Consider the following 60948-nt stretch of genomic DNA (forward strand, 5'->3'; position numbering starts at 1 on the left):
AGACTGACCTCAAGCTCTCTTTGTAGCCCAAGATAGCTTTGAACTCAAGATCCTCCGGCCTCAGTTTCCCAAGTCTCCATGCATATTGGAAGACTGGTTTTATGGACATGGAAACAGGCTCAGAGGAAGAGACCCGCGTGTTCGGTGTACCTCAGATGGAAGGCAGAGAAAGAGATCACAGTAAGTGCTAGAATGTTCTCCAGGGAGAGAAGGATTAGGTTAGCCTGGGCTACAGCATGAGATTCTGATTCAAAGTAAACAATAGAAGGCTCGGTGCAATGGCTTAGCAGGGGAAGGTGCCGGCTGCTAACTCGGATGGTGTGTGTTCCACCCCGGGGACACACATGGTAGGAAGAGAACCGATTCCCATAGGTCGTCTACCGGCCTCATGCATGCCATGTGAAGCACACACAGAAACAAATGGAAAAGCAAAACAACAGTAACTGGGTAATGGTGGCACACTTGTGTCATCTGAGGGAAGTTGAGGCTGAAGGATTGCTTAAAGTTTGAGGCTAGCCTGGGCTACAGACCGAGACCCTGTAAAAAATGGTAAAGATTTTTTTTCCTAGAAACCCTTTCAAACTGGAGACCAAAGCCTAGGTGGGCAGAGAGCGCAACCCCAATATTTTTTCTTCAAAGCCCCAAGGTCCTAGAGAAGATTGTCCAGGAATCCAAACAGACCTTCCTGCCTGCGACAGTGAAGTTGCCTCTTGGGGGTCCTTGTTGGGGTGCAATAGAAATCCCCACTGAAGCCTCCCCTAGGCTCAAGAAATGAGACCCATATCATGAAAGCATGGTGGACAGTGGGTGGGGCCTCGCACAGCAAAGGGCACATGGAAAACTGACATTTGCATGAAGTCTACTACATTGGAGCTCTGGGGATGGAATCGAGGGACATTAGCTCCTTAGGGTTCAGAACCTCACAGGCAGCAACTGCAGAGGCTCCTGGGCCGACCCTGGCTTTGAGAGAGGTCAAATCTGACACCAAGAACAACCGTTACCCTGGAAGTTAACTGCTGGCTCAGGAGGCCTGGAAAAGACTTAGCCGGAAAAGCATTTGCCACACACAAGGAGGGGGCCCAAGTTCAGATCCCAAGCATCTGAGTACATGTTGAGCAGAACCCACAACCAGTTCAGCGAGAGACCCTGCCTTAGTATGTAAGGTAGAGAAGACACTCAATGACATCTACCCAAAGTGAAGTTACCACACACACACACACACAAGCACGCACACACGAACACACACACACACAGAGACGCACACATCACACACAAACACGCATGCATGCACACACACAGACAGACACGCTCACACACTCCCCAAATAGCTAAAAAAGGAAAAAATTAGAAAAAAAAACACCTGCAAACTTCCATATTCAGAAAGTTAATTGGAAAAAAGAAAGAGAGAGAGCGAGTTCAAAACATCAAACCTCAGAACTCAGGAACTCAAGGCTTGACTCTTGAGTCAGGGCCTTACTATGCAGCTCAGGCTGGTGTTGAACTCTCCTTCCTCCTACCTCAGACTCCCAAGGCTGGATGGCAGACGTGCGTGAAAGCCATGTTCAGAAAGCAAGTACTTCCAGGGTCCGTGTCAGCTCAGAGATCCACATATCGGCACCAGTGTCCAGGACCACCATCGGGACCTTCTGACATCTGCTCTCTGGGCGAAACAGCGTCGAGCTACAGACACTGCAGAGGACTGGAGAGAGGGCTCAGGGGCCAAGCCCGGCAACCTGAGACCCACGTGGCAGAAGGAAGAGAACCAACTCCCACAAGTTGTCCCCAGCCTCCACACGCACATTGTGGCACACACGTACCCTCTCACATACATCAAATAAATAAATAGATGTAAACAACAACAAAGCCCTGCCACGGATGTCCTTCTGTGTCTGCGTGAAAACAGATGTCCTTCTGTGTCTGTAGGAAAACAGATGGGCGAAGGCAGTGGGCAGCTGAGGGCATATTCCAGCTGAGCAGGACATTGGAGCAGCAGACAAAATAGCGTTAGGAACAGCATTTGGATCCAAGGGATTAGTCCGTGTGAAGGACTGGGACAGCAGGAAAGCGGGCATTTTGGAACTGGGGGGGGGGAGGGGAGGAGAGAGATGGAATCAGGGCCTTGTGTGTTCTTTTCCAGCTCTGCCTGCGCGCACTCTTGGTCAGATCACAGCCCTCCCCGGTCACTCTGAACGCATTTGCTAGGAAGGGTCAGCTAGGTGAAGATCTGGCTCTTGCCCTGGGAGCCTCAAGGCCTTCAGGCTTCCCCTAAGGGCTCCAGAATACAGGAAATTCCAGACCCCTTGATACTGTCCGGAGGTACCCAGACTAGTATAAAATCATACATAGCAGCATGAATGTGCTCTGGAACCTGAATTCTGTATCTAGTGGAGACAGGGTACCTGCCTGCTCCCTCTCCCCCACCTACCCGCTGCCAGCTTCAAGCCTCAACTCAAGAAAACCAAACTATCCCCAGGACAAGCAGTCCCTCCGGGGTGTCTTGAATTGAAAGAAAGAGTCACCCACCATCCTGGAGGAAGAAGCTTGTATCTCTGCTCTCTGACCCCGCGTCAACAACTTGGGTTCTCTGTAAAGTCCAACTCGAGGCTGTTATCTGCCATCCACGGCAGGTGGAGGGTGGGTGGGTTAAGGATCTAGCTAGCTCTTCCCAGACATGCCAACCCGTGTCAACGTGGGGTGGCTGGAAAAAAATACCAGAAACACACAGTTGGGTTAGGAAGGGGCTTCGTCACAGTAGACACTGGCCTGTGCCCTGTGCCCGTGGGTCTTGAGTCAAGGGGTCAGGGATGGGGGACTTCTGTGAGGACTCCTGGAAGAACTGACATGGAAAAGGGGTCACATGGAGCCAGAGCTGAAGCTTGTGGCAGTCACCCAGTCTTCTTGTCACCCCAGTTCCTGTAGAGGCTGAGGCAGGAGGATTGCAAACCTGTTCCTGGTCTGAGCAGCCCCAGTGAGAGCCTGTGTCAAAGTAAAAACATCAAGGCATGGTGATATACCGCAGTCCTGACACTTGGAAGGCAGAGGCAAGAGGATCAGGAATTCAAGGCCAGACTGGACTACAGGAGCTCCCACCTCAAAAAAAAAAACAAACAAACAAAAAAACTAAATTAAAAGTAAAAAGAAGGTCTGGCAAGATGGCTCAGTGAGTAAGGTGATTGCTGTCAAGTCAGACAGCCTGAGTTCCCTGGGAACACAGTGGAAGGAGCAAACCAGTCCTCACAGCCTGTCATTCACACCACCCCCAACACACACACACACTGGATAAAAATGTAATAAAACATTTTAAAAGGAGATCATTACAATAGTGTCAGAAACAGTGACTGAGTTGCGCAGGCTTTGCTTTCTGTTTATTGAATTTACTTCATATTTGGTGTGTGATTTCTGTGCGAACCTATGTGTACAGGTGCGTAGAGGTGCACCCACTGGTGGGCACACACAACGCCTGGTGTCCTCCGATGCCACCCCACCGTAGCCCCAGGAGGCAGGTTCTCTCACTGAAGCTGGAGATAAGCTGGCAACCAGCAAGCCCCAGCCATCCTCCTGCCTCAGCCCTGCCTCAGCACATGGCCATGCCTGACCTTCTTCATGGCTGCGGGGCCGGGAGGCTGAACTCAGGTCTTCAAGTTTGCGCAGCAAATGCTCTTACCCACCTGGGCCACCTCCACACTGAGCCTCTTTTCCCACCACACGATCTCCTGAGTCCTTGACTTTACTTAGTTTTTGAAACGGGGTCTTAGGTGCCTGTGGGTGGGGCAGTCAGGGAGCCTCTCATCTGGGAACTGGCCCTTTCGGAACAATTCTTTTTTTTTTTATTTCTTTATTAACCAGTAAAACAACAGATAGATAGAAGATCCGCCTACATCACATGTCCTTGTGGGACGATTGAGCATCCTTTGGGTATATACCCAAAAGTGGTATTACTGGGTCTTGAGGAAGGTTGTTTCCTAATTTTCTGAGAAATCACCACACTGACATCCAAAGGGGTTGTACCGGCTTGCATTCCCACCAGCAATTCAGGAGTTTCGGAACAATTCTTGAACAAGGCCCCCAAGAGGGATCTGCTGGTGCAGGCCCCGGGGTGTAATGATGCCCCAGGCCGGTCTGTTCATGGAAGACGGGCAGAGGGGCCACAACAAAGCAAAGCTGTGACCTGGGAGACCCTCGGAACCTGGTGGCTCCAAGGAGGGTTCTTCCTGGGTCCCCACTCCAGCAGCTACCAATAAGGAAACCACGCAGGGGGCATGCCAGGTGCCAGGCTGGCAGACAGACAGACAGGAAGTGGCTTTGCAGGTAGACAGGTATCGAATGCGGAAACCCCAGGAGGCCCTGTGCTGTGGGCGGACAGGGGCTCGGGTCGGATCCCACATCTAAGAGGCAGTTAGTTCCTGGTACCTGCCTGGCTGACAGCCAGGGCTGTGGGAGTCCCCCTCGGGGGTCACATTATCTCTGTCTTGGTGACTGGTAGCTCCCTACCTCGCTCCCTCAACCTCCTTTGTGCTCCTGCCAGAGAGCTGGGAGCATGTGAGAGAGCGAGAGAGACAGAGACACAGAGAGACATAGAGGCAGCTGCTTCAGTATTGTTGGCTAAGACTTCTTTCTTTTGTTTTTTTTTTTTTGTTTTTGTTTTGTTTTTTGTTTTTTGTTTTTGTTTTTTTTTTTTTTTTAGAGTGGGGTAGGGTTCAAGACAGGATTTCTCTGTGTAGCTCTGGCTGCCCTGGAACTCACTCTGTAGACCAGGTTGGCCTCTAACTTAGGGATTCACCTGTTTCTGCCTCCGAGTGCTGGGATAAAGGCGTGTGCAGCCGCCGCCTGACTCTGTTTGCTAAAACTTTTTGGAGCACACATGCTGTACCAGAACCGTGTGTGACTTGATGGCTTCTATAATGTTCATGCCTAGACTGCATGCTAGAACACTTAGACTTTTAGTTTTGAGACAGAGACTCACGTAGCCCAGGCTGGCCTCGGCTGGTTTGCAGCTGAGGAAGAACTCCTCTTGCCTCCACATCTCAGGTGCTGGGGTGGCAGGTGTGAGCCACAAGGCTTGGTCTATGTAGTGCTAGGGATGGCACCCACGGCCTCACGCCTGCTAGGCAAGCGCTCTGCCACTACAGCTGCAGCCTGTGCCCTTTCTCCTTGAAAACACTGCCTTATTTTATCTGTGGGTGGAGGACTCTCATACGGACCTCTTATTCTGCTCCCCAAATTGCCTCAGGTCAGGGCCACTGGGAAGCTCAGCCTCTTCCTTCCCCAGGACCTTGGCACGAACAGATCCCTCGGTCCAGATCCCTCCTGCTACTCCTGCAGCTCCAGGAGGCCTGGAAAAGGCCTAGCCGCTAAAGCAATTGCCTCCCAAACGTAAGGCGCTGAGTCCAGATCCCCCTCCCTCACACAGATGCTGGGCATTGGTACAGTCCTCCTGCCATCCGGTACATGGGGAAGACAAGAGACAGCCAGAGCAACGGAACGGGAGTCCTAAGCGGGGTGAGATGCCCTGGCTCAATTTGTAAGGTGGAGAGCAGCTAAGGAGAAGCCTGACGTCAACCCCTAATCTGCACATGTGTGCACATGTCCTCCCCCAACACATACGGTACCTACACACATTAGTACACACCACACACCATACAAAACAATGCCTCCCGTGGGACTGGAGAGATAGCTTGTAGTTAATTAAGAGCACTGAACACTTTCAGAGGACTGAGGTTAGATTCCTGGGTCCTACAGGGTGGCTCACCTTCTCCAGTTCCAGGGAACCCAACACCTTCTCTGGCCTCTGCATGGACCAGGCATGCATGGTCCAAATAATAAAATAAAATTTAAATATTCTATCCATAAAGTCCCTGTGGTCTCCCCATTAACTTAAGCACCCCAGCTGCTCGGCTGCCCTGTTGATGTACAGGGACCCATCAAAGTGCAAGTCCCTCTCACTCACAGTGTGTCCTGTGGACATATATGGTTCAATGACAGAGAGGCTAGGAAGAGGAGACACGAGGGGTGGAGGTGTAGAGAGCGGGGAGGGGACACAGACTCTTCCTGTCAAAGTCTAAAGTTATTCTTCAGAGAACAGATTCCAGGGCTGTGGGTGCCGCACAGCAGAGAGCCCCTGCCAGGCTGGAGAAGGCCCTGGGCTCTGCCCTCAGGCCTCAGGAAACAGAAGTGAACTAGGACCAGCACTCGGGAGGCAGAGGCAGGTGGATCTCTGAGTTTGAGACCAGCCTACTCTATTTAGTAAATTTCAAAACAGCCAGGGTCATATAGTGAGATCTTGTCTCAAAAGAAAAGAAATTAAAGCCGGGCGGTGGTGGCGCACACCTTTAATCCTAGCACTCGGGAGGCAGAGGCAGGCGGATCTCTGTGAGTTCGAGGCCAGCCTGGTCTAGAAGAGCTATGGAGAAACGCTGTCTCAAAAATAAAAAAAAAAAAGATAAGAAATTAAAAAAAAACAGTACAAACAAACAAAAACATGAGGAATAATTGAGGAAAACAGCCAGCATCAACCTCTGGCCACCATACACCATACATGTGTGTGAGGGCACATATGCACGCTCATGCATGGGTGTGTATATACACACACACCATAATACACACGTATACCCCATGCAAACACACACATACCATGCACACACACACACCCCATACAGACACATACACCTCCACATACCCACACCCAGCATAACAGACACACACATGTACACACACCATACAGACACATACACCTCCACATACCCACACCCAGCATAACAGACACACACATGTACACACACCATACAGACACATACACCTCCACATACCCACACCCAGCATAACAGACACACACATGTACACACACCATACAGACACATACAGATGCACACACACACCATACAGACACCCCCCCCCCACATGCTCCTCCCCTTCTCCCCACTTCTTTCCCCTGCTCTCCATTTTCCTTCCTCCCCCTTCTGTCTTCTAAACCGACTTTAGCCCTGCCTGGAGGCGCACACTGTCATCCCCGCGTGACTGAGACAAGAGGCTGAGCAGGTATTTGAGACCTTCACAAACACCAACCATGGGGGGTGTCCAGCGGTAAAGGGGCTTGCTGGTGGAAGAGAACTGTCCTCATGCCTACTGTCCCCTGCCCTCCACAGACCCTGTGGGGTGTCAGGAGTGCACACCCCACCCTCAAATCCAATACTTTCTTTTTCTTTCTTTCTTTCTTTCTTTCTTTCTTTCTTTCTTTCTTTCTTTCTTTCTTTCTTTTTGTTTGTTTTTTGAGACAGGGTTTCACTGTTTAGCCCTGGCTGTCCTGGAACTCACTTTGTAGACCAGGCTGGCCTTGAACTCACAGAGATCTGCCTGCCTCTGCCTCTGCCTTCAGAGGGTTGGGATTAATGGTGTGTGCCATTATCACCGGGCGTGAATCACCACTACCCAGCCCAATAAATATTTTTAAATCTTTTTAAAAAGCAAACAACAAGCTGGGTGATGCGCATGTCTTTAATCCCAGCACTTGAGAGGCAGAGGCAGGTGTATGAGCATGCGGTAAATTTGGAAAGCCACAGGTGATATCAACAGAACCTTTTGATGTTCAGAGAGTGTCAGGAAACATGGCGACCTCACCAACCTCAGACACAGGTGCAGGTGCCCAGGTCAAACGACACAGAACCCTTATGTACCCTCTGGTGCCTATCTGCCATCTCACTGTCCCCACACCCTCATCTTTCTCAACTTCCCCTCTGAACCACTTCCCTCCCTGATGCCCACACCGGGAGGAGGCTGCCGGGCGCCCTCCTCCAGGGCCTTGCTTAACGCTGGACTCACCCCAAGTCTGTCCAATGCAAAGCAGGGACGATGCGAGGCAGCAGGGACCAGGGTGTCCTCACATCTCTGGGCGCAGGAAAAACCACATATCCAATGCAGATAATACGTAGCAAGTCTGCGACCGAAATGGACACCGAAAGCTCACTATGCTTACACAGGGATGTTAAAGCTGATGTCACGAAGCCTTCCTCGGCTACTCTCTGCTTTCTTTTATTTATCTTTTTACACTATGTTTATTTATTTATTTGTGTGTGTATGAGCATGTGTGAAGGTCAGAGGACAACTGGTAAGAGCCGGTTCTTTCCTTGTCCCGTGTGGGCTTCTAGCAACCAAACACAGGTCTTCAGGAGCTGGTTATGTGAGTTCAGTCAAGTCTTCAAGACGGTATTTACCTCTGTGTTGCTTGCTAAGACAGTGAAGTTGGACTGGTCAGAAGTCTCAGTGGGTAAGAAGGGTGCTTGCCAACAAGCTCGAGGACCTGAGTTTGATTCCCCAGGACCCACATAGGAAACGGAGAGAACTGAGCCTCACAGGTTGTCCCCTGGTGTCCATGCACAGTGAGTGACCTATGCACACTCCTCTACCCCTCGTCTGAGAATTAAACATCCCAAATCCAAAACACTTCCCAGGCGCAGAACCTGTAGAACTCTTGTACCATTTCATAGGAGAGTGGCTCAGAGAGGTCTGGGGACTCGCCTGCTGTCGAGCAGCTGAGCTGGGTCAGAATGCTCTGTACGCTGAAGCAGGACTTCCAACAGAATGGCCATTGGCTGTGGAGGTGGCTTCATCAGGATTGTGCTGGCTGACAAGCGTGAGGACCCAAATTCTGATCCCCCAGAACCCGTGTGGAAAAGACAGTTGTGACAGCCAGTATCTGTAATCCTACTGCTGGGGACAGGGAGACCAGAGGATGCCAGGCGCTCACTGGACGGCAGGTCTAGGAGAATCATCATCACCAGGCTTAGAGAGAGTTCCTGAGGAAGACACCGGAAGCTGACCCATGCAAACACGCAGGCACAAGCCCAAGACCCTCTGGCTCCTCCCCTGCCTGCTTTCCCCTGAGAGTTTATTGTTGCAGCACAGGGTAGCTACATATTCACAATCCTCCTGCCTCAGCATCTTGTGAGGGACTAGCTTGTAGCATGAAACCCCACTCCTGGCCAGGAGGAGCAGGACAGAAAACATCTCCCTCCACCTGGACCCCATACCTCTGTTGATGTGGCAGAAATTCTCTGTGCCCGCCCCTCCCAGCCTGCTGAGTCATATCAGGCCAACGGAACACAGACCTCTGTTCTCATTGCTGCTGATCCTGCGAAACCTCGCCCACCTGGGCCTGGACACTTCCTCCCCCTGAGGTGGGGGGGGGGCTGAAATTACTGATCTTTGTGGGTTTGGGGGTTACTCTGCACTTCATAAAACTCACCGGTTTATTTTTAAAGAAATAGTTATTTAGGTACTGGAGAGATGGGTTAGTGGTTAAGAGCACTGGCTGTTCTTCCAGAGGACCTGAGTTCAATTCCCAGCAACCACATGGCAGCTGATAAACTGCCTGGAACCCTATGTCCAGGGGATCTGACACCTTCACACAGGCATACATGCATGCAGAGCGCCAATGCACATAAAATAAAAATAAGTAAATCATTGAAAAATATGTCTCTTCCTAATTAATCTTAAATACGAAGAATAAAATGAAGAAAATGTTTAAAATGAAATATTTCTTTTAGTGTGTATGATATGTGAGGGTGTCATTTGTGCCACAGCTGGTGTGGAGGTCAGAGGGCAACTTGCAGGGTCCTCTCCCACTGTGGCAGCTCCAGGGTGTCAGGTTTGGGGACACACACCCCCTGAGCCATCTCAGCGTTCCAAAAACTTCTTAATTTTACAAAGTGTGATCCAGGATGTTCTAGTGTTCACCATGTCTTGCAAACTTGAGGGAGAGACGTGGTTAGTCATCCTCGTCAACTTAGACCATGAAACCCAGTAAGGACAGTTCGATAGAACCTCCATATACAAGCTGCCCATGCATGCCTCAGCATTGCCAGGACATGCATTTCAATTCATTTTCATGTCTTGCAAAACCCATCTCTGTGTATTCCAAAACACTCTACACTCCAAAGAAACCCCATCCCGCTGGGCGGTGGTGATGCAACACCTTTAATCCCAGCATTCGGGAGGCAGAGGCAGGAGGATCTCTGCGAGTTTGAGGCCAGCTTGGTTAATAGAGTGAGTTCCAGGATCAGGATAAGCTCCGAAGCTACAGAGAAATCCTGTCTCGGAAAAAGAAAAAGAAAAGAAAAAAGAAAACCCTATCCCTAGGCCTGGGGTCATGGCTGAGTTGGTCAAGTACCTACCATGTATACTGGTTGGGTTTTTTTTTTCTGTTGTTGTTGTTGTTTTGTTTTGTTTTGTTTTCGAGACAGGGTTTCTTCTAGCTTTTTTTGGTTCCTGTCCTGGAACTAGCTCTTGTAGACCAGGCTGGCCTCGAACTCACAGAGATCCGCCTGCCTCTGCCTCCGGAGTGCTGGGATTAAAAGCGTGCGCCACCACCGCCTGGCTATTGGTTGGTTTTTGGATGACACAAACCTGGGACAAAGGGATATTGTGGAATATTCCTTTACACTGTGTGAAAATGTATCACTGTGTTGGTTTAATAAAAAGCTAAATGGTCAATAGCAAGGCAGGAATTTCAGGGCAGAGAAAATGCTTGGGAGAAGTAGGGTGGAGAAGTCAGACAGCCACAGAACAAGTTGGACACAAAAAACAGACTAGAAGTAAAAGCTACATGGTAGAGCAGAGATTAATTTCTTTAAAAAATGGGTTAATTTGGGGCTGGAGAGATGGCTCAGCGGTTAAGAGCACTGACGGCTCTTCCAGAGGGACCCGGGTTCAATTCCCAGCACCCACATGGCAGCTCACAACTGTCTGAAAATGCAGTTCCATGAGATCTGACACCTTCACACCAATGCACATAAAATAAAAAGTTAAATAAATCATTAAAAATGGGTTAATTTAAGTTATAAGAGCTGGAAATAAGCCTAAGCTATCAGCCAAGTTTTCATAATTAATAAGAAGTCTCCATGTGGTATTTGGGAATCAGCAGGTATGATAGAAAAAGTTGAGCTACAGAGGGAATCTTAAGTGAGAGAAAGCCTTGTCAGACTGAGGGGCATTTCTTTTTCTTTTTTCTTTTTTTTTTCAAGACAGGGTTTCTCTGTGTAGTTTTGGTTGCTCTGGAACTCACTCTGTAGACCAGGCTGGCCTCAAACTGACAAAGATCCTCCTGCCTATGCCTCTCAAGGGCTGGGATTAAAAGCATGCACTACCACACTTGGTTCTGGGACATTTTCTTTATGATGTGGGAGGGCCCAGCCCACCATGGGTAGGTGGTCTTGTCCATTTAAGAAAGAGTGAGCGAGCCATGAGGAGCAAGCCAGAAAGCGGTACCCCTCCATGAATGGTGCCCCTGTTCCTACTCCTGCTTGAGTCCCTGCCCTGACTGCCCTCAGTGGTGGAGTTACTTAGAAGCCAAACCTATCCTTTCCTTCCCAAGTCGCTTCTGGTCAGTGTTTTGTCATAGCAACACAGGCCCCAACTAAGACACATGGAAGATGAGGAACTAACTTCAAATTCCCAGTACCCACAGATAAAGCTGGGTGTGGTGACCCGGGCCTGTAACCACATTGCTGAAGGCGGGAGGAGAACCCTGGAGGTCACTGGCCAGTCAGCCTGGCCAAACCGCGCTCTGGGTTTAGTGGGAAGCCCTTGTTCCTCCAAAAAGGTGGAGGACGAATATAGAAGACAACTGAGGTCAACCTCTGGCATATGTGTGCACACCTACAAGTGCACACATCCATACACCCAAGCACACACATGCATGCACACACATGTGCCCCTCAGCAGTCACACACACAAGCACACACACCTTCCCCTCAGCAGTCACACACACAAGCACACACACAAGCACACACACCTTCCCCTCAGCAGTCACACACACAAGCACACACACCTTCCCCTCAGCAGTCACACACACAAGCACACACACAAGCACACACACAAGCACACACACCTTCCCCTCAGCAGTCACACACACAAGCACACACACACAAGCACACACACAAGCACACACACTCACACACACCTTCCCCTCAGCAGTCACACACACAAGCACACACACACAAGCACACACACACAAGCACACACACAAGCACACACACCTTCCCCTCAGCAGTCACACACACAAGCACACACACACAATCACACACACCTTCCCCTCAGCAGTCACACACACAAGCACACACACACAAGCACACACACCTTCCCCTCAGCAGTCACACACACAAGCACACACACACAAGCACACACACACAAGCACACACACCTTCCCCTCAGCAGTCACACACACAAGCACACACACACAAGCACACACACACAAGCACACACACCTTCCCCTCAGCAGTCACACACACAAGCACACACACCTTCCCCTCAGCAGTCACACACACAAGCACACACACAAGCACACACACCTTCCCCTCAGCAGTCACACACACAAGCACACACACACAAGCACACACACCTTCCCCTCAGCAGTCACACACACAAGCACACACACACAAGCACACACACACAAGCACACACACCTTCCCCTCAGCAGTCACACACACAAGCACACACACCTTCCCCTCAGCAGTCACACACACAAGCACACACACAAGCACACACACCTTCCCCTCAGCAGTCACACACACAAGCACACACACCTTCCCCTCAGCAGTCACACACACAAGCACACACACCTTCCCCTCAGCAGTCACACACACAAGCACACACACACAAGCACACACACACAAGCACACACACCTTCCCCTCAGCAGTCACACACACAAGCACACACACCTTCCCCTCAGCAGTCACACACACAAGCACACACACAAGCACACACACCTTCCCCTCAGCAGTCACACACACAAGCACACACACACAAGCACACACACCTTCCCCTCAGCAGTCACACACACAAGCACACACACACAAGCACACACACCTTCCCCTCAGCAGTCACACACACAAGCACACACACACAATCACACACACCTTCCCCTCAGCAGTCACACACACAAGCACACACACACAAGCACACACACCTTCCCCTCAGCAGTCACACACACAAGCACACACACACAAGCACACACACCTTCCCCTCAGCAGTCACACACACAAGCACACACACACAAGCACACACACACAAGCACACACACCTTCCCCTCAGCAGTCACACACACAAGCACACACACCTTCCCCTCAGCAGTCACACACACAAGCACACACACAAGCACACACACCTTCCCCTCAGCAGTCACACACACAAGCACACACACAAGCACACACACCTTCCCCTCAGCAGTCACACACACAAGCACACACACACAAGCACACACACACAAGCACACACACTCACACACACCTTCCCCTCAGCAGTCACACACACAAGCACACACACACAAGCACACACACCTTCCCCTCAGCAGTCACACACACAAGCACACACACCTTCCCCTCAGCAGTCACACACACAAGCACACACACACAAGCACACACACTCACACACACCTTCCCCTCAGCAGTCACACACACAAGCACACACGCGCGCACCTTCCCCGCAGCAATCACTTCCACGCCCTCCCCACCCCACCAGCCCTTTACTCCCTTCCCGTCTCTGTGGACCGGTCTGTTGTGAGCATTCCATCCGCGTCACTGGTCACATAGTGGGGCCTCTCTGGCTCACAGTCTCGGCCCCACCTTTTGCTCCCCAGCCGGATAACACAACTGCGCCTCCAGTCCTGATAAACTCTCCATGAGTTGACAGTATCAGATGTGTTCAGTAGTCTTGTCTCCACAGTGCTCTGCAGAGCGCAAACGTCCATCCGGTGATGGTGGGGCTGCTGGGAGCTGCTCTCCACACGGCTGCACAGTCTCTGAAGAGGGCTGCACCCTGCAAAGACCCAAACCGGGGAGCAGTTTAAAGTAATTCAACCAGTGTCAAGTCAGGCAACTTTGCATCATCCTCTGAACATGTGTGTGCTCCTGGGCATGGGCATGTGGGGGGTGTTTGAGTGAGTATGCACGTGTGTGATCACGCTTGTGCACGCGCACGTGTGTGTCTGTGAGTGTGTGGGGATACATGGAAGCCAGGGTTGACTTTGGGGACCCTCCTTAATTGTTCTCCAACCTTTGTTTAGTTTTGAGATAAGGTATCACAGTGCAGCCCTGGCTGACCTGGAACCCACCGATCTTACTATTTGAGCTAGGGTCTCACTGACCCTCGAGTTCACAGATTCAGCTAGACTGTCTGGTCAGCAAGCCTCCCCGGCACTGAGATTTCCAGTGCCTGTTATCTTGAGATCATTGTTGCATGACTGCTGGGGACTTCAACTCACATCCTCTGCTTGCACATCTGAGGCTCCGGCTCCATCACCTTTCGAACAAGCACAACCCCATACACAATAAATAAATGTAACTCTTTATCTATTTATTTATATTGGGTTTTCAAGACAGGGCTTCTCTGTGTAGCTCTGGCTGTCCTGGCACTCGCTATGTAGACCTGGCTGGCCTCGAACTCACAGAGATCATCCTGCCTCTGCCTTCCAAGTGCTGGGTTTAAAGATGTACACCACCACAGCCCGGCTCTTCCTTCCTTTCTTTCTTTTTCTTTTTGAAACAAATTTAAAGCAGAGGCAGGCATGGTGTCATACGCCTTTATTCCCAGTACAATAATAAAAAACAACAACAAAGCAAATCTAGAACCCAAGTTGCAATCTTGGTGTCTTTGACCCATGTCCTTTTCCCTCCACCGTGAGCCTGGCTTTTGTGTATGACATATGTACATTATCCAAGTGCCTGCACATGTGTGTGCTTGTGGAGACCAGAGGTCACCCCTGGGTTCCACCTTGTTTTTGAGACAGGATTCCTCACTGGCCTGGAGCGTGCTGGCCACCCAGGCTGGCCTGTCAGTGAGCCTCAGGAATCCTCCTGCCTCTGCCCCCAAGCTCTGGAGTTAAACACACATACCATCGTGTGTAACTTTTATATAGGTGCTGGGATTTGAACTCAGGTCTTCTCACTTGTGAAGTAGGTGTTATACCCACTAAGCCATCTCCCCAGCCCCACACCTTGCTTTCTAATCATAACACCCAGTTCAGCTTCCAAGCATCTCCACGCCAGCCTGGCCAACCAGCCTGTTCCTGCTGTAACTCCCCAGTCCCCAGGCAGCGGAGGTCCAGGCGGCTCACCCCACCTCCTGAGCTCTGCAAGCGGGAGAGGCATGGGGGAGTAGAGAGCCCTGAGTGGTGCTGCTAGCTTCCAGGACGCTTTGAACCGGCACGACTTTAAATATTTTTGCTCTGAAAAACAGTCGGATAAACCTTCAAACGGGAGTAAGAAAGAACCTGTGTTTAGCACCCGCGCCGGGCACAGAGCTGGCAGCCGGCCCGCTGGTGCTGGGCCGAGAGCAAGTGTGAGCTGGCGGTGAAATTCAAAAATACCGCTCCCGACAGCGAGCTCTGTCGGGCTGCTCGCCCTGTAATTTTTTTCTTTTTTCCAAATAAAAGACAAAACTATTTTTGGCTCAAATTGAGGACTTCTGTGGCCACTGGGGCTCCAGGGAGGTCACCATGGAATGCCAGGCATGGCCCGCACCCTGTGAGACTGGCAGTCACTGCTTGGGTTTGAGCTGAGAATCAATATCTCTCTCTGTCTCTCTCTCTCTCTCTGTCTCTCTCTCTCTGTGTCTCCCTCTGTCTCTCTCAATGTCTCTGTCTGTCTGTCTCTGTCTCTGTCTGTCTCTCTGTCTCTGTATCTCTCTCTATGTCTCTGTCTTTCTCTCTGTCTCTCTATGTCTCTGTCTGTCTCTATCCCTGTTTCTCTCTCTCTGTCTCTGTCTGTCTGTCTCTGTCTCTGTATCTCTCTCTGTCTCTGTCTGTCTGTCTTTCTCTCTGTCTCTCTCTCTATGTCTCTGTCTGTCTCTATCTCTGTTTCTCTCTCTCTGTCTGTCTGTCTCTCTCCCTCTCTCTACTTTTATTTATTAGTTTTATTGTTCTGTTGTTTTGAGGTAGGGTCTATGTAGCCAGGCTGATCTTGGACCCCTGCCTCTCCTGCCTCCCCTTCCCGATTACTGCTGGTGACGGGCATTCACCGCCACACCTTGTTGCCAGGTTGTGTTTGTTTGCGACTTTTGTGTGTGTAGATGTGAGGAGGGAATCTGTGTGTGATACATGTGTATCCGTGTGTCTCATCCATGCACAGAGACCAGAACGGCTGTCCTCTTCTGCCTTATCCCCTTCGACAAGACCAGGAGCATGGATTTGGGCTGACTGCCAATTGCATTATTCTCCTGTCTCAGCTTCCCACTGTACTGAGAATACAGACATTCACTATGAAGCCCTGCTCTTACACAGGTGGGGGCTGGGCACGGTGAACTTGGGTTCTCAACCTGGACAGCTCTTCCAACAGAGCTACCTCCCCAGCCCAGGGCTTTAGTTTTCTTGAGACAGTACTCACTGGCTGTGGAGCCTGGGGTGACCTTGAGCTTGTGGTAACCCTCCCGCCTGTTGCTCCAAAGTGCTAGAATCACATCCCCAAGTCCCCTACACTGTTTGGCTTTGTCACTGGATTTTTTTTAATAATTATTTTTTAGGTTTATTTATGCATATGGGTGTTTTGTCTGCATGTATGTCTGTGTACCACATGCTTGCCTGATGCCTGAAGAGGCCAGAAGAGGGCGTCAGATCTCCTGGAGCTGGAGTTACAGATGGTTATGAGCCACCCTGTAGGTGCTGAGAGTTGAACTTGGCTCCTCAGCAAGAGCATCCTGTGCTTTTGACTGCAAGCCATCTCTCCGGCCCCCACTCAACTTTTTAATTAGATGCAATTTGCCCAGTCCAGACTGCCCACACTAACCCTTACCAAGAGGCCCGTGGGCTGTGGTGAGGCACGGTGCTGAGTGTGATGTGGCCCTCTGAGCCAATGCTGGCTTATTTGTGGAAGGTCTAAGGGAAAAAGAGAAAGAAGGACCTTTTGATGTTCCCCAAATGCAGCAGTGTGTATGTGTGTGTGCAGAGCTGTCCAGACTGTGGGCTTAGTCAGGCCCACAAAGGAATGTGGTGAGCTGGGTTGATGCCCCCCCCCCTTTATTTTGAGGTAGGGTCTCACTACATAACCAACGCTGGTCTTGAACTCACAGAGATCCTTCTGCCCCTCCCTACTGGGTGCTGGATCACAGGTGTACCCTACCACGCACAACAGGGACAAAGCCCTCTTTTCTTTCTTTTTAAAATATTTTTTAATTAAAGCAGGGTCTTCTGTGCAAGGGTGAGGATCGGAGTCTGGATCCCCAGAACCACGTAAAAGCTGGGCAACCATTAAGTCTGCTCCTGAATTCCTGCCCGTAATTAGGAACTCAGGAGGCAGAAACAGGGCTGCCCATGACAAGCTGCTTCACTAGACCGGCTGAATGGGTGAGCTCTGCGTTCAGAGGGAGACCCTGCACTAGGAGATTAAGTGGAGGAACTGGAGAGATGGTGCCACAGTTACGAGCATTTGCTGTTCTTTCACAGGACCAGACAGAGTTCAGGTCTCAGGACCCATGTCAACTGGTTCATAGCCACCTGTACCAGCAGCTCCAGGACATCCACCGCCTTCTGCTGGCCTCCTTGGACACACACACACACACACACACACACACACACACACACCGCCAAAGTAGAGGAGCCAAGCACAAAAGGCCCCCAAGTGCCCAGAACAGGTCAGCAGGTCAGTCCGTCAAGACAGGAACAGCTCAGAAGCCGCTGAGGACTAGGGCAGGGCTGGGAGAGACCATCGACAGGGACGGGCCCCTCTTGGAAATATGACAAACTGATGTCTCCCAGATGAAGAGTTTCATGTTCCTGGGTTTCAAATACCTGAGGTCCACAACATTTCAAAGACATCTAGTAGACAATTCCCGCTGGGCAGGCGGAGTTGAGTGAATAAACTGACCTGTTGCCACAAAGCCTGCATCTGTCCTGCATCTGACCCCGGGGACCACAGTAGAGAACTGACTTCCACTGGTTGTCTCTGACCTACACACACACACACACACACACACGAGAGAGAGAGAGAGAGAGAGAGAGAGAGAGAGAGAGAGAGAGAGAACCAGAAATAAACAATCTTTATATATATATATATTTATTTATTAGACTTTTTTTAAAAAAAATACCAATCCAAATTCCCATTCCCTCCACACACCCTTCTACCCCACCCACCTCCAATCCTAGAGAGAGTAAGGCACCCCGCCCTGTGGAAGGTCCAAGGCCCTCCCCACTACATCTAGGCTGAGCAAGGTATACATCCAAAGAGAATAGGATCCCAAAAAGCCAGTACATGCAGCAGAGATAAATCCCAGTGCCAATACCAGTGGCCCCAGTCTGCCCCAGCCATGCATCTGTCAACCACATTCAGAGGGACTAGCTTGGTCCTATGCTGGTTCCTTCCCTGTCGGGCTGGAGTTGGTGAGCTCAGGCAAACTGCTTCAGTGGATGGCCCCTCATGGTCTTGACCTCTTTGCTCATATTCTCATTCCTTCTACTCTTCAACTGGACCTTGGGAGCTCAGTCCAGTGTTCTGATGTGATTCTCTGCCTCTGTTTCCATCTGTTGTTGGACAAAGGTTCTATGGTGATATTTAAGATAATCATCAGTCTGACTACAGGGCAAAGCCAGTTCAGGCACCCTCTCCACTATTGCCTAGGGTCTTAGCTAGGGCCATCCTTGTGTATTCCTGGGAATTTCTCTAGAGCCAAGCTTCTTGCCAACCCCATAATGGCTCCCCCAGTCAAGATATCTCTCTCCTTGTTTTCATATCTGTCCTCCCTCCATCTCGACTGTCCCATTCCCTCAAGTTCTCCTCGACCCTCCCCTTCTCCCCTCAACCTTACATTTCAATACAACTTTTGAACCTCCTCCCTAGTCGGCCCATACTCACACTGGCTGAAGAGTATAAACAGAGGGTGCACACGTATGGGCCTCACCCCCACCTCTGTACCCCACCTCTGAGGAATCGCCGTGTTTGGTGGTGTGTCCCTGACTGTCCTCCCAGTCTTCGGGAGACTGAGGCACAAGGATCTGGAGCTGAAGGTCATCCCTGATCTGTAGTGCCCAGTCTCCCCCTTTACCACAACACCGAGGGCATGAATTACTCACCCAGTAAACAAATCCCTAAACTGAGATTTGATGAGAGAGACCAGGAATATGTCCTGCTATTCTTTCCCCAGAGGCTCTCTAAGCAAAGAAATGACAGGCTCCAGGACCCCAAATAGCTCTATTCCCATCTCCCGCTTCAGAAGTGACCACTGAGCCCATCTGTCTGTGGTTGGGTCTCCACAAGCTGTGGTCAGTAAATGAGAGAATCAAATCCTGCTGCCAGCAACCATGAACTTCAGAGAGAGCTGGGTGGTTTGGTCCTGGATGAGAGCGTGGCTGTGTCTGCCCACCATAGAGAAAGACCTCTGTCAGCATCTGGTCAGGACTTTGAGCAGGGGGCAGTGTGTCCTGTCATGGAACTTACTATGGTGGGGAGCTGGGAGGGAGGAGTAGGAGCTCTGAGGAGGAGCCCACAGACTGCCAGTGACAGCCTGGGGATCTTAGGATATCCCCAAGTGTAGCCTATTTGTGGGTCTGGCTCCAAGGTCACCTCTTCCAGGAAGGCCCTGGGAATGTATCTTATCTGCTGTCTCACAGATCCTCCTCAGGTCTGGAAGGGATCCGAATAGTCTCCGTCCTGGGGGCTCCGCCTGTCTTTTCAGAGAAGAGATGGCAGTAAGGACACTAAGCTGTCACAAAGAAAGGGCTTTGTAGAAAACAGAAGGACATTTAAAGGAGTCCTTCCCAGTGACAGAGGCCCAGGGGTGGAGCTCTGCCTAGATTCCCCAGTGAGGGGCTGGGACGTGGCTCAGGGTGGAGCCCCTGACTAGACACACACACACACACACACACACACACACACACACACACACACACCTGTGAGGGGCTGGGGGCGTGGCCAGGGGTGGAGCTCTGCCTAGAGTCCCCAGTGAGAGGCTGAGGGTGTGGCTCAGGGTGGAGCCCCTGACTAGACACACACACACACACACACACACACACACACACCGTGAGGGGCTGGGAGCGTGGCTCAGGGGTGGAGCTCTGCCTAGAGTCCCCAGTGAGGGCCTGGGAGGGCGGCTGAGGTGTACAAGACCCTGGCTTCTATGCCTAGCACAACAACAACAACAAAGAATCATGTAAAGACCTGTGGTTCCACTGCTTGAGCTGTGAATGCACAGTTGATGTCCCAGCTACTGTACGAGCCCAGATTCTGTTCCCATTTGTCTGTTGTCTTGACAAGGGACTGTGTCAATTTCTTCCTCTCCTCCTACCAAACCAGGAAGGCATTCTCTCCTCTAGCCCTGGGAAAGCTTTGGGGATGTCTTCTGTTGTTGGAACACACTGGTGTCTGGCTCCTGACTAACACCTTACAGTGCACTGGACACCTGCCCCAACAGACAGCCATTTGATCCAGCTCTGAAGAAGGCCAGAGGTACTTGAGAAGATTCTGAGCATGACACTAAGCAGCCCTGTCACTTTATGATTTAATATTTGATTCCAGCCTTGCATGGGAGCACAAACCCAGTGCCAGCACTTGGGAAGAAGCAGGTAAGGCACTCCTTACCAAAACACCCGAGCATGACACCCAGGTTCAGGAGATCCTGGCGTCCAGCAGGAGGGAAGTGACGGGGCACGTTCTATACAAACACACCTACACACATATCAGCACATGTACATTTGCACAAATATGATCAAGTCAGGCAAGATGCCAGCATGCATGGGGACGGATCCAAAGGGCTAACCCCCTGTGGGAGGGGCTATGGGTGATTGACAACTGCTTAGAGAAGGAGAGTCCGTCTCCTATTGGGAAATGGCCCTAATGGATGGTGGATGGACCCCTGTGCATGTGGGAAGCACTAATTTTGAACTCAGGGGTTATTAGTAATGAATCAATAAATATATGACATGAAGCTGAGAAGGAGACTTGCTGGGAGCAAAAGGGGCATGGCTATGATCAATGTATGTGGGGAAAGTGCGTGTGGCTTTATAATATAATACAAAAATTATTGTCTTCCAAAAAGGAATTAATCAGAACCCTTAGTTCCCCAGCACTCGGGAGGCAGAGGCAAGGGAATCTCTGTGAGTTTGAGGCCAGCCTGGTCTATATAGCGAGTTTAAGGACAGCCAGGGGAACAGAGTAGAGACCCTGTCTCAAAGAAAAAGAAAAAATAGTGCCGGGCGGTGGCACACACCTTTAATCCCAGCACTCGGGAGGCAGAGGCAGGCGGATCTCTGTGAGTTCGAGGGCAGCCTGGTCTACAAGAGCTCGTTCCCGGATAGGCTCCAAAGCTACAGAGAAACCCTGTCTTGAAAAACCAAAAAAAGAAAAAAGAAAATGAAAGAAAAAGAAAAAAGAAAAAAAGTTAAACAAAGTAATAAAAGCCAAGACGGAGGTGCTCGGTGCAGGAAGCAGCCCCAGGAGCCACATGCGGAGCCTTTCTTGTTGGCAAATGAGAAAATGGAGCTCGTAGCAGACTCATGACTGTCCCAGTCTCGTCAAATGTTCAAGATGAGTGTGGGCTCCCACCCTGGGACTGCCTAAGTCCTCGTGAATGGGACCCCCAGCATGGGGTCCCCTTTATAGCCACCAGCACCCAGGTAAGCTCCTGGCTCCTCTGTTTTCCTTGTTTGTGTGCACACACGTGTGTGGCCCCGGCCAACCCCGAGTCCCTGTGGGTCCTGACAGAGTATCTCAGTGGGACCAGGTCGGCTCTTCAGTGAGGCCCAGGGACCCTCCTAGCTTTTTTACCTAGGTGTGGGGAATTGAACTCAGGTCTTCAGGCTGCATGAGAAGCACTTTACAGACTGAGCCCTCCCTCAGCCCCTGCTTCTTTATTTTTTGAGACAGAATTTAAAGTAGTTGCCAGCCAGCCTGGAACCTGCGATCCTCCTGCCTCAGCCTCCTGAGCACCAAGATTGCAGGACCACACTACCACCATCATGGCTGGCTTCTCTGGTCTTTTCTGACATCACTTCTGGCCAGCAGCAGTTCCAGACATTTGTAGCTACACTCTGAATGGGGTCTAGTGGACCCCAGAGACCTTTTGTCAGCGGCAGCTGCTCGGCAGTGCTCAGGACTTTTGCGATCGTCACATCTGATAGTACTGCATCTGGTAAGCGGGTCTGAGGCCACTGCTCGGTGTGCAGCCTGAGGAAGGGGGAGCAAGACCAAAGAGCCCCAGGAAACTGGGACCCGGATGTGAATTCAGGCTTTATTCTGAGGGCACCAGGGAGCCCTGAAAGATACAAGACAGACCTAGGAGGGTCTGTGTGATAGGAAAGTCAACTCTCAGGCCAAGATCGCGGAGCCCAGACATGATCCTCATCCAGGCCCTGAAGACCCTGCCAGGGCTGCGAAGTTCAAGGGCCAGAACCACAGATTAGTAAATGCCCGGGGGCTGGGAAGGGGGAGAAGAGGAAGTGGCTAGTGGGACCGGGGATTCCTTTAGGGGGTGAGAAAACTATGCTGTAGCTGGCCAGATGGGAGCAACACTGAGCATGTCAGAAAGAATAGCACCACAGACTTTAAATATTCCGTTACATTTCTTTATTATTTTAGTGTGTGCCACGTACGGGTCAGAGGACAGCTTGCAGGAATCAGTTCTTTCCTTCTACCATGTGGGTCTCGGGAATCAAACTTGGGTCATCGGGCTTGGGGGCAAGCTCCATTATCCATTGAGCCATCTCGCTGGCCCAGTGCCAGGGACTTTATAATGGCCCATTTGACTTTCTGTGAATTGAACCTCAGTAAAAGTAAATGAATCAAAACAGAACATTAAAAAAGAAACCCAGCAAGGCATTTTTCTAAGATTTTTGGAGGGAGGGGTTGTGTCTGGGGACTTGGGCCCAGCTCGGCGAGCTGACATCTAAACTGTGTAGAGCTGGCAGGAGCGCAAGCTAAAGGGTTTGAAAAGGGGCCAGGTTCTTGGTTTTTTTTTTCCCCTTTGGAGCCGCGCAGACTCCAAGCTGCCGTTCTCAGCCGTCCCGGGGCCTCGTGTTCGCAGGAAGCACAGCCAAGCAGGGTTTCCTGAGCACTGGGGAGAGGAAACTCCGTAATGTACTGAGAGCCGAGGTTAAAAATAACCCCAGTATATAAAGAGCGCGGAGGGTCCCCTGCTCTTCCAGAGCTCGGCAGTCGGGCTGGACGCCCGGCCTGAGCAGGTGGCTGGGGTGTGAGGGAGGCTGAGCCCCAGCCTGGAGCCCTGGTTGGGGAAGCTAGCAGCCAAGGTCACTAGTCCCTTCCAGCCTCACAGACAGTGACGCTGTGGGGATTTCTGTGAAATAACTGTCTTCCTACCAAGAAAGAACTCAGCCTGGGCCTGGCAGTTCGAATCCCAGCTCTACCACCTCCAACCTCAATCCCCCCCCCTCGGGAATAGCAATAGCTGCTGAAGTCAGGCGGGGGACACAGGCCCACCACCATCTCAGCAGCTGGGAGATCGAGGCAGGAGGATGAAGAATTTAAAGTCACCCTTAGCTACATAGTGAATTTGAGACCAGCCTGGGCTGTGTGAGGCTATAAAATAGTAAAGCTTGTCACACACACACACACACACACACACACACATACCACTTACCAGGCTCTCAAGCCTGTGCTGGCTACTGAGACAGGTGCATCTGACCTGTGGGTTTGGGAGGTGGTGGTGGAATGGTAGATTTTGGGGTGTTTTTTTCCTTTTTCCCTGCTATTGGCTCTGTGAGTTGGGGGTCCCACTGTGGAACTGTGGCCGGTCTTGGACTTGCAGTAATTCTCCTGAACCTGAGTACCAGGCTTGTAGGTCTTAGCCACAGTGCCGGTCCCTGTTGCTACCGAATGCCCAAATTCTCAGTGTCACTCAAGCTGACCTTGAACTCAGGGATGTGAGCTCTCCTCCTGGCCCAGCCTCAAGTAGCTGGGTACACGCTTGTCAGATAGCTCGTAGTTTATGGCTTTTTGACCACACCCCCGGAACCAGGTTGCTTGCGCTGTTGAGGTTCTGAGACATGTGTAGGGGTACATGTCTGAAATCTGGCACTTGGGAGGCGGAGAGAGGTAGCCAGTCAATGCCAGGCCTGTCTGGGCAACAGAACTAGCTCTCCTCTAAAAGAAAGGAAGGAAGGAAGGAAGGAAGGAAGGAAGGAAGGAAGGAAGGAAGGAAGGAAGGAAGGAGACAAATGATCAATATTGGTCAGAAGTGACCTCAAGCGAGAGTCAACACCTGTGTGAAGATGAGTGCCGGGGTTAGCTCAAACAGAGAAACGCTGGCTAAAATCACACACCACTGTCAAATTGCTCTGTGTAGCCCTGACTGTCCTGCAACTTGCTCTGTAGACCAGGCTGCCTCGAATTCAGAGACCCACCTGCCTCTGCCTCCTAAGTGCTGGGATCAAAGGTGTGTGCCACCATCACCCGGTCTTTCCTTTTTTTTTTTCCTTGAGACAGGGTCTTTTTATGTAGACCAAGATTTCCTCAAACTTACAGAGATCTGCCTACTTTTGCTTCCTGAGCACTGGAATCAAAGGTGTGTGTTACCATGCTTGGTCATAATATGCCTTCTTCAGTGCTGAGCCATATCTCAGCCTTCCATTCTGTCTTTGGAGTCAGAGTCACTCACAAAGTCTGACACTCACCCTGGGCTAGGCGGCCAGTCAGGGAGCCCCAGGGATCCTCCTGTCTCCATCTTCCCAACCCAATGCTGGTGTGAAAGGTGAGCCACCAGACCCAGCTGTATCGTGTACTGGGGATCTGAACTCAGGTCTCCTTGTTTGTGCAGCGAGCCCTTTACTGACTGTGCAGGCTCCTTGTCCTCCCAGAAAGGATGGGGGGGACAGGAGTGGGGAGGGGAAAGACAATGTCTTCAGTTCTCTCCATAGATTCTTCCAGACAGGTCTGGTGACCAAAGATTTGTTCAGAGCCTGGGAAATATTTGAAAGTCCATTTTGATCAGATGACAAATGATCTAAATTTGTCCCCAACCCCAGGCCACCGGAAGAACAGTGAGCAAAAGACTGACCCAATGCGTAGCTCCCTGAAAGGCAGCGTGTGCAACCCGCCTCCTGCTGCTCCAAGGTCTGATTCAGCTTCCTCGCATTGAAACAGAACCTGAGGACGGAAGCACTGCTCTAAGGGACAGTGCCGCCTGAGCTACCAGATTTTCCCTCTTGATTCTTCCCAGGGCCTGGCACAGGGTAGCCACACATGAGCTGGGAGGAGTCGGTTGACCTCCATAAGGACCCTCAGTAGCTTCCCCATGTCCATCCAAGGCCAAGTGACCCAGAGCTCTGATACTTTCATTAACCCGGCGGAGTATGGTATGCACTTGCGGGAGTATGGTATGTACTTGTGGGCCCAGCTACTGGGAGAGCGGGGCAGGATTCATTGAGCCCAGGAGTTTCAGACCGACCTGGACCACACAGCCAGACTCCATCCCAAATACATGACAGAGGAAGGAGGTGGTGGATGGGTAAGTGGAAGGATGGTTGTGTAGATGGGAGGGGGTGGATGGATTTGATGGATGGTTGTGTAGATGGGAGGGTGGGTGGGTGGGTAGGCGGGTGCATGGATGGATGTCTGGGATAGAAAGACAGACTTGGTGAGTAAATGGTTAAATTCAGGGAGGAGGGAACTTTTAGGGCTTATGAAAATCTGAGTATTTTAATTTTTCTTTCTCATAAAACAGAACCTGACTGCATTGCTTGCCCAGGCTACCCTTGAACTCCGGTCTCAAGCGTCTTCCCAAGCCAGTTTCTCAAATAGCTGAAAACTCACCATAGGGTTTGGAGGGATGGCTCTGCAGTGAAGAATACAGTGCCCAGCAGAGACGCTCAGAACCGCCCGAAACGCTGGCTACAAGGAGCTGACATCTCTAGCCCCCTTGGGTATCCACATGCATTTGGAACACATACATACATATAATTAAAATTAAAAAGTCTTTATAAAAAGAAAAAATCCTGTTTTGTTTTGAAGATAAACTCATCATTCGCCCAGGAGGCTGAGGCAGGAGGATTGGGAGTTCCACATCAGCCTGGGCTACGTATGTTTTGGTAGACCCACTCCTTCAGATACAACAGAATCGGGCCAGTGAGATGGCTCAGCAGGTGACTACCACCAGGATTGACAACCTGAGTTCAGTTCCAGGGACACATGGTGGAAGGAAAGAGCAGACTCCTGAGCTGGCCTCGGACCCCCACACACGTGCTGGGCAGGCACATGCACGCTCACATTCACAGACACAATGAAATAAAAATCATTTTAAAAAAGTCACACAGAAATCTGAGCTCAGCTGAGGGTTGTCTGTGCCTCAGTTTCCCCATATACGATAAAGTCAGTGGTATTACTGACCCATCAAGTTCAAAAGTATTCTCGGGGGCTCAATCAACCTTTAGCGGAGTCTTTGGGGCTTTATTTATTTTTGTTTGTTTGTTTTAGTATTTTGAGCCAGGGTCTCACTGTGTAATCCAAGCTGTCCTGGAGCTCACTATATAGACCAGGCTGGCCTCGAACTCACAGAAATCCACCTGCCTCTGCCTCCCAAGTGCTGGAACTAAAAGTGTACACAACCACACCTGGCCACATTTAATTGTTTTATTCTATATTGTCCCACCAAATTCTCTTTCTCTGTCTCTCTCTGTAACACACACACACACACACACACACACACACCACTTTTGACTTTAGACTTTCCCATCTCTTCCGGAAAAAGGAAAAAAAAAACTCTTACTACACATAGTTTTTAAAACTGCCCTTTTTCCGTGGAAAAGTTTTTTTTTTTAACGGCTCAAGAAAAACCTGATTGTTTGGCTGGGGTCTGCAATAAACCCTAGCTATTTTAGGTGCCCGAGGGACACACCCCCGACTTGTGAAAGGAGCCATTTGTCCTTCTCTGCCACATACCGCTGTGGTGCACAGGGTGAGGGGTTCAGCTGTCAGATTGCCAGAAGAAACCTAAACTATTCCAGAACATTCCTTCCTAAGGCACAGAAATCGTTTGGGCTGCACCTCCAGTTCTGGCCAGGCAGAGTGGGGGAACAAGCGAGAGACGATGGCCGTGGGAGAAATGGGGACAACAGACTCATGGGCTGGAGCCAGTGGCGAGAGCAGCCAATGGGATCCCCAAACTAGATGGTCACCAAGCATAGGGGGGATGCACACCGTCGGCCTGGTCCTGCAAAGGCTGAGGCAAGGGATTAGCATTCAGGGTCACCTGAGGCTACATTTGAGTGTGTGTATGAGTGTGTGTGGGGGCAACCCGAACACAAGAGACCCTGTCTCAAAGCACTCCTGCCAGAGCTTGGTAGTTTAGGCTTGTTACCCCAGCATTCAGGAGACTGAGGCAGAAGGATTGCTGTGAGTAAGGGATCAACCTAGACTATATAGAGAGTTAGAGTCCAGCCTGGGCTACTAAAGAACCCCCCCATCAGAAAAGTAAACAAACAAACAAAAAAAGTAAAGACACACACAGTGTTGGGATTGAACTCGGGGACTCTGCCACTTTCTACTATAGCTGCACACACAAAATAAAATGTAGATTATAGGTTTTTTAAAAAAAAATAGTAAAAAAACTCAAAGTTGCCGGGCGATGGTGGCGCATGCCTTTAATCCCAGCACTCGGGAGGCAGAGGCAGGCGGATCTCTGTGAGTTCGAGACCAGCCTGGTCTACAGAGCTAGTTCCAGGACAGGCTCCAAAACCACAGAGAAACCCTGTCTCGAAAAACCAAAAAAAAAAAAAAAAAAACCTCAAAGTTACTCAACCTGCCAACAGTTTTCTGTTTCATTTTCCTTTTATTTCCCTCTCAAATAGCATGTTTTTCCACTCCCAAAGGCACGGGTAGATCTTGCCCTGGCTTTCAAACATAGTGTTCCAATGGGAACCTGTAAACAGCCCCTCCCTACAGTTGGGAGTTTAGATGACGCCAGAAAATCTTCTATTAGAAGGGGGAGGCAGGATTTTCCAAAAATCAGCTCAGAACTTACGCAAGAGGCAAGAGAGTTTGTGTAGCCAGCACTGGAGACGCTCAGGCTTCGCCCAGCTGCCCCAGAGAGTAGTGGGACCGGCAGTGGAGTAGGGAGGCCAGAGCTGGGGAGGTGCTAGATAGTCTCAGTCATCACAAGTTCCAGCCACTGGGACCCAAAACGCTGTGCTGGCTGCAGTTCAGGTTGTCAGGGTCACTTTAGCTTTTCTCTTGCTTTTTTTTCAGTGCTGGAGATGGAACCCAGGATCTGCGCAAACCTGGCCTGTGTTCTACCCGAATCAAAACCCCAGCCCCTCACTGGGGGATCCTAGGCAGAGACTCCACCCCTGAGCCACACCTCAGCCCCTCACTGGGGATTCTAGGCAGGGGCTCCACCCCTAAACTTGGAAACCTCACTGTAAATTGGAGAAAAAGGTAGACTAAGTGTGCCCATTAAGAGAAAATAAGGAGTCAGGTGGTGGTGGCGCAGGCCTTTAATCCCAGCACTCAGGAGGCAGAGGCAGGTGGATCTCTATGAGTCTGAGGTCAGTCTGGTCTACAGAGGGAACTCCAGGACAGCCAGGACTTGAAAAGCCGAGGAGAGAGAAAGACGGAGACAGCATCAGGAACATGCTTGCCCTTCCAACACTCTGGAAGTCTAAGGCAAAAGCATTGTCTGTGTGAGTTGGACTACAACACAGGTCGGTTTGCTCACCCCTTGGTGGGGTTACATCGGAAGATCAACTCTTGCTCTTGGCCAGTCTTACCTGTAAGCTGAACAAGATCCGGGTATGGTGGCAATACTGTAATTCCAAGTATTCAGAGGCTATGGGTGACTGTATGGTCCAGGCTAACCTGGGCTATATAGCAAGATCTTGTCTCAAAAGAGGAGAATTGCACTTGGGAGAGAAATCTATATTCACACAAAAGAAATGTCCAGGAGTGTTCTTAGCCATGTTATTCATGGTCAGGAAATAAGAAACACCATGTCTCCTCCATGGATGGACTGTGGCTACCCATGATCTGCCCTCTGGACATCTGTGGCCCACCACAATCTGAAAATATCAAACGGAAAGCTACAGAAACAAAAATTCTTATTACTTTTCCTATTGTAGGTGTACGAGTATGAGATGTGTCCCACGCATGTCTGCATGGGTGCAGCACAGGTGTGGAAGCCAGAGCTGATGCTTCCTCGTTCACCCTCCACGGTACACACTGAGGCAAGGTCTCCTGCTGAAACCGGGGCTCGCCTGTTCCAACTGGCCAGCTTGCACCGGGAATCCCTGTCTGTCTCTGTCTCCAGAGTCTGGATGGCAGGTGTCTGCCACGCCTGCCTGGCACTTACATTGGTGCCAGGGATCTGTGACCTGGTTCTTATATCTGTGCAGTAAACACTTGCTGGACCCTCCTCAGCCCAGTTCCTAAGTTTTTTTTGGGAGAAGAAGATTATTTATTTATTGTTTTATGTATATATGTGTTTTGCCTGCATGTATGTCTGTGCACCACATGTGTGCAGTGCCCGGAGGCCAGAAAAGGACATCAGATCCCCTTGATCTAGAGTTACAGATGTTGTGAGGGGCCGTGTGGGTGCTGGGAACCAAACCCAGGTCTTCTGGAAGAGCAGCCAGGGCTCTGACCACTGGCCACTCTCCCCAGACCCTGACTTCTAAGTTTGTTTTGTTCTGTTTTATTTTTGAGACAGGGTTTCTTTGTATAGTACTGGCTATTCTGGAGCTCAGTTTATAGACCAGGCTGGCCCCAAACTCACAGAGATCTGCCTGCCTCTGCATCCCGAGTGCTGGGGTTAAAGGTGTGCCGCCACCACCACGCGGCTGTTTCCAGAGTTTTTAATAACAAATGATCCAGCATAATGTTATAACTCTAGCTTATTATTAACGATTGTTATTTTTGTACTGAATAATATACACATTAAATTCTTTATTTGTGCCTGAAGTCCAGAAGAGTGCATCAAATCTCCTGGGGCTGGAGATACAGGTGGTTTTCGGACTCCAAATGTGTGTGCTGGGAACCAAAGGTTGGCCAGCTAGAAAGGTAACACACTAACCGCTGAGTCATTTGAGCCATTATTTCAGCCCCACAAATGTCTATTGTTCACACACACACACACACGCGCGTGCATGCACATGCATGCGCACACACACGCACACACACACATACACACATATATACATACATACACATATACATATACACACACACGCACACGCACACACACGGGAATGCGGTACATGCAGCTTCTGGCAGTGCCGATGGCTCTAGAACACTTTGAACACTATAGTGGGACTGCTGCTAGCTTTTTGATGGAATACCGTACAGCAGGAGGGAGAAGGAAACTTGCCTGCTGCATCCAGAGCAAGGAGAAAGCTGTGTAGTGTGACATTGAGGAGAGGAGACGGACGTGGATACAGTGTCCCTGGGGTCCCAGGCTTGGAAGTCAACATTGAGACAGCTCTGGTGACAGCTCTGGACTCCTGCCTTGGCGTTACTAAGGCGTGGCTCTGTTCTCAGGCAGCCCCGTAGACTAAGACCATGAACCTACATAAAAAGTGAGAAAGACGGCTGCAAGCACCTGCGTCTGTAACCCCAGCACCTCCACTGGGAGACGGAAGATAGTGACGGGAGAATCAGCTCCAAAGCTGGCTTCTGACCACCACATGCACTGTGGTGTGTGGTGGTGGTGGTGGTGTGTGTGTGTGTGTACGCGTGCACAATCAGGGTGTTGGAGGGCTCCCTCCAGCTTAGCTGTCCCTGAGGACAGTGTGACCAAGCACTCAACATGCACCAAGTCCAGAGATCCCCATGGCCACCCTCTCCACCCTCCGAAGTATTAAGTGGGAGTCTAGGATGGACCAAGTCCATGAGCTAGAGTAGACATAGAAGATAGATTAGCATCCAGGCTAAGGAAGTTTATTTATTTGTTTATAAAGACAGGGTCTCACTATGTAGCCCTTAAGTAGCCTGAAATTCATTATGTAGACAAGACTGGCCTCGAGCTCACAGAGATCCTCCTGTCTCTGCCTCCTGAGTGCTGGGATTAAAGGTGTGCACTGCCACCACTGCCCGGCTTAATTTAATTTTTTAAAAGATAATCTCAAGGTGTAGTTTATGTTGTCCTGGAACTTGTGGCAATCCTCCTGTCTCATGAATCCTGGGATGACAGGCAAGCCACTATACCTGGCTGACCGTCGGTTTTTGTTCTTACTAGGTCCAAAGGGACCCACTTTGAACAGCTGCTGAGGGACAGGCTGGCAGCAGACCAGAGTTCCAGACAAGAGGACGAGCTGGCTCCACCCTCTGACTCAGGGTAAGCACAGTGTGGAGACGCTGTATATACAAGGTGGTGACTGTCAGGAGAGGCTGTGTGGTGTGGCGGTCAGTTCCCAGATACACCTACCATGATGGGCACTGGAGTAACTCACAGTGGCCATCAGGGCCATTGCTACCTTCAAGGGAGTCACTATGGGAGGTTTCAGGTCAGAACTACACAGAGAAACCCTGTCTTAAAAAACAAAAAAACAACAAACAAAATTAAATTAAAAGGGGCCAGCAAGCTGTCTCGGCAGGTAAAGATGCTTGCTGCCAAGTGACCACCTAAGCTCGATCCCTGAAACCCATGTGGAAGAAGAGAATAGACTCTTCAAAGTTGCCCTCTGACCTCCTCATGTGTGCATGCACACACACACACTGAAAGAATAGATAAATTAATTTCTTAAAATAGACAATTCCGGGCTGGAGAGATAGCTCAGGGTTAGGAGTACTCGCTGCTCACGGAGGACCTGAGTGTAGCTCTCAGCATCCACATCTGGCGGGCCCACAACCACCTGTGACTCCAGCCTCGGGGGGTTAGACTCCTCTCTGACTCTGTGCACACAGATCTGACACATATAGAGGATCAAAACAGCTAGGGCTGATGGCAAGCGTCTAGAATCCCAACACTGGGGAAGCAGATAGGCAAAAATGCATAGTGAGATTGTCTTAACAACAACAAAAACCCTAAAAAATTAAATTAAAAATTTAAAAATATAGAAAATCCAACCAGCACCTGTTTAATTCCTCTACATTCCATCTTCCAGGAACCCCAACCTCCCAGTCACTCCTCAGGCTGTCCCAGCTCCTGGCAGCCCCTCATCTGCTTCTTGTCTCTGGGAATCGGCGTTTGGCATTAGTGGGGTCACAAAGACACCATGGCCCTTCTGTGTCCGGGTACTGTTCCTCAGTTTCAGTCTTTCAGGGTCCATGAAGAGTACAGTGTGAGTTGGTGCTTTGTTCTTTCTCATAGCTGCAGTGTTCCCTTGGGGAGCGGACCCCACATTCTGGCTGTTGTGACATTGCTGCCCTGGGCATCTGGGGTGTGTGTGTGCGTGTGTGATTATCTGAGTATGAGAGGGATGTGTGTGTATGTGTGTGCGCACGCGCCCATGCACCTCAGTCCGCAAGAGCATGGCTGCACATATTGGAGTGCCTCTGTCAGCCCTTTGAAGGCTCTAGATGCTTTCCTAACGGCAGCCCCACTATGCACTCCCACCAGCACTGAACACGTGTGGAAGTCCTCCCTCCACACACACACTGAACACGTGTGGAAGTCCTCCCTCCACACACACACTGAACACGTGTGGAAGTCCTCCCTCACTGAACACTGAACACGTGTGTAAGTTTTCCCTCACTGAACACTGAACAGGTGTGCAAGTCCTCCCTCCACACAAACACTGAACATGTGTGCAAGTCCTCCCTCCACACTAACACTGAACACGTGTGCAAGTCCTCCCTCCACACACTGAACACGTGTGCAAGTCCTCCCTCCACACGAACACTGAACACGTGTGCAAGTCCTCCCTCCACACACACACTGAACACGTGTGCAAGTCCTCCCTCACACGAACACTGAAACGTGTGCAAGTCCTCCCTCCACACTAACACTGAACACGTGTGCAAGTCCTCCCTCCACACGAACACTGAACACGTGTGCAAGTCCTCCCTCCACACACTGAACACGTGTGCAAGTCCTCCCTCCACACAAACACTGAACACGTGTGCAAGTCCTCCCTCCACACTAACACTGAACACGTGTGCAAGTCCTCCCTCCACACGAACACTGAACACGTGTGCAAGTCCTCCCTCCACACACTGAACACGTGTGCAAGTCCTCCCTCCACACTAACACTGAACACGTGTGCAAGTCCTCCCTCCACACTAACACTGAACACGTGTGCAAGTCCTCCCTCCACACTAACACTGAACACGTGTGCAAGTCCTCCCTCCACACACTGAACACGTGTGCAAGTCCTCCCTCCACACACACACTGAACACGTGTGCAAGTCCTCCCTCCACACTAACACTGAACACGTGTGCAAGTCCTCCCTCCACACTAACACTGAACACGTGTGCAAGTCCTCCCTCCACACTAACACTGAACACGTGTGCAAGTCCTCCCTCCACACAAACACTTACTTTCCATTTTTTCTTAATATGTAGTAGTTCTTTCGTTTGTTTTTGAGGCAGGGTTTCTCTGTGTAGACAGGCTGGCTTGTCTGGCTCCGAATACTGGGATTAAAGGCATGTACCACCACCACTCAGGTTAATTTTTTTTTTACAATTTTTAATTTCTTGTGGGGGTGGTAGGTGGCCCAGCGTGTGTCTCGATCCACATGTGGAGGCTGGAGGACAACTGTCAGGCTTGGCCACAAGTGCCCTTACACTCTGAGCCAGCTCTGCGTTTTGTTTGTAAGACGGTGTCTCCCTGTGTAGCCCTGGCAAGCATGAAGCTAGATATAGACCAGGCTGGCCTCGAACTTACAGAGTGCTGGGATTAAAGGTGTGCACCACTGCTCCCATTTTTGTTGTTCAATTATTCTGTGTATGTGGATGTTTTGCCTGCGTGTATGTCTATTAACTGTGCCTGGTGCCCATGGAAACCAGAAGGGGATGTTAACTCCCCTGGGCCCGGAGTTACAGACGTTTGCGAGCCACCATGTGGGTTCTGGGATCCCAGTCTAAGTTCTCTCCAAGAGCAGCCCGTGCTCTTAACCTCAGAGTCAGCTCTCCAGCGACTGTGTTTGATCCTGGGCGGGCCTGGGATTCCTACGTGGTGGGGTCACAGCCTTGAGCATCACACCCAGAGGACCTGTCTACCCAGCTGGAGTTTCTGTATGTGGCGTATGTACGTGTGTGTCTTCCTGTGTGTACAGTTTCTGTATGTGGTGCATGCCTCTGTGTGTCTTCCTGTGTGTGCAGTTTCTGTATGTGGTGCATGCCTCTGTGTGTGTCTTCCTGTGTGTGCAGTTTCTGTATGTGGTGTATGCACGTGTGTGTCTTCCTGTGTGTGCAGTTTCTGTATGTGGTGTATGCACGTGTGTGTCTTCCTGTGTGTGCAGTTTCTGTATGTGGTGTATGCACGTGTGTGTCTTCCTGTGTGTGCAGTTTCTGTATGTGGTGCATGCCTGTATATGTCTTTTGTGTGTGCAGTTTCTTTATGTGGTGTGTGTTTTCCTGTGTGTGCAGTTTCTGTATGTGGTGTATGCACGTGTATGTCTTCCTGTGTGTGCAGTTTCTGTATGTGGTGTATGCACGTGTATGTTTTCCTGCGTGTGTGCACCTGTGGAGGCAGATGTCAGCGTTGGGCATGGCCTGCATGTGGGCACATGGGCTTGGCTGTGTGTGGAGCTCAAGGGGGGTGTCTGCGTTTTTCCCTTTGTGTCTCTGGAGACTTCACTAAGCCATGCTGCTCAATCTGTTACTTTTTTTTTTTTGGTTTTTCAAGACAGGGTTTCTCTGTGGTTTTGGAGCCTGTCCTGGAACTATCTCTTGTAGACCAGGCTGGTCTAGAACTCACAGAGATCCGCCTGCCTCTGCCTCCCGAGTGCTGGGATTAAAGGTGTGCGCCACCACCGCCCGGCTCTGTTACATTTTTTGAGACCAGGTCACTTACTTGCCTGGGGCTTGCTGACAGCTAGGGTGGCTGGCTACTAAGCCCCAGCAATCCCCCAGCCTCTGCCTCCCATTGCTGGGGTTATGGGTGTGCACCATCATGTCTGGATTTTTATGTGGGTGCTGGGGTACAAACCTTATATATATATACACAGTAAGCTCACTTACCTACTGAACCGTCTCCTGGCCTCTGAGCTGTCCACTTTTTATTTTTGTTAGATTGTTTTATCTATCTATCTACCTACCTACGTATCTATCCATCTATCGTGTGTGTGTGTGTGTGTGTGCTCACTGGGACCCTGTGGGGGCAGAGCAGGGCTAGTGGATCCTCTGGAGCTACAGTCGCAGGGGTCGTGCACTTCCTGACCTCTGAGCACATCAAGGGCTCCGAACTGCTGAGCCATCTCTCCAGCCCCTATAATCTGCTTTAAAAATGGCTAATTTTGGCTGGGCATGGTGGCACTTGCCTTTAATCCCAGCACTCAGGAGACAGAGGAAGGTGGATCTCAGAGTTCAAGGCCAGCCTGGTCTACAAGAGCTAGTTCCAGGACAGACTCCAAAGCTACAGAGAAACCCTGTGTTGAAAAAAAGGGGGAAAAAATCTGGAAATACACTAATCACAGGGTCCAGCTGTACCCACAGGCCTCCACAGCCTACTCTAGAGACTACTCCCAACAGCCAGGAGATGCGCATGGCCTGCATGCCCTTTAGCTGCCGAGCAGATAAGGGACACATGGTACATTTATACAGTGGAAAGTTACTCAGCTGGAGAGAAAGATGAACTCATGAAGCTTTCTGGAAAGTGGATGGTGCTAAAAGTTCTGGTTAAGTGAAATAAAGCCCGGCTCAAATAGCTCAGCCTTTTCTTACAGACAGAACCGACTTCAACTGATAAATGCGTGTAGGTCGTGAGGGCAGAAAGGGGACCCCAGAGGGAGAGAGGAGACGGGGATCAACAGAAGGGGGCAGGAGGGACGGCCTTAACATGGAAACTTACCACATGTTTAGGCACCTGGGAAGTGGAGGTAATTCCTGCCAAAAGTAAAGAATTAAAGGAATAAATTTTAAAATACAGCTTTTATATTGGGGGCACACCAACATGAGCTTGTAGGGGTCGCGGGGACTGAACTCGGTCACCACGTTTGCTTAGCTATAGCACCTTTACTGCTGAGACATCTCAGCTGGGCAAAAAATAAGTTTGTTGTTTTCAATGTTTATTATTTTTATTTAGTGTGTGAGTGTTTTGCCTGCATATATGTGTAAGTATAGTGTCCAGGGAATGTCAGAATAGGATATCCAAAACCCTGGAATTTGAGTTATAGGTAGCTGTGAGCTACAATGTGGGTGCTGGGAATCAAACCTGGGTTCCCTGAAAGAACAGTGAGTGCCCTTAACCACTGAGCCAGCTCTCCAGCCCCCATAATATATTTTAAAAAGAGAAGGAAAGACATCTCAGGGCAAAGGTCAGGTGTAGTGAGGCAGGAGGATGAGGAGTTCGAATTCATGGAGAACCTGGACTACAGCAGACCCTGTTTCACAGGACAAGGAGGAGGCATTTAAAACAGAAATGTCCAGAAACGAGCAGAAGCCCTCAGCGTGCCTCTTGGGGACTATGCTCAGGTCCCACATTCCTCCACAGCTGTACCAGAAGCTCCTGCCCCTGTCCTGTGTGGGGTGGCACTTGGCCAGGCCTGCCCGCTGAGCTGTCTGGGCACTCAGCCAACATTTCCTCAGGGCGCCATCTCTCCTGGGGACAAGCCAGGTGTAACAGGCACTGGTGACTCAAGCCCTGGCAGTGCGCCCTGCACATCGTCTGAGTCAGCTCCCCACACGTGATGCCGCTCCTCAGTTACTGAGACATTATTTGTGGTAAACACTACGGATCACCCAGCAAGTGTCCCGGCGAACTGGGACAAAAGTAGAAGCTTTTCCTAAATGCCTCCTGAGAGATCTGTGACAAGGATAGCAAGGGGGTGGTGGCCCCCAGCCTGCAATTGCTAGGAATTGAGCCCAGTCTCCAGCTGTGACACCACTAGGCCAGGTCACCTCCAGAGGTGAAAAAAAGGTCCTGGTATCTGGGGAATGGAGGCCTGGAAATGGGGCTGGAAAACCCTGTCGGGGATCCCCGTATGGCCCCCCACCTTCCTACTGCCTGTTCTGGGTGAACTCAACCACTCTGCTGTCTTCTGCTAAGAGAAGGAGAATTTGGTAATGATTTTGGTGGCCATCATCTGTATTAGAAAGGCTGAAGCAGGAGGATTGTCACAACTTCAAGGCCAGCATAGGCTACAAATTAATGCTCAATCTCAAAAACAAAAGCCGCTGCTAGCGAGATGGCTCAGAGGATAAACTGCTTGTCATAAAAGTTTCATGACCTGAGTCTGTGCCTGGAACCCACACACAGGTGAAAAGAGAGAGGTGACTCCTACAGATTTTCTCTGACCTCCACATGGAAGACAATCACAGACATCCGTTCACAATACACACACATTCACACACACACACACACACACACACACACACACACACACACATCTACACACACACACATCCGTTCACAATCACACACATTCACACACACACACATCTACACACACACATCCGTTCACAATCACACACATTCACACACACATCTGCTCACACACACATCCATTCACAATCACACACATTCACACACACATCTACACACACACACATCCGTTCACAATCACACACATTCACACACACACATTCACACACACACATCTACACACACACATCCGTTCACAATCACACACATTCACACACACACATTCACACACACACATCTACACACACACATCCGTTCACAATCACACACATTCACACACACACATTCACACACACACATCTACACACACACATCCGTTCACAATCACACACATTCACACACACATCTGCTCACACACACATCTGTTCACAATCACACACATTCACACACACACATCTACACACACACATCCGTTCACAATCACACACATTCACATACGCACATCTGCTCACACACATCCGTTCACAATCACACACATTCATATACATACACTTGCTCACACATCTGTTCACAATACGCACACATTCACATACACAATCTACACACACACACACTTGCAGTTGCACACAATAAAACAGGGGAAAGACATCTGTTTCAATTTAGACCCCCTGCTGTGTTCCTGTCACCCCAGCATCGGGGAAGCCATGGTAGGAAGACAGAGGCCAGCCTGGGCTGCAGTGAGCCTCTACAAAAATAAAAGACCACCGCTGGGTGTCTGGGCTACATAAGGATCACTACCTAAAAAGAATAATAAAAAGAATGAGTGAATGAATGAGGAACAATAAATAAAAAGTAAGGAACTGAGCTGCAGGTGTGGTAGGATTAAATCCCAGCTCTCAGAAGGCAGAAGCGGACAGATTTCTGTGAGTTCCGGAACAGTCAAGGCCAAATAGTGTTTCAAAGATAGATAGATAGATAGATAGATAGATAGATAGATAGATAGATAGATAGATAGATAGATACGTACATACGTACATACATACATACATGAATGGAAGAGATAGATAGATAGATAGATAGATAGATAGATAGATAGATAGATAGATAGATAGATAGATAGATAGATAGAGATGGATGGAGATAGGCAGACTAGGAAGACAGATCAGTAGTAGTAAATTATTTGCCACAACAGTATGAGAAGCCTTGTGCCATCCCCAGCACCCATGTAAAAAGCCAGATGTGTTGGTGCATGCAAGGTTGCAGAGGCAGAGACCTGAGAGTCCTGGAGGTAGCTGCCCAGCCGGCCTGGCCCAGTCAGTGAGCTCCAGGTCCAGTGAGAGGCCGTGCCTCCAAAGACAAGGTGGAGAGCTATTGATTGACATCTGGTGACCCCTGGCCTCCATGTACACACACAGATCATAGCTGAATGTGGCCATGCTTACCTGGAACCCCGATACTGGGGAAGGCAGAGGCAGGGACAGCCCACAAGGGTAAGGCTAGGCTGCACTTCCGTATTGCTGATGTCAGCTGCTAACATAGCAGCCCCTGAGCACATCTGTGAAGGATTATCTTGATGGTGGCTTTAACTGAGGTGGGCGGCACCATTCCCTGTGTCGCCCCCCTGGATGACAGAAGCTGTAGAGCTCGGCAGCCCCTTTCACCCTGCAATGTGACCCTCTACCTCAAACAGCTGCTGCACTGGTGTCCCCATATGGTGACTGCACCCTCAGACTGCAGCCGGAACAAAGCTTGCTGTCGGGCTGCTTTGGGAGGGTGATTTATCAGAGCAAGAACACAGACAACTGAGAGCCTAATAGTGAGACCTGCGTCAAAAACAAAAAGATGACAGGTAGGTGGGTAGACGGTTGATAGATGCGTGACCGACAGGTACAGATGGTTGACGGACAAATGATAGGAGGGTGTGGTGGCGTACTCATTTAACCCCAGCACTCAGGAAGCAGAAGCAGGAGGATCTCTGTGAGTTTGAGCTCAGCCTGGTTTACACACTGAGTTCTAGGTAAGCCTGGTCTACCCAAAAAGACCTTGTCTCAAAAGAAAACAGATAGGTGGTAAGTAGATGATTGACAGATGATAGCCAGCTCTCTGTCAGCAGTAAGCTGAAGCTGGCGCCTGTACCTTCACAGGCAGGTGTGTGCCATCTGCTCTTCCTGCCTGCTGAGCAAGACCCTTCACCAAGCCCACCGTCACACTCACAGCCCGGCCTGAGGCTGCCTCCCAGGCCCCGGTTCCCTCCACCTCCCCGCGCAGCCTCATTTGTGTCCTGTGAGCTGGTGGCCAGGACGCTGCCATGGCATGGACATACCCACACGAGGCCCATGAGAGCTAGCACAGCATCTATTAAATGTACTTTGAGAGGCAACAGCATTGGTGAGTACTGAAGATCTGGAGACTAAAGGCTACCGGGCGCACTTCCCCACTGAGCCCAGGCAGACGGGGTTGGGATTCACTCTTGTCCACCATATGGCATCTTCCAAGGCGACTTAGTCCTTGGAAGATGAAGCCATGAGTGGGGGTGTGGCGCCGTGCCAAGGAAACACGTTTATACTAGCTGAGATTTGGCTGTCATAGAATGCCTCTTGTAGCTCAGGGTTTCCTACCCCAGGCAGTTGTGAGCTGCATGACTTGGAAGCAAGGAACCGAACTTGGTCCTCCTCAGGAGCAACAAGTGATCTTAACTGCCAAACTGCCCCTCCAGCCCTTTTCTTGTTTGGGGGGCAGGACGTCAGTATGTAAACTCCAGCCTGGCGTCAAACTCAGGCCCAACCTCTTGTCTCAGCCTCCCAAATTCTGGATGACAGCTGAGCCCGGCAAACATGAATGCCATGAACACACGCGGCTTGGGCATCAGCCCCGCTGGGGGATGAGGAACCCTAGAGTCCACTGCATGTATGAAGATGAGATTCGATGAGAAAGCACACGGTACTGCTCAGTGCCAGGCTCTGCATAAAGTAGGTGATCAACAAATCATGCAAACATCCCCAAGTGGGTCGTGCGTATTCACGAGACTGAAGCTTGTGTGGAAGAGACAGGATCTGACCAGAGCCCAGAAGGGCGTGGGGCAGGGTGCAGGTCACCCCAGCAACGAGAGTACGCTTGCCAGGCATTTGAAAAGCCCGGGGTCCATCCTAGCACTCTGGAGGTTGAAGGAGGAAGAGTAGGAGGGTAAGGTCATCCTTGGGGCATAGGTTGAGGCTAGCCTGGGCTACATGAGAACCTGTCTCAGACAGACATAAATAAGGAAGTACCAGAAACAATGACAACTGGACAGTGGCTTTTCTCACAGCATTTTGCTACAAGAGCCAAGGACAAGAAGTCCATTTTCCTAAAGTTGGGCCTGGGACACACATCTGCCATCCTTGCACCCAGGAGGCCCAGGGGTCAAAAGCACTGAGTGAGCAATGGAGGCAAGGGCAGCCTGTGTAGCAGGGAGAGTTCCAGAACCACACATCTCAAGATGAGGTAGAGGGGCAGGGAGAGGAGGAAAAGCAGGATCAAACTTTGTGTTTTGTAGACCTGAGTGTCCTAGAACTCACTCAAAGAGTTCCTCCTGCCTCTGCTCGGAGTGCTGGGATTAAAGGTGTGCACCACCACCACTGGAAAGCACTTCCAGTAAAAGAAACTCAGCAGTCGCAAACTTCCCAGCAGCCCCCAAGCCTGCGCAGGAAACACTCAGTCCTTGGCTGGCGTGCCCTCCTCTGCCTCTGCTGTCACTGTGATCCCTCCAGGGCGTTCAGAAGGTCTTGGAAGCTCAGCTGTATTTTATGTGACGTCTTACTGGGCGCATTCCTGAGTGCTTGCTCTCAGGGATTTGAGCCAACTGCACACAATAACAATTTTGGAGAAAACAGCTGGTGGAGAGAAGGGCGGTCTAGAATCCAGCTGTGGAAAAAAATGAACGGAACCTAGAAATGGCCAGGAGCCAGAAACAGGGGATCATGGGCTCCTACAATGACAAAGACTAAACACACACGCAGAGTTTGAGACTACCGAGGATATAGACCATGTATTTCTTTAGTTCAGTCTACATGTCTTCTGGGTATCAGCATTTATTTCTAGCCCAGATTTTGAAACTTGTAGGTTTTCTTGAGTCCCATGAAGACAGCCTGGCAAAGCTACATGCATACTGCTTAGTCAATCCTTCACTCAATGCAGACATCACTAGTCAATCACAGATCACAGACACAGCCAATCAAACAGCACTGATTTATAGGCCTGAACCTAAAGGAGTGCAGTGTTCATGGCTCACAGCTGGGAAGGATCTCAGTCATACAGATCCAGCCCCTCAATAAACAAATAAATATAATAATAAATACATTGTACCTGGTATTTGGTGATTGTAGCAGTTGAGGAGTAGGAGACAGAGGAGCAGGCAGCTCTCTGAGATTTAGGCCACATTGCTCTCCATAGCAAGTTCTGCCCCAGACCTTGTCTAAACAATCAAAACCCCAGAAAACATTGCACACATGTGACATTCTCAAAAATAAAGATTCTAGAATACTAAGCACAATTTAACGAAAATAATAATGTTTGATAAGACCCAGCTCAATGATTGACTACACTGCCCGTGCTGTCCTAGCCATGGTGACCAAGTATAAACAGAAGGGGCCATGAGAGTGAGGGCATCCCATGGAGAGAGGGGTGTGGGGCAGACCCGGAGCTGATCCCCACGCTGAGGAATCTCAAGGACACTAACAGAGGTCTCCTCCATTTACCTACCTGGCACCTCCTTTGGGCTTCTGAGTTCTCTTTTCTCTCTCTCTCTCTCTCTCTCTCTCTCTCTCTCTCTCTCTCTCTCTCTCTCTCTCTCTCTTGGCGAAAGGGTCTCATGTAGCTCAGGCTGGCCTGGACCCTACTGCTTCCATCTCTCCAGTGCTGGGGTGACAGGTGGCCACCACAGCAACCTGAGCTGCTGCTTTCAGAAGGCCACATTTATTTCGTGTTCCTGTATGCAAACATGTTTGTGTGTGTGCACGCCATGGTGCGCAGGGAGGGGACTCAGGACCACTTATGGGAGGCCTTCCTCTCCCTTCACCGCATGGGCTCCAGGGATGCACGCAGGTGCTCAGCCTTCCCCAATAGGCCGTCTTACCAGTTCTGATTTGCTGTTTGTGGAGACCAGATCTCTCTCTCATTCTGTTGCCTAGATTTGCCTTGAACTCATGGCCATCCCCCTGCCTCAACTCTTGAAGGGCAGGGATTCTAGACTCCTGGGACACCTTGAGCATCTGTGTGGGTATTTCAGAACTGCCTCTGTGGGTGCCCCTCAGAGCTGCACAGCTTCTCTGAGACATAGGGCTGTTGATCTGACTTCAATCCCAGGGCATCTCCTCATCTAGAGATAATCAAGGGGCACACAATGGGGGCTGCAGAGATGGCTCAGCCCCTAAGAGCTCTGGCTGCTCTTCCAGAGGACCCAGGTTCAATTCTCAGCACCCACATGGCAGCTCATAGCTGTCTGCAACTCCAGTCCCAGGGGATCCAATGCCTTCTTCTTAGGATACTACACACAGTGCACAGACATACACGCAGCAAAACATCTATACACATAAAGTAAATCCATGCTTTTTGTTTGTTTTTCGAACCGCGTCTCCCTGTGTAGCCTGGGCTGTCCTGGAACTCAGAGGTCCGCCTGCTTCTGCTCCCCAAGTGCTGGGATTAAAGGCGTGTGTGCCACTCCTGGCCTTTTTATTTTAATTTAAGGCAATTGAGAAGCAGAGGCAGAAGGATCTCCGTGAGTTCCAGCTCAGCGAGGGCTACACAGTGAGACCCTGTCTAAAACAAACACCAAATATAAAAACTAAAAACAAGAGCAGGCGAGATGGCTCGGTGGGTAAAAGCGCTTGCTGCCAACATGAGTTCGATCCCTGAAATACACATGGTAGGAGGAGGGAGACACAAGTTCCTCTGAGCTCCACATGCGTGCTGTGGTACGTGGTGTGCCTTCATGGCATGCATACGCAGGCGCACACCCTCTCTCTCTCTAGCAATGAATAAAATGAACAAACACACACTAAAAGAAAACCCGTTCAGAAAGGAGCAGCGGCTGCCCAGGGAGGTCAAAAGACACCTCGAAACCCAAGTGTGCCGGGAACTACCAGCGAACCGGGCCAAGAGCAGCAGCTCCTACGGAGGAAAGAGTGGGACCTACTGGGAAAACAGCTACACAAAGTGCATTCTTCACCTGCAAACTCAAAGGTCCAAACTCCAAGGCAGAGACCTGGCTTTGGGGAAGACCCAGAGACCCAGGGTTCCAGCCCAGCCCAGCCCCATTAGGTCCCTGAGAGCTGAGGGGACCACAGGGCTGACAGGACACAACACCAGAGACTCAAGCAAGGAAAGGAAAAATCAAAAAGTTGGACTCCACCAAAGTTAAAAATGGAAGCCAGGCCCATGATGGTGTTTCTCTGTCATCCCAGGACTGGAAGGCTGAATTCAAGATCCTGGTCAGCGTCTTGAAAAATCAAAGCAAGCAAGCAAACAAACAAACAAAATCCAAGGTCCAGTGAGGGCCACAGAGGTTAAAGCTCTGGCGACCAAGCCTGCCAACCCAAGTTCAATCCTAGAAACCAACCACACAGTAGGAGAGAGGCGACTTCACAAAGAGGTGCATAGCTCTCTCTCTAAATAAATAAAAAATAATGAATAAAATTAAAAGACACTTTATCCAAAATGTACCCTGCAAAGAGCACCCTTACGAGAATTTGAAGGCAGGCCACCTACTAGGAGAGAAATCTTTGTAAAGACCAAGGACAGCTGTAGACTAAGACAAAAGATGCAAAGGTACCCAGAAGCAAACAAAACACTCCATTTGAAATTACTCAAAAGACTAAGCCGGGGCGCCTGGGCACAGAAGACCTGCGTGTGTCAGAACAAAGCAGTACAAGGAGAAAGTATGCAGAAAGAGAAATCCGCATTTCAAAAGCTCCCCAGCCAGCCAGGGCCGGCGACTGAGGCAACTCGCACCTGTCCTGCGGGAAAGGAGAAGTTCCCTAACTCCTCAGGCGGGGGCTGGCTCAGGCCGGGGAAGCCCTACCTGGAGCCCTGGCCACCGCTGCTAGACCCTGTGAGCTCTCAATAGTTTTAAAAGTTGTATTTTTCTTATCTGTGTGTGATTGTGTGTGGAGGCCTGAGGACCTCAGGAGCCAGGACTCTCCTGGGGATTGAACCCCAGTTGTCAGGCTTAGTTTTAAGCATCCTTACTGTTTTGAGTCATCTCTCCAGGTCTGAAGCCTCCCCCCAGTTCTGGGATGACAGGCAAGCATCCTCACAGGGTCTTGTGTTATTTAGTAGTCGTTCTGTGGCTCTTTGAGGGAATTTGTGCCAGTGAATATCAGGGTGCCCAGACACTCAAACCCCTTAGTAACAGGCCATGGATGCCTGAAGGGGAGGTTACAGGCCCCATGTGGGACTCCCATAGACAGTAAAATACCACCGGGTGGGTTACCCCTAAGCCAGAACAGCTTTGGAAGTCACATCACTCTGAATCGTCTAGGAACGACAAGGAAAAGAAGTCTGCTATTCAGAACAGACTCAACCCCTACTGATGGAGCAACCCAAGCGGCCTCTGGTCTGGGATCTCAGCACTCTGCAGGCAGGGAGAGGCGGGGAGATTGCCTTCCTCGGCTATGTGAGAAAACACACACACCCCAAATAAAAACGAACAAAACTCCCTACTCAGCAATTCCCCCAGAATCCTAAACCTTGGCTGAAATGATCCATATCACATCTTTTGCTTCTTATGGTGAAGGGAAACTGAGACTCCTTCCGCCCCGGTCGTTCATTCGGATCCGGAATAAACAGCTCTGGGCCGCTTTTGCTCTCTGTGAAAAACACGTGATGAGGTGCTCCATAGAGAGTTAGAGTTCACGGGACTGTGCGGGTTTGGTGGAGACACTGCTGTTGAATGGAAATGACCCGAGGAGTGTTGGGGGCTGATGTGTCTGTGAGGCAAGGCCTCTACACAGTCACACAGTGGGTAAGGGGCAGAGGCTGGGTCAATATGGAGCCTGCAGCCACCTAACCCTGCTGCAAGGGGCTGCCCCTGGGATCCTTGGCACCCAGGCTGACTGCACCCTCAGCACCTGCTTCAGGTATGACTTGAAACACTGCTCCCCCTTACCCAGATGGCTCCCCCTTGCTTTTTCCAGATCTCACCTCAACAATTGCTCCTGGGTGGGTCAGGTTTGCATCATTTTCCCTCCCCCAGGCCCTACCACACACTTCCTCCTCTCCCACTATTTCCTTTTTTCTGTTTGGGCCCTGTGGGTATTATGTATATTTATTTGACATGCCCATCCCCCACTGAAAGTACTCTTTGCCCTTTGTGTCAGCTAGTTGACAACACTTCCCAGCACCCTGGCCTCAGTTTCCCTGCACTTGAAGGAAGGGTTTATCTGAGGTCCATGGGGGAGGGAAAAAGGTCCCAGAGACCCAATACTTGGTATTTATCTACTTATTATACTTTTTATTTTATTTTGTTTTGTTTTTTGAGACAGCATTTATCTGTATAGCCCTGACTGTCCTGGAACTCTCTTTGTAGACCAAGCTGGCCTCTAACTCGGAGACATCCTCCTGCCTCTGCATCCCGAGTGCTGGCATTAAAGGTGTGCACCACTGGAGCCCAGCTGTTGATTGTAACTTTTAATTATTGCATTGCAACTTTTTACAATGTGTGTGTGTGTGTGTGTGTGTGTGTGTGTGTGTCTAGGCATGCGTGCCACAGTGCACTGTGGAGGTCAAAGGTGACATGAGAATAGATTCTCTCCTCCTGGGGACTGTGGGTCAGGCTTGAAAGCAAACACTGAGCCATCTTGTCTGCTCCACGTTTTTTTGTTTTCTTTTGTTTTGCTTTGTTTTGTTTTTGTTTTATGTTTTTTTGAGACAGAGTCTCCTGTAGTCAGGGCTGGTTTTAACCTAATGCTTTCAATCTCCCAACTGTTCAGAGGATGCTTTTCCTTGTGTCTGTCTGAGCGACAAGAGAGTCTACGTGACCCTTCAACTTTCCCCGGTAGCCCAGACAGGCCCCAAACTCTTCTTTCTCCTGCCTTAGCTTCCAGAGTAGCTTACATGTCAGGCTCACATAAGAATTTCACAGAGCGTCTCTCTGATCAACAGTGACCCCAGACTTCCCATGCATCGGTCTAGATTTCCGAGGGAGACACCGGGGAAGCCTCCTTAGCCTCAGCCCGAGTTCCCCGCGGAGTCCCAGGTGCCACCCCCGCATGCTAGTCTGGCTGTTGTGCCCGGAGTGTTGACGCCGTCGTCATGGGGACGGACAGAGGCGGCCCTTGGACACAGGGGGCGGGGCCTGAGGCGAGCAGCCCGGGCTCCCGCAGTGGGTGCCGCCGCCGCCGCCGCCAGGCTTATATACCGCGGCTAAATTTAGGCTGAGTCCAGAGCTCGTCCCCATCCGGGACGCGTTTCCGCCACCGCCTCCTGGCCCGCCCCCCCGTGCCGGCCGCGCCTATAAGGCCTGGGCGGGCCGGGCCGCGACACACACAGTCTCTGCCATGGCGCTCAGCGAGCCTATCCTGCCGTCCTTTGCCACCTTCGCCAGCCCGTGCGAGCGCGGCCTCCAGGAGGTGAGGGCGATGGGGGACCGCGGGTGGTGGGGCAGCAGAGGACCAGGCCACAGGATGTGGGCGCAGAGGCGAGGATTGGGGATGGCAAACGCCAGGGCGCAGACCGCGGGCGGCGGGGGAGACCTTGGGCTGCGGAGAGTTAGACTGCGGGCGGTGAGGAGTTAGACCTCAGGCTGTGGAGGAACAGAGAAGTAAGCACAGGAGCTGAGGAGGACACCTCGCGAGGATGACGATCTGTAGGTGCGGATCGCAGGCGCCGGGGTGTTAGATATCGGGCGCAGGGGCTGAGGACCCGCGCTCATATATAATGGATGGGTGAACACCGGGTGCAGACCGCGGGCGCCTGGGAGTTGAGTTAGACCTTGGGGTACCGGGGAGCAAAAGGCGGCTCCGGGCTCACGTCCCGTGTCTCCAGCAGCGCTGGCCGCGCAACGAGCCCGAGGCGAGCGGCACCGATGAGGACCTCAACAGCGTTCTGGACTTCATCCTGTCCATGGGACTGGACGGTCTGGGTGCCGAGAACCCTCCCGAGCCGCCGCCACAGCCTCCGCCGCCTGCTTTCTACTACCCGGAGCCGGGCGCCCCGCCGCCCTACGGCACCCCCGCGGCAGGTCTGGGAACCGAGCTGCTGCGCCCGGAGTTGGACGCGCCCCCGGGACCGGCTCTGCACGGCCGCTTCGTCCTTGCGCCCCCGGGGCGGCTGGTGAAGGCCGAGCCCCCCGAGGTGGACGGCGGCGGCTACGGCTGCGCGCCCGGCCTGACCCGCGGGCCGCGCGGGCTTAAGCTCGAGGGCGCCCCGGGAGCGGCAGGTGCATGCATGCGGGGCCCCGCCGGTCGTCCCCCGCCGCCCCCGGACACGCCGCCGCTCAGCCCCGACGGCCCCACGCGCCTCCCCGCGCCGGGACCCCGCCACCCGTTCCCGCCGCCCTTCGGCCCCGGCTTCGGCGGCCCCGGTCCCGCGCTGCACTACGGGCAGCCGGCGCCCGGCGCCTTCGGTCTCTTCGACGACGCGGCCGCCGCCGCGGCGGCCCTGGGCCTACCTCCCCCCGCCACCCGCGGTCTCCTTACGCCGCCCTCGTCCCCGCTGGAGCTGCTGGAGGCCAAGCCGAAGCGCGGCCGCCGCTCCTGGCCCCGCAAGCGCGCCGCCACGCACACTTGCAGCTATGCCAACTGCGGCAAGACCTACACCAAGAGTTCGCACCTAAAAGCGCACCTGCGTACGCACACAGGTGGGCGCCTGGCCTCACCGGGGGTGGGGTGGAGCTGCGGCAGGGGAATGACCGCGAGTTCAGGCCCAGGCTAGGCTACGGAGGGAAGGGAAATGGTATACATTGCTACCAAACATTGGTCCTGGCAAGGGGGCGTGGCAGACTAACATGTTGGCTAGGGGCACCAGTGCAGGCTTAGGGTCTGCGGAGGACACGATTTCCATCCCCAGCCCTGCATATAACGCCTGGCCCCAATGGTCATAAGCAGGAGGATCGGGAATTCACAGCTAGCCTAGTGTACTCCGTACTTAATCGGAGAATGTTAGGGGAGAGGCGCACAGCCTCAGGAGTACAGGTTCTTCTTAAGACTAGAAGTGGGTGGAGATGAGCATGGAGAGGGAGGGAGCAGGTGCCGTTAGGCGCTGGGTGCCAGAACTGGTCTTTCGGGGAAACTGATTGTCATTGCCTCCCCCGCAGGTGAGAAGCCTTACCACTGCAACTGGGACGGCTGCGGCTGGAAGTTCGCGCGCTCAGACGAGCTTACCCGCCACTACCGCAAGCACACAGGTCACAGGCCGTTCCAGTGCCACTTGTGCGACCGCGCCTTCTCCAGGTCCGACCACTTGGCCCTGCACATGAAGCGACATATGTAGCCTGGGTAGACCTGGCTACTCCATGCACGGCCGTGGCGGGTCCCACGCGCCGGGCACGGTCCTTTTCAAACTGACTGCTATTTATTGGACCCTGAGGACGGGGCCGGGAGTGTGGCGGAACTGCCACCAGTTCTGGCCCCCACCGTGACTGAAGGCCCCGGGGAAGAAGACAGGAGCCTGTGACGAATGTTTTCAAAATGGTGCAATAATTAATTGACTTATTTCCCTTGGGTCCCCTCTAGAGGATCGAGGCTAGATGCCTTGTGAGAAATGGCCTTTGAGTGTACTGTCCCCCGTGTCGTTTTTTATGATATTGTATATAAGTGACTGGCAGATTGTATTTACTATAAGGGAGACGATGGCATCTTTGCCGCCTGCTTCATTTTTATAAGACTTGGTGTTTTCTAATTAAAGTTTTGAATCTTTGGAAGAATCACCGCAGTGGTGTGGCTGGGGAGGGGGAGGCCCTGAGGGGTATAGGGAGTGGCGCCTGTGGCCAAGGTCACCAGCTGCAGACCCCAGCTGCCAGGGCCTGTGGGTTCTCTATAAATGTCAACATGGCGTTTTTAGGATTGAGCACGGGTTATTTTAAGGCAGCTACTTTGAGCCATAATTTGCCCCCTTGTTCCCCAGAGCTGGGAAAAGTGTTGGTCCCACTGATGTGGCCATCGAAGCTGGAGGCGGGGAGAGAAGGAAAATTCAAAATCTTTTTCTGGTAACTTCTGGGGTTTTAGCCAAACTTAAGGAGTATGCTGACGTTTCGTTGCTTTTTTTAAATTTTTATTTTTGGAAGCTGGGGTTTAATATGTAGACCAGGCTAGCCACAAACTCAGATTCCTCTGCCTCCCAAGCGTTGAGGTGGATCTTTTTATTTTTGTGTTTGGGGAAACTGCACATGTGGCAGTGGGGTGTGGAGACCAGCACTAGCTTGGAGTTTCCTCTCTGCAGGTCAGGTCTTCAGGCTGCAGGAGCCCCCACCTGGCTGAACTGGCTCACAGTCCCTGTTTTGATTCAAAACTTCAAGGTCTCACGGCTGAGAAGTTTGAACTAATGGCATGTAAGCTTGGTGACATGGCACCTGACTCTGATTTTCGTTACTTCGGATAGGCTGGGATGACGTGTGCCTCCTGCCCCGGGCAGGCACAGCAATGGTTTTGCAGTCTGAGGTCTTCCAACAATGCCCATCATTAGCCTCTGCCTGGCAGACTCCCTGGGCTCTGGCCCCCAGCAACCATGGCTACTAACAATTGCCCAACTTACTTCCAGAAAGTGAAAATAGCCCTTCGGCAGATTTTTAACGCACTCTTACCCCAGTTGCAACAGAGGCAGGGATTTCCTCTCCATCCTCCCCCTCCCGGAGCCTTGCTGGCCCTGGAAACAGCTGACAGCTCTTTGGTAATCTGTGAAAAGCAGAAATGGGGACGATAATGTGATTCATATTTCGAGAGTAAATACTCAGGCTTGCTTCCGCTGCAAAGGGAGGGTGTGTGAGCTCTCTGCCCTCTGTGAACCACTTCTGCAAAACCCACAGCGGCCCTCAGCCCAGGCACGGACCCTTCTTGCTCAGAGCTTTCTCTGGAAGAGGAAAACCTAAGAGGTTTGGTGTGTGTTCGTTTTTTTTTTTTGTTTGTTTGTTTTTACATTTTGTGGTGCCAGGATCATGGCCCTAGAACTAACTACACTACCAGGCACCCATAATTTAATCTTTTTTTGTTTTGCCTTTTTGTTTAGTTTTTCAAAATAGGATTTCACCGTATATCCCTGGCTGTCCTGGAACTCGCTTTGTAGAGATCCAGCGATAGCTGGGGTTAAAAGTGTGCAGCAGCCTCCCATCGTGTGGTTTTTGTTGTCGGTTTGGTTTGCTTTGCTGGGGTAGAAAGTGCTGCCCCTGGAGCCACACCCTGAGCCCTTCAGATGTAAATAGGTGCATGCACAGTCCTGCACAGTCTTCCCTGAAGCTAGAGCCTTGAGCCATTTTTCTTTGTGTACTTTTTTGGTCTCAGCCCAGGCTGGCCTCGCTCTGTTTTCTTTTCCCATAAGTACTTCAGCTGTCCCCTGAAGGACTCTGACGCTGAAGCAGGCTACCTGAGCCTCAGGTGCTGCTGGACTGCTTCCTGTGTGCTGCTGTGGATGGGTCGGAGGCTCCTCCGGCCATGGGCTTGGGCATTAGTGTGCCCTCTGGGCCAGCCCAGAAGGGTTCTGCCTTCTTCCATTCCTCTGCCCCTCTCAGACAAATGTCACCTGTGTATTCTGGTGACCGCCTTTGGAACTGGGGGTGGACTCGGTGTGGACCAAAAGATACCAGGACACTGAGGCTGAACCCTGCTCTTGGTGCTGAAAAAGAGGGGGCCCAGTCTGGGAGCAGTGTGGCCCAGCAGGGTGAGGAAAATTTCTGTCACCATTCTTGACAATTCTGGGACAAGATAAGGCATAGGGCCATTTTTTCTCCCTCTAGAAAAACTATCCACAACCTTGTTCGTGTCCGTTTTCTGCTTTATTTTTAATTCAATTTTTTTTTTGAGTCAGGCTCTCTATGTAGCCCTGACTGGTCTCAAACTCAGAGATACACCTGCCAGAACCTCCAGAGTGCTGAGACTAAAGGCGTGCATACCAGGCAGGGCCATCCCTGGGACCCACATGATGGGAAGAGCAAACAGTTCTACAGCTGCCCTCTGGCTTCCACGCCTGCAGCACGGCACATGTACCACCTTCACAAAATAAATACTTTAAAATTTTACTAGTTTTAGTCATCTAATTGCTGAAGATTTATTTTTCAGAAATATTCTTAATATATAAATGATGAATTTAAGAAGGATTGAACAGCCGTGTAACAAATACAAAATGATGGGGATACACACACACATATATGTAAACTTTTGGTGTCAACATTCCTTTTCATGATCTGAATTTCAAGACATAAAATACCAGCAAATAGTAACAATCAAAATCAAAGTTTTTCAAGTTCTGATATCATCCAATGTAAACTAAAGAGAGACGATTCATTTTAAAACCAACTTCATGGTGCCTCCTCAGTCTCTCAAAGCTCTATCCATATCAAATTAGGCTCTGTGTCTTTAAAACCAAAGTCTGCTATAAAATGTTCACAGTCTATAAGCCACTGCAGCCTCCACTCTGGCCTCGTCTGTGGGTGCCTGGCTCATGGCTGAGCTTTCAGTGGTAGTGTAGCCCTTCTCTCCAGAGCGATACAGAAAAGGTTTTCACATTCTTTCCCCTGCCTTTCCCACCCTTCAGTTAGATCAAGCTGGGGGACAGTGGTCTCTGTGTTCCTTCTCTTATTCTCTAGTCTAACAGCGCACATGGTGTTTCTCCAATGTGTCAGGTATTCTTTTTTTTTTGTTTTGTTTTTGTTTGTTTGTTTTTTTGAGACAGGGTTTCTCTGTGGCTTTGGTTCCTGTCCTGGAACTAGCTCTTGTAGACCAGGCTGGTCTCGAACTCACAGAGATCCGCCTGCCTCTGCCTCCCGAGTGCTGGGATTAAACGTGTCAGGTATTCTAACCCGCATGTACACACACATGTGCGGAGCCCTGAGTTGAGGTCGGGATGATAGATCATCTCCTTTCTCCTCCAGTGAGGCAGGCTCTCATGGATGTTCTGGGGATCCCATCTCTGCCTTCTGCGGCTGGAACTGCAGGTGGGCTACCACAGCCACGTGACATTTACATGGGCACCGGGCATCCGACTGTACTCTCCTCTGAGCCATCTCCCCAGCCCCCACTGTACCAATTTTAGCAAACGTGTGAAAGCCCATGGGTTTCCGTCCGACCCCTGTGATGGACGTCAGATGGTCCCCAGGGCAGAGGTCACAGTGGAGAGGATGAAGCTGGGAGCAGTGATGCAGTCAGAAGACTCCGAAGATGCAAGTTCCCACTGGGCATCTCCTGCCTTTATGGGGCCCTTCAGGGCGTTCTCAGCAGGGAGGATCCATCTCTGCTGAGTCACCCCACACAGTTTAGAGCTGGTTCACCACGACACAGGTAGTGTGCAATTCTGGTCCCCTGCTCCTATCTGTGCCAGTGTGACTCCATCTCAACTTGATTGACAGAGGAGGGATCTAGGTCATCTCTGGGACCTGAATATTGAGCAGAGCCTCAGTTCCCCACCCAGTTCCTCACCTGGTTCCCTACCCTGGTCCGTCACTGGGTCCCCCACCCAGGCCCCTCACCTGGCTCCCTACCCTGGTCCCTCACTCAGTTCCTCACCTGGCTCCCTACCCTGGTCCCTCACTCAGTTCCTCACCTGGTTCCCTACCCTGGTCCCTCACTGGGTCCCCCACCCAGGCCCTTCACCTGGCTCCTCACCCAGTCTCCCACACTGGTCCTCCACCCAGTCCCCCATCTCAACTGCCAGGGAGCATCTTCTCTCTCTTAGGGGTTGTATGGGATGCCGAGGACTAGGAGTGGAGCTGCCGTGACTTGACCTGCAGAACTGAATAACTAGTGTGGGTGGCTCAAGCTCGAGGATCACTGCTTCAGAAGCTGTCTCAGAACAACCAGAAGAGATAGCCATGATGATGCACACTTGACCAGTACTTGGGAGGTAGAGGCAGAAAGATCAGTTCAGGGCCATCCCCAGCTACATGGAGAGGCCAAGTCTAGCTGCATCTCCATCCTTCTCCCTCTCCCTTTATTTCTTTTGTGAGACAAGGTCTTACTATGTAGCTCAGGCTAGCCTCAGACCCAGCTTTTCCTCCCTGAGCCCCTCCTTCTCTCCCCATTCATCCACTCATCCACTCAGCCTTACTCCCGAGGCCTCATCCTCCTGTCCCCTGCCACCATCACTAACAATCGGGAGCAACTCATACTGGCTCAGCCTCCGGCCCCAACCTAGAGCCTGTGCCAAGTGCCCATCATGTGACTGAGAAGCTCAGACCTCCTTGTGGTCCCTCCAGAATCCTCGTAGCACATTTACTCTGGACACCCTCATGGACCAATTTCCTACCCTCTCAGCAAGCCTAGGACAACAAACACCCCGGATTTTACTTACTTATGCAGAGACAGGGCTTCTCTGTGTAAACTTGGCTATCCTGAAACTCACTCAGTAGACCACGCTGGCCTCCAACTCCAGAGATCTACCTGCCTCTGCCTCCTGAGGGCTGGGAAAAAAGAGAAATTGTGTGTGTGTGTGTGTGTGTGTGTGTGTGTGTGTGTGTATGTGTGTAGTAGGAGTCAGATTTTTTTTTTAAATCAGGGCCATCATTTTCCCAACAATGACACAGAGACTTATAAAAACTGGGCCAATAACTTAAACTTGTTTCTAACTAGCTCTTACAACTTTTTTTTTTTTTTTTTGGTTTTTTGAGACAGGGTTTCTCTGTGGCTTTGGAGCCTGTCCTGGAACTAGCTCTGTAGACCAGGCTGGTCTCGAACTCACAGAGATCCGCCTGCCTCTGCCTCCCAAGTGCTGGGATTAAAGGCGTGCGCCACCACCGCCCGGCTGCTCTTACAACTTAAATTAACCCATTTCTACTAATCTATGTGCTGCCACATGGCTCGTGGCTGTCACCTCTCCTCTGGCATATCTTGTTTGTTCCCTGTCTCTTGATGTCTCAGCATCCTTTCTGCCTCAAAAATCCTGCCTAGCTATTGACTGTTCAGCTTTGTTTTTGTTGTTGTTTTTTTTGAGACAGGGTTTCTCTGTGGTTTTGGAGCCTGTCCTGGAACTAGCTCTTGTAGACCAGGCTGGTCTCGAACTCACAGAGATCCGCCTGCCTCCGCCTCCCGAGTGCTGGGATTAAAGACATGCGCCACCATCGCCCGGCGACTGTTCAGCTTTTTATTATACCAACCCAAGTGATACATCTTCAGTTTCCCCCTTTTTGTCTAAAAGAAGGGAAAAGTTTTAACTCTAACATAGTAAAGCTACATACAATATGAACAATTATCAGATAAGAATTACATTTACAGTGTTCAGTCCATTTGTATTTGGAAAATTTAAAGAAAATATTACATTATCTATCCTCTCCTGATGAGTCCAAAGTTTTGTACCTAATTTATCTTCTATCATAACTAAGAAAAACTATAACTATCTAGTCTTCAGTTCCATCAAAGACCCCAGAAGGATATAATATTACCTGAGATATAACCTGAGTAAACAGGAAGTGCAGTTCAAGATACTTCTAAAACTAAGAAATGATAGAGACGTCTGACTACCTGGACACTCCAAGTTTCCTCTGCAACATTCAGGCATCTATGTTCAGCCTCCAGGCCTAGAGGATCTGACAGACTTTCTTGTGAAGCAGGAATTTTTGAAGGACTGTCCTACCCTTCCTTGGCAAAGTTCAGCAGTTGCTTTCTTTTGTGTCCTGCTTGTCCAGTTTGAATAGCATACTGTCAGCAGTGGAGGCAAGGGCAGTTTCTTGCTCAGATGGCTAGCTTTTGACACAAAGAAAGCAAACTCGGGGCTGGAGAGATGGCTCAGAGGTTAAGAGCATTGCCTGCTCTTCCAAAGGTCCTAAGTTCAATTCCCAGCAACCACATGGTGGCTCACAACCATCTGTAATGGGGTCTGGTGCCCTCTTCTGGCCTGCAGGCATACATTCAGACAGAACATTGTATACATAATAAATAAATAAATATTTAAAAAAAAAAGAAAGCAAACTCCATATGGAGGTTCTTCGACAACCACCATCCTTTTATGAAGTAGATTGGTATTACCAGGAACAGACATGTCTCACTGTCTTTAAAAGCCGTATGTTATCAAAACATTAAAATGTCATACTCTGTAGGTCTCTGAAGTGTTTAAAGACCATCTACCTGATTAACCCTAAAAACATACCTAACATGACTATAAGTTTGATTGTTGTAGATGACTAATTATTATCCTGTCTTTCTTTATTATCCTAAGTAGCTTTCAAGAACTAGAACTTGCCGGGCGATGGTGGCGCACACCTTTAATCCCAGCACTCCGGAGGCAGAGGCAGGCGGATCTCTGTGAGTTCGAGACCAGCCTGGTCTATAGAGCTAGTTTCAGGACAGGCTCCAAAGCCACAGAGAAACCCTGTCTCGAAAAAAACAAAAACAAAAACAAACAAAAAAAAAAAAGAACTAGACCTTTACATTACATTGGTTTTTTTGTTTTGTTTTGGTTTTTCAAGACAGGGTTTCTCTGTGTGCTGGAGTTTCTTGCTGTCCAGGAACTCACTCTGTAGATCAGACTGGCCTTGAACTCAGAAATCCACCTGTCTCTGCCTCCTGAGTGCCGGTCCATTACATTTTTAAATGAGCTGCACAGGTACAATACCTTAAACAAGAAATAGAACATACAATACAGTATAACAAAAATAACCTTGAATTTGTATCAACATACAAATATCTTACACAAAAGTAGAAACATATATACAGTATAACAAAAATATCCTTAAATTTGTATTAGTATACAAAAATATCTTACACAAGAGTAGAAACATATATACAGTGTAACAAAATAACCTTAAATTTGTACCAATATAAAAAAATTCATACCAAGCCGGGCGATGGTGGCTCACGCCTTTAATCCCAGCACTCCGGAGGCAGAGGCAGGCGGATCTCTGTGAGTTCGAGACCAGCCTGGTCTACAGAGCTAGTTCCAGGACAGGCTCCAAAGCCACAATGAAACCCTGTCTCGAAAAATCAAAAAAAAAAATTCATACCAATGTGAAATATTTGAGACTAGTAGGACTTTTTTAGTCTGAAAGCAGGTATAAAAATCAATCTACCCCTTTATCATTTCTATACTATATCCCCTTTTCTCTTCAGAAATAGATTCCTGAATCTAATTTCCTTTGTTTGTTTGTTTTTTTTTGTGACCATGACCAATAGCAATTTGTAACCAACCCCCCCAAACAATGACAAACATCTATAACACACTAAATGATCAAAAACCACATACCCTATCTCTTGAGAATGTGGTGTTGTGTTCTCTCTAGACTGCTTCCTGGTGTCTTGGGATGCTGGAATCTTTGGGGGACCCTGAGAAAATTAGGATAATGGTCAAGCCCTGGCTAGACCAGGCTGTCAGGCTGGATCATCTCAGCAGCAGTCTTGAAGCTGTTCTGGATGCAGAACTCTGAGGAAACTGCAGCAGAGGCACTCTGAGAGGCTGGATCACCAGTGACACCCATTTTCATTGTGTCTGGTCCCCTCGTTCTGCAAACACATAATTTTCAAAGGTAACATATGTACCTGCATTAGCACAAGCAAGGACTGTGGGTGGTACATGACTCCACCAATGATTTTTTTTTTGTTTTATGTTTGAGAAGATAAAATACATGTCACCTGTAATGTAGTTTTTGTCTAGGCTTATTCCTTTATGCTGGTAGCCAGGATTTTTTGGGGGGTCTTCTCTAATCAGATCTGATCTCTATCAACCTTGAATGAATCCACAGCCTTTTGTTTTCTGTAGAAACAAAAGCATTACCTCTTTCCCAATGTAACATATTTTTTGAGTTCCATTTTGAAGTTAAGACATTTTTAAATATATAGGTTGGTTTAATTTAATAGTTTTTATAACCCAATCTCTCCCAGGAGCTATCATTTGTTCATCAGCAATCAGAAAATTTAAAGTTGCCAGATGGTAGTGGTGCACGCCCTTAATGCCAGCACTCGGGAGGCAGAGACAGGCAGATCTTTGTGAGTTTGAGGCCAGCCTGGTCTACAGAGTGAGTTCCAGGACAGGTTCCAAAAACTACAGAGAGAATCTCTCTCTCTCTCTCTCTCTCTCTCTCTCTCTCTCTCTCTCTCTCACACACACACACACACACACACACACACACACACACACACACGCGCGCGCGCGCGCGCACACACACACACAATTAAAATCAATACAACATCATATAGGATCCAGATTCCCTGTGTATTTCCCATCTCTACATGGCCTATTCTTTTTTTATTACTTATAAACTATTTTGTTTTCTATGACTGCCAATACCTATTTTCCTTTCTTTCTTAAGTTTATACACATTTTTAAACACACTGTGACCTGTTTAGATGTTTTTCTGTCTGAATCTGCTTTACAGTGTATATGTAACCCTTTCTGCCTGCATGAGCAAAATCTTAAGCCAGCTCACAGGTTAGTTTATGGTGTGCTGGCGCCTTAAGCCCGAAGGCAAGAAGCCATGAGACATCCCTGCACTGTGGCCCTCGTGAGAGACTCGGGGACTAGGCAGCCGCATCTGACTCTGTTTTTTGTGTGTTTGGAGCCTTTTTAAGCTTTCTCAGTTCTTATGTGGAAATGCGTGGTCCCACACTGGATGCCATTTGTAGTCGGACGTTTTAGTCAGGACCATCATCTCCCCAGTAATGACGTGGAGACACTGTTAATTATGAGAGATTGGTCGATAGCTTAGGCTTGTTTCTAACTAGCTCTTACAGCTTAAATTAACCCATTTCTGTTAATCTGTGTGCTGCCACATGGCTCATGGCTGTCACCTCTCCTCCTGCATGTCTGGCTTGTCTCTTGGCATCTCCCTTTCTTCTTCCCAGCATCCTTTCTGCCCCCAAAATCCCACAGAACCATCTTGCCAGCCCACTCCCACCCCTGCATGCTCTTGCCAAGACGCTGAACATCCAGCATAAATACACTTACCTACCGGGACAGGACAGGCTAAGGGGCACTGAAATAAGACACCTGAGGCCTCAGAGCATTCCCTAAAAACAAGAGTGCAAGGCTGTGTTTCTCTGAGATGGCATCCCAAGATACAGGCCCCAGGAGACACCTGCCAGCTCGTGTCCTGGGCTGAGCCTTCCAACAGCTCTCTGCCCAGGAATGCAGAAACCTGCACATCCCGAAAGCCAGAAGCACTACTTGTGACTCCTGTACTACCCTGCTCATTAGTTCACCTCGCAGGCCCTGGATCCTCCCCTCTGCCCCCTGGGGCCCTGGGTCTGACGAAGCAATGGCTCTTGATCTCTCACAGCAGGACCTCTGTGTCCCTGCCACCTGTCCTCCAACCTGTCAGCATATTTACAGAGCCCTACAGTCTATGTCTCTGGGTCCCCCCCCCACCAGCAGAGCAGTGGTGTGTGATTCCTGAGGTGGAGTGTTAGAGGAGATGCCTGTTCGTTCGTGGAGCTTCCAAGAGAAAGGAATAAGCCAGGGTGGCAGGAATGGGCGGCCCTAGGGAACCATGGAGGGGTCAGGGCAGAGAGTGGCCATCAGCCTGGTGTCCTGTGACAGGGCTTCTCTGCAATGACTTTTAGCTGGGAGAGGACCCTCCTTTCCCCTCTGACCCATCACACCCTCCCCTTCGTGTATCAAAGGGTTCTATATTCTAGATTTTTAGGAGATCTTGTTGGTTCTGAACTGGGACTCCATGGGTAAATACTAGGCCAAGTTCCTGTCAGCACTGGGAGCTACCTCCACAACTGTGCAAAGGATTTCGAAACTAGGAATGAGGACACAGAAATCCCTCTACCCTCTCCAGCTTGTGCCTTTAGAAGCTTTTCTTTTCCTTTTTTATGATACTGGGGGTGAAACCCCACCATGCTAGGTAGGGGCTCCTCCCTTAAGCCATGCCCATAACTCTTTCACTTTGGGTGGGAGTGAATGGGTACCCTTTGAGGTCCAGAAAGTGGTGTCTCATCCCTCAGAGCTTGTGAGTTTCCAGATGTGAGTGCTGGGATCAGAACTCCAGGCAGCAGAGCAGAGACTAACCTGCTGAGCCACAACCCCTGCACCTTTCCCTCTTTATTCTGAGCTAGTCATATGTTAACGCAACCTTGAACTCCTCCTGGTCCTCCTGCCTCAGTCTATTGGTAGCTGGATAGCAGGCATGTGCCCACAGCCTGCCCACCCTTTCTTCCTTAATTATTGTGGTTAAAAACCCAAAACAAAAACCTGCCACCTTGCAGTGCTGGTGAGGTACCCAGGGTTCTGGAGCCAGATGACTCAGGGAACTACTCTCAAGAACACAGCTCAGCGCACTGAGCTTTTGTTATGTAACCACCGCCCTCCATCTCTCTACACTCGACAACTTTCTCACCTCCCAAAGTGAAACTATGCTGCCTTTCCCCTCTTCTTCTTCTTTTCAAGACAGGGTTTCTCTGTGTAAGCCCTGGCTGTCCTGGAACTCACTCTGTAGATCAGGCTGGCCTCAAATTCAGAGATCCCCCTGCCTCTGCCTCCCAAGTGCTGGGAAATAAGGCACATGCCCCCACACTCAGCTTTTTAAAAAAAGACTTCCACATAGCCCAAGGCTGGCCTCGAACTCACTGTGTAAAGGAGAATGGTCCTCCTCCTGGGAGCTAGGATGGCAATCAGGTGTCACTGTACGTGACCTTCCATCCAGATTCACTCCCTTCTATGCCCTCTCCAGGGAGCCTGTAAGTGGGGGCTGGCTTCTTCCTTTGTACTGAATAAATTCGCACAACAGTCCCGGCCAGCCTGGAACTTCTTGTAGACCAGGATGGCCTCCCAGCATCACAGACATGCACCACACCCAACATGTCACAACATGCCTAGCAGGCCTAGTGGTGTGTTCCTGCCATCCCAGCACTAACTAGGAAGACTGAGGCCAGAGGATCAGGAGTTCTAGTCCAGCCTCAGCTATGTGAGAACCTGTCTCCAATGAGATCACATAAAAAAGCAACTTTGTCGCTGGGTGAGGCGGTGAAGGCTAATTCCTTTGGTTACTCGGGAGGCTGAGACAGAGGGATTCAAGTCCAGACCCTATCTGAACAGCTTAATGAGACTGTCTCAAAATTTTGAATTTTTAAAATTAAAAATATGTATTTATGGATGTATACAGGTGTGCCTATGTAAGTATATCCAGGTGTGTGGAGGAGTTGGAGCTGCCCCATGCAGGTGCCCCCTAAGGGCAGCATGTGCTTTTAACCACTGGGCCATCTCTCCAGCCCTTAAACATAAAAAGTTAAAAAGGACAAGGGCTGCTTTTTAAAGTAGGGAGCTGCACCTCCACGGCAGAGTGCCTGGAGACCAACACCCTTCACCACAGACCAGAAAACGTTACAAAGAAGATACAGATAAGGTCTTGACTGTCTAGGCGGGCAGAGCTCTCGACCAGCGTGCACGAGGCCCTGGGGCCCATCTCCTGCAGCATGTGCTACAGACGTGGTGGCACACACGTGATTCCAGCTCTCCAAACTCAGGC

The 60948-nt window shown here is 50.4% G+C and overlaps 1 protein-coding gene across 2 annotated transcripts; it reads left to right on the forward strand.

Moving 5' to 3' along the window:
* The first annotated feature begins 46829 nt into the window (after positions 1-46829).
* Positions 46830-49272, forward strand: Klf2 (KLF transcription factor 2). 2 transcript variants are annotated; one of them, XM_075986970.1, is made up of 3 exons: positions 46830-46978; positions 47397-48207; positions 48664-49272. In XM_075986970.1, exons 1-3 carry the CDS (start codon positions 46907-46909, stop codon positions 48837-48839), a joined length of 1059 nt encoding a protein of 352 aa, XP_075843085.1. In that variant the 5' UTR covers positions 46830-46906; the 3' UTR covers positions 48840-49272. The 2 variants fall into 2 exon arrangements, with proteins under 2 accessions (XP_075843085.1, XP_075843084.1); XM_075986969.1 differs by having other exon boundaries at positions 46835-46978; positions 47394-48207.
* The last annotated feature ends 11676 nt before the right edge of the window (positions 49273-60948 follow it).

Source organism: Microtus pennsylvanicus, chromosome 9, assembly GCF_037038515.1.
Source record: "Microtus pennsylvanicus isolate mMicPen1 chromosome 9, mMicPen1.hap1, whole genome shotgun sequence".
Taxonomy (NCBI): domain Eukaryota; kingdom Metazoa; phylum Chordata; class Mammalia; order Rodentia; family Cricetidae; genus Microtus; species Microtus pennsylvanicus.

Bases quoted from the DNA above. Each gene is read 5' to 3' on its own strand.
- Klf2 (XM_075986969.1), top strand. From the start codon at position 46,907: ATGGCGCTCAGCGAGCCTATCCTGCCGTCCTTTGCCACCTTCGCCAGC. The intron at 46,979-47,393 runs GTGAGGGCGATG...CCGTGTCTCCAG, and splicing joins GCGAGCGCGGCCTCCAGGAG to CAGCGCTGGCCGCGCAACGA. The intron at 48,208-48,663 runs GTGGGCGCCTGG...CCTCCCCCGCAG, and splicing joins GCACCTGCGTACGCACACAG to GTGAGAAGCCTTACCACTGC.